At 45.0% G+C, this 72089-nt stretch overlaps 1 pseudogene; it reads left to right on the top strand.

Annotated features, from left to right (window-relative positions):
- The first annotated feature begins 41414 nt into the window (after positions 1 to 41414).
- LOC123101565 (thioredoxin-like protein YLS8) lies at positions 41415 to 41783 on the top strand (annotated as a pseudogene).
- The last annotated feature ends 30306 nt before the right edge of the window (positions 41784 to 72089 follow it).

Genomic DNA, 72089 nt, shown 5'->3' with positions numbered 1-72089 from the left:
CTTCTATGTGATGGTAGTTTAGATGATCGATATCGACTTGTAATGTGAAGACAAACTCGCTACTCGCGGTCTCGAGACTTGTAATATAATGTTCTATCTTTGTTCGGTCTTTTCAATTCGGAGACTAATATGATGAATTGTATTCGGAGACTAATATGATGAATTGTATTCAGAGACTAATCTTCTATTGTATTCGATGAATCTGTTGTTGATGTGTGCTGTCTATATTTTGTCCAATTATACATTTTGTAACCTGTGCAAAAAACAGAAAATAAAAAAATAAAAAAACCTAATATTCATACTAATGGCGCATCACATCACAGTGCGCCATTAGTATGCCAAAGGATACTAATGGCGCATCATTAAACAGTGCGCCATTAGTATGCCGAAGTTACTAATGGCGCATCTTGTTGTTGTGCGCCATTAGTATGCCAAAGCACCTGGGTATACATGGCCCCCTAGGAGGCATACTAATGGCGCACTGTTGTATATACTAATGGCGCATCTGAGGTGCGCCATTAGTATACCAGATACTAATGGCGCACCTTTGGTGCGCCATTAGTAAAATATACTAATGGCGCACCACTAATGCGCCATTAATGGCCAAATTAGGTGCACCATTAGTAGGCCTTTTCCTAGTAGTGGACCCGGATGATGAAGAGGCTTCTGGCAATGCTATCAAGCTTCCATCATTTGTTTACATAATTGACGTACTATACAAATAATTTTCTAGCGGCATGAAATTGTACAATGGTGTGAGCTTTCAGCTTTTGTTTCGCGTGTCTTGCCATCGATGCTCTTTCGGAAACAATAAAAAACTAACTTCCTTGCTAATGCATGTCAATTATTAGCAGATCAGAGCTAATAATTACATCACAACTGAAGATAGAGTTGTGAGAAGGTGTTAAATTAAAATTGATCCATACTTTCATTGGCAACAACGTCCCCCCAGCTCTGTCTAAATCAACAAGGCATGTTGGGAAAAAAGTAGCTGTCTGGAGCATGCAACATTCCGATCATTTTGTGCAGTTCCACTAAAATAGACCAGAGCGTCCATGTTCCAAAGATATTAAGTATGATTACGATAATAGAGGACTGCTGATGAAACAATAAACACACAAATAGAAGCCGGTCACCTTTGCAGTATCTCTTAAGACTAACTAGTTGGAGAAGATTAGGCTTAGAGTTGGATGAGGAGGATAGAGCAAAACCAATCTCCCTTTGTGTAGTCGCACTGAAATGTAGAGACGTTGCCCGTGTGAAATTTTAGTACAACTGCACAAAACACTCTTAAGAAAAAAGTGATTTGTGCAGTTTACCAAAAGGTCGCAATAGCAACAAGGTGAAATGGATAGCCCTGTTTGCAAAAAAGAGGTAGAAAGGAAACAATTACTGGCCAATAACAGTTGATGACACATGCGACGACAAAAAAGAAGCATATTCCTTCTCCTAAGGGAAGATAACCACACGGTTGTGTTTGTCTAAAACGGTGTGAGGACGAGAATGCAATACGGAAAGTACGTCGGACGAGCTACGTTTTGGGCAAAGAACTATGGAAGATCCACATGCAGCGACGTGGGAAGACGGGCAATCGAGCAAGGCCGGAGGGGATACCTGGAGGTCGTCGGGATGTAACTAGGTGAGCCGCGGTGGGCGGAATCTGCGAGCAGGTGGCGTAGGCCCTGCAACGCCGGAGCTTGGTCAGAGAGAACGACGTGTACCGCAGATCAGGATGTGCTGCCTCGGCGCCATCGAACGGAAAAACGATGCACTTCCTCCCTTTCCCCCGACGGACGGGATGCGGCCGGATCAGTGACCAATGGTGAGAGAGAGGCCACCGCACTCCCTTTCCCCCGGCGGACGGGATGCAGCCGGATCAGTGACCAACGGTGAGGGAGAGAGGGAGAGAGAGAGAGAGAGAGAGAGAGAGAGAGGGGCCACCGCAGCCTTGTGTGAGATACTCTGAAGAGCGACAAACCTGGCAGGCATGCTCCATTGTATATAGTGATCGGACTACCTTTTTCTCCATAAAAATCGTTTTATATTCTGTGTACGTGCCATTGAGCGCTATAACTTTATTTAAAAATAACGCGGCAATGCGTCAAGTCGAACTTTGTTTCGTGCACGCGTGGTACACGACCTCCCTAGGTAAACAACCGCTACAGGTGTTCAAATTAGCACATGGGCTGCCATTTCGTAAAGAAATGAGCTCCACCCGCGCAGGTGTGGCTGGGCACGAAGCGTGAGTACGTGCACGGTGCACCTATTCTCTTCTTGTATACATACACCACCTACGTGGGGTTGTGTGAGAGAGATACAAACCTACAGAGATATAGTGTGTTGGTTCTTTAGAGTTTTTTTGGGGGGGTCAATCAAAAAATGTAACATATGCAATGTGTGTGAAATAGAGTCCTGGATATAACATATATATATAGGGGGCGATCCACGAGAAGAGAGTGGAGGTATCATCGGCTTGAGGTGTCCATAGAATCGAAGAGAGGGATGATGTGTGTATGTGTGCGTGCGCGATCGATAAAGAGTGCCATCGAATTTGTGTGTGCCCACGTCAAAGATATTGAGTGGCTGGCCTACTGGAATGTGAGATGGGACATGTGCAGTTTGTCTCTGTGGCATGGATACCTACCTGCAGCGCTCGACTATCGGTGTGTGGTGGGGGAAGAGGGAGGCACAATTAACTATAGAGGTACAATGGCTGGTATACGTGTGGAGGAGGAGAGAGGCCTACCTCATGTATTAAGGAGATCGATCTACCTCTTGCATTAAGGGAGATCAATCGGCATCCATGCATATGTGCAGGAGAGGAATAAGGTTCGGAGAGAGACAGAGCTAGAGTGTTGGAGGGGGTGGTAGTGGAGTTGCTTCTAACAAATGGTGGGATAGGCTTGCTAGACAAACGGAGGGCACGCCCGCAATATCAATAAGATAGGAGATGACTGCTTGTTCTCTGCGCACGTGCGTGTGAGAGGCAGGTCAGGAGGCATGCACGAATGATGAGGGGGGACGATGTGGCTGTGGTAAGTAGACGTAACTACATAGGAAGATCAATCACCCTTTGTTAGAGAAAGGAGAGACATTGTTAGAATAAATCTGAGGCATACCGTCGATCATCCGAGGATCAAGCAGTCACACGAGCACGACACCGAGATTTGTTAACGAGGTTCACCGATATGGCTACAATCCCGGGCCTGACTATGGGCGCTCCTCCCCGTGACACCGTCACAATACCGCACCCTGTCGCCCTGGACACCGGCACATGCCGCCGGCTTCCCCTGCGTCCCGATGCTATTATGTTGGCATAGGTTACATCGTGTGTCTACCGTCGCTATATATGAGAGGCCTAGGATACAAGTGTCCTATTAGGACACGACTCCACATCCTATGTAAACACAATACAACTTCTAGTCCAACTGTAACCTACCTTGTACACAATATCCGACACAACTCTAACAAACTCCACCTTGGCGAATATTCTCCACCACCTTGAATTCGTCAATGTGTCAAACTTCCATGTACATTGGACTTGAGCTTATCCCATGAGTACCGCTGCTACTCAAAAGACTCCATGTGACTCCACCTGCAACTTGTGGTCCCTCCTTTTTTTGACCACAGTCAACACTCGAGCAAAATTAAGTTCCTCTTTACTCTAGTCTGTGCTCCCAACTTCCAGAGTATCCGTCAACATTATCACACACTGATCACTGACATGCATGAAAGTGAACAACTCACATATTGGGTGTCACACATAAGATTTACCTGAACTCAAGATCACCGCTCCTTTCTTGATCGCCTGCCTGAAACTTGAAGGAATTTCACTGTTGCTTATAGTCATCCCGAGTCAAATTCGCAGTTGTCTCACCACATGTATGACCACCAGAGCCCTGACCCGTCTTCATGTCCTGTGTGTACAACACGCCTTGCCGCTATTACCGCGTCGAGCCTCCGCTATCCCGGTTGAGTCTCAAGGGTCGCAAAACCACACCACTCAACCCCACTGCAGAGTACCAACGATCATCACCGACCGATGACGAGTTTCACACTTCCATCAGACCCTTGGGCTCCAGTCCGAATTGTGTGTCACTCGCTTTCCCCCTTGCTTAATAGGCTTCGATTTCCTGGATCCTTACATCATAGCCCCTCAATCCAGCTCCACCTTCAACATGACTCCATGGTAGATGATCAGTCCACCCCGCGCCCCGTCGTCTTCAAGATCTCATGTGCACCGTCTTGAATCAACCCCGCGCCTTAGCCTTGTCGAAGCCACACAAGCACTCGGGCATGTGCCACGTGTTTTCCACGCCCCAGAAGTCGGTCACCATCAGCATCACGCACCTATGTCGTCATCGCTGATCCCACCACCATCTTCTGTACCAACTGACTCACGCCGATCCGTTAGACTCACAAGTCCGACCATGCCGAACATATCCGGCTGCATGACACGCTCGAGGCTGCCAAATCGTCGTTCGCGAATTTCCATCCATCACATGATAATTCCATCTTAGCTGACATGACTTCCCGCAACACCTTCAAGCATTCCCATTGTGACAACAAATCTTTCACTCTTGTCTGTCATAACCCAAGGTTTTCAGTTCTGCGAACTTCTCCACCTCAAACCTGGTACCAGTTGGTCATGGTTCTTTGTACGACTGACCTAGTGAAAAAATCATTTGAGCTTTTGTAGCTCCCTTGACACAAATTTTTAATGCTGGCTAGTTGCCTTTGCCTTGCCAACGCCTACACAAGTAGTACTTCTGATGGACACGCTTGACGGATCTTAGCCGCTGACTGATTTGCCTGCCTGTGCGTGTACTATGGAGACTCGGTCTCCTTTTGTTTCCAAAACAAATCTCGTGATTTCGCAACACACGTATCAACAGCAGCTCTGCACTGCTCCTCCGCCTCGGTCAGTCACCTAGTACACCTCACGGCTGCAAAAGGGCCTAGCCCATCAAGCACACAGCAGCGAGCCCCCACCTAGGCCACAATGCCACGCCCTAAGCTGATGCCCACGAGTCGCCTTGGTCTCCTACGATTGCACGATTTTGCCAAGAGCTGCATCCTGCTGCTACATGATTCTGTCTAGAGCCGCTGTAACCTTGCTGTGCCGAGATTGCCAGATCGAACCAATCCGATGGCGACAGCTTCCGTATGAACGACTCCTCCGACTGCTAATAGAGCATCTCGCCGCGCCATCAACTTTTTCAATCGGTCCACCTGACCATCGATATGAATTCATCCGCTCCGCTCCTTCCTCCTCTAAATCAACGACCCACAACCTCTGAACAACCTAGCTCATGATACCACTTGTTAGAATAAATCTGAGGCATACCATCGATCATCCGAGGATCAAGCAATCACACGAGCACGACACCGAGATTTGTTAACTAGGTTCATCGATATGGCTACATCCCCGGGGCCTGACTACGGGCGCTCCTCCCCGTGACACCGTCACAATACCGCACTCGGTCGCCCTGGACACCGGCACATGCCGCCGGCTTCCCCTGCGTTCCGATGCTATTATGTTGGCATAGGTTACATCGTGTGTCTACCCTTGCTATATATGAGAGGCCTAGGATACAAGTGTTCTATTAGGACGCGACTCCACATCCTATGTAAACACAATACAACTCCTAGTCCAACTGTAACCTACCTTGTACATAATATTCGACACAACTCTAACAGACATTACTTGTGAGGTATGTCGATTGATAGGGGGATAGTTAAAGTCGATCTAGGTATATGTTGGGAGATCGATCGGTATACATGCATGTGTGTGTTAGAAGCAAATGAGGCAAGAGGTGAAGGAGAGAGAGAGGGATGCATGTAGGAGGTGGTACGAGAGGCATACTATATCGAGGGGGAGGAGTTTAATTCTTTCTACAAAAGATATGCCCACGCTCTAACAAATATAAGTAAAGCAAAAGAGCATTCTACAAATGGCGATTGTCTATGTAAAGAGAAACAGGCAATCCAAACTTCAAATGATATAAGTGAAGCACATGAAGCATTCTATAAAGCCATACTCAAAAGATATAAGTGAAGTGCAAAGAGCATTCTATAAATCAACCAAGGACTATCTCATACCAGCATGGTGCATAAAAGAAAAATGAAAACTAAATGCAAAAGATGCTCCAAGATTGCACATATCACATGAACGCAACAAATCCGAAAACATAGCGATACTTGTTGAAGAAAGAGGGGATGCCTTCCGGGGCATCCCCAAGCTTAGACGCTTGAGTCTGCTTGAATATTTACTTGGGGTGCATCGGGCATCCCCAAGCTTGAGCTCTTGCCTCTCTTCCTTCTTCTCACATCGAGACCTTCTCGATCATCGAACACTTCATCCACACAAAATTTCAACAGAAAACTCGGTAAGATCCGTTAGTATAATAAAGCAAATCACTACTCTAAGTATTGTTGCAAACCAATTAATATTTTGTTTTTGCATCGTGTCTACTGTAATATAACTTTTGCATGGCTTAATCCACAAATATAATTCGATAGTTTCATCAAAACAAGCAAACTATGCATCAAAAACAGAATCTGTCTAAAACAGAACATTCTGTAATAATCTGAACATTCACCATACTTTTGATACATGAAAAATTCTACCAAAATTAGGAAAAATAAACAATTTTTATAGGAAGACAGTGCAAAAAGAATCAGAACCATTTCACGTTCCAGCAAAAAATGTAAAATTGCATACTACAGCCAAAGTTTTTCTCCTGCACCGTACAAACCATCAAGCAAATGTAAACATCCTAAAGGCAAACCTTGGCACATTATTTTTATTTCTAAACTTTATAAAAGCACACAACAGTTATAAATGACTCTCTAAAACTTCCGTTTTGTCTCCCTGGCAGCGCTTTCTTTAAAGCCATTAAGCTAGGCATATAGTGCTCAAGTAATGAATCCACCACTACAGGAATCAGCTACTTTGCCATCTGCCACGGCAAACGGCAAAGGCATGGATGGCGGACGGCAAAGGTCTTTGCCGTCTGCCACGGACGGAAAAAGGCCACGGCAAAGTAAGGTCCAGCAAAGAGGTACTTTGTCGTCTGCTTCGGGCGGCTGACGGCAAAGGGGCCTTGGCCATCAGCAGCGGACGACAAAGAATGCAGACGACAATAAATGCGATGTTACTCCGTTAGGTGGTTAACGGCAGGCCTTTGCCGTCCGCTGCTAACGGCAAATTTTGGTAGGCCTTTTCCGTCCGCTGAATGATGTCAGTTGGATGTCACTACACAACAGGCCTTTGCCGCCTGCCGATGTAGGCTCTTTGCCGTCTACCGCGGACGGCAAAGCCTTTGCCATCAGCCACTGTAGGCAAACTGACCAAATTGGTCAGCCTCCGAGGAAGCACAGTTGCCTGCTACGTGGCCTCTTTGCCGTCCGCTGCTGATGGCAAAGAGCCCTTTTTCGTCGGTGGCCGACGGCAAAGAGCCTGCATATTGACTCTTTTTTCTGTTTTTTCGAATTCAACAATTTTCACAGCAAATATATATGACATATATAGATATATTTCACAGGGCTATTTAACAGCAATCATATCACATATCCAGCACATAAGTTTCATCCATTCATACATAAGCAAGTTCCATCAAGTTCCATCCATACACATTGTTCCATCCATATACATATTACAATGCAAAGTTTCATCAACATAGCAAGTTCCATCATAGCAAGCTAGATACAATGCAAAGTTTCATCAAAGAAAAAGCAAGCACTCCATCATAGCAAGCTAGCTTCCATGAAGTGAATGAAATCTGCAAAATGGCAAATAAGAAAGTTAGAAATAGGTGACTAGAAGAAGAATACTAGAACAAGAAGTATATGTCATTTATGAGCTAACTTAGGTGAAATGGATCATATATGAGCTAACTAAGTTGAAATGGGTCGTTTATGAGCTAACTTAGTTGAAATGGATCATTTATGAGCTAACTTAGTTGAAATGGGTCGTTTATGAGCTAACTAAGGTGAAGGGCATCGTTTTTGAGCTAACTAAGGTGAAATGGATCGTTTTTGAGCTAACTAAGGTGAAATGGATCATTTTTGAGCTAACTTAGGTGAAATAGATCATTTACGAGCTAACTTAGGTGAAATGGATCATTTATGAGCTAACTTAGGTGAAATGGATCATTTATGAGCTAACTTAGTTGAAATGGGTCATTTATGAGCTAACTAAGGTGAAATGGATCGTTTTTGAGCTAACTAAGATGAAATGGATCGTTTTTTAGCTAACTTAGGTGAAATGGATCATTTATGATCTAACTTAGTTTAAATGGGTCATTTATGAGCTAACTAAGGTGAAATGGATCGTTTTTGAGCTAACTAAGGTGAAATGGATCATTTTTGAGCTAACTTAGGTGAAATGGATCATTTAAGAGCTAATTTAGGTGAAATGGATCATTTTTAGCTAACTTAGGTGAAATGGGTTGTTTAGGAGCTACTCTAGGTAAATTGGGTCATTTTAGAGCTAACTTGGATAAACTAGATCATTTATAAGCTAACCTAGGTAAGATGGGTCATTTTGGAGGTAAGCTAGGTGAAATGGGTCATTTTGGAGCTAACCTAGGTGAAATGGGTCATTTTAAAGCTAACGTAGGTAAAATGGATCATTTAGGAGCTAATCTAGGCAAAATGGGTCATTTTAGAGCTAACTTGGATAAGTTGGAGCACTTATAAGCTAACTAAGGTAAAATGGGTCATTTTAGAGCTAACTTAGGTAAAATGGATCGTTTATGAGCTAACTAATCTAATTATGCAATTTTTGACATAAGTAAGCTAAGTACAGATCGTTTTAGAGCTAACTTAGGTAAAATGGATGGTTTATGAGGTCAGTAAGCTTATTAAGTCATTTTGGAGGAAAAGAAGCTAACTCTAGGTCATTATGGTAAGCATATTGGAGGAAATAAAGCTAAGTCTAGGTCTTTATGCATTTGTTAAGCAAAACACTAGAGAAACTTACCGTGATCAGGGAGGTGTAGGAGCGGGCTGGCTCGTGCCGGTAGCTGAAGAAGGATCGTGCGATGCGTGTCTGGAGTTAAGTTGCACCAAAGATCATTTCCAATGTCTCGTTAGCATTATGACACTCAAATATTAAGACTAGCAAGTAATATCCATTCAAATTAAACTCACCGTGCTCCCAGGAGCAATCACTGGCATCGGCGGAGCGGTCTGACCGGACTTCTCGCACACAGACTGCACATTTGGTTTTCACAATAGAGTCATACTAGTTAGTAATGAGACTCAAATGTCAAGACTAGCAAGTAATCTGCAAAAGAAAGTTACCATTGATGGCCCTTGCCTACATGTCATTCCGTTCCCTCTCCTCCTCCAACATCTTTGTCGTCTTCTCCTCCAACTCTGGCTGCCTCTCCGCCGCCTCCGCCAGAAGTTTCTCCATTCTATCTCTCTCACTCTGTATAGCAGCCTGCAACACCACTCACATGACCATTTGTAATCATTGATGGAAGCGCACACAATGTAATGGAGAAAGATAGCTGAGTACGTATAACTAACCTTGATGGCGAGTTGGACTGGCCATTCACGAGGCCTTATCTCAGGAGCGGAGCTTGACTGGCGCGCCTTGATCTCCGGGAGAGTGCTAGGACAACGGATAAGTCCATCTCCTATGGCTATGGAGCCATGGGACCTCCCACCACCAGATATCATCACCAGCTCTGGATCAATGGGACCCTGGCTCGGGTTAAAGTCCTCCCCTTTCCTCGCCTTCCCTTCATCTCTATATTTCAAGAGCTTGTCGTGGGAGGAGATGTTGGTGAAGTTGTTTGCATCATCGAGCTCAGACGGAGAGAATGCCTTGACTTTCTTGTAAGAGGCAGTATGGGCCATGGCATAGAGGTCGTACACCTCTGGCACCTTATCCGCCTTATTGTAGCGTGCCTGAAAGAGAGAAACAACGTAAATTAGTAATTAAAGGGCTCAAGCTAGCATGATGAATGAATTGCATGAATCATGAAGCAAACCACATACCTAGTTCCGCCCGAACTGATATAAGTTGGAGCTTCCTTGATGGTGTGGCACACCTTCCATTTGGGCACGTTTGTCCTTGGCATCGTTGTGGAGGGCTAGCCATTCATTTGAGCACCACTCATTGACCAACACCTCCCAACAATCCATCCGATCTGCACACCATCTCGGAGGGGCCTAAGTGAGCAAATAGAAACTTGAGCACTACGGCTATGATTACTAAATGAAGGAAGTAAGTACAAGGCCTTAAGAATTACCTTCATGTACTGCTCCTTACTCAAGAACTTCTCGCGGCACGCCGGCTTGGTCTTCTTGATACCACACGAGGCGTAGTAGTCTCGAACAGCCTGCACCTGAGCCTCGTGCCATAAATTCTGTAGTAGGCGCTTGCAGATGTTATCGATAACATTTGCCGCTTCCTCCTTGTATCCCTCCTCACACCTGTAGAATGTCTGCAATCAAATGAGACAATATTGATTAGTACAATTAATAACTAGCTAGTTGAAGATTTTTAATTGTGTAAAGGAGAAATTACCCAGAACTTTCTGATCACCACGTCTGCCCTCGTCTTGCACAAGACACCGTCGATAATCTCACCCGACGGGGCCGAGGCAGCCAAGTAGTGTTCCCAACTCAATCCAAGCTCTAGAAGTTGACCCTCACCAGGCAACGTGACAAACCCCAGGAAGTTTTGCCGACAAAGAACTCCAAGGACGGAGTTGGGACGGCGGACACTATGATGGTGGTCCCAACCCCTGCAGCATGACAAGGCCAACGCATTAGTTATTTGAAGAAACATGAATGCAGAAGGTACAAAAAATATTAAATGCACTTACCTCACCCCATCAGGGAAAATCAACCACCTCTACTCACGGGTCGCCGGCACGGACGGGAGCCATGTACAACCACGCTGGTAGACGGTGCCCCCCTCCTCCTCAATATCAGTCGGCTCCCCGCCATCATCAGCATGGCCACTCGGCTCCTCAGGCTGATCCGGCCAGGTACCCCATCCAGACGTGTGCTCCTCTGGGGTCTCGTGGGCCGAAGGCCCGTCGACCCGAGGCTCGTGGGCCAAATACCTGTGGACCGATGTCCGTGTAGCCTCCTCCTCGGACGAGTCCACCCTAGCAGTCACATGCTCGGGCGAAACAGCTGGGGGTGGCGGCGAGGAAGGCGCCGTAGCAGTCACCCTACCTCCTCTCCCGCGACCACATGCTCCACCTTCTCTCTTCTTCTTACCTCGTCCCCTGCTGGGCACCGCGGTCGACGAAGAAGGGCCCGGCGGTGTCGCCATACTGTCCAGCAACGCTCGGCGGAGAGGTGCATGTGGAATGGAAGAGCTCACACCACGCGCCGACGAAGAAGGGGCCTCGGTGCACTCCCGACCAGCGCCCACCATTTTTCAACACCTGCCATGACAAAGAATAAACGAAATTAGTACAACATAAAAAAGTACCGAGACATGAAAAATAATATGTATATCACTTAAGTGTATCATCATCAAGTACAACATAAAAAAATTGAATACCTGACACTACTAATAATCTCGATCAGTATCATCAATAAATGCATAATCATCATCATCACTATAATCAATGATGGGCTCATAGGGTTCAGTGGCATCAACATGTGCAAGGCCACCTTGACGTAATCGGTCAAGCATTGACAGGTCATCCGCAGCAGTAACCTCTTCTTGTTCCAATTCTTCTTGTTCCTACTCTGAGGTGATGTCGGATTCACTGTCGCTGTCTACTTCAATGTTTTGGGGTGAAGTATAGCGGTTCTTGAAACGCTTTTTGGAAAGACGTGTCTCTTGGAAGAATTCTCCTTCATATGTGTCTGGGTTAATGTAAGGTTCATAATCCTCTTCCTTTGGGGGAGAAAGTCTAGCACGTGGCGGCACTTCATAAACGACATCCCAACCTTTCAGATTTGGATTAGTTTGGCAGGCCCACGGTAGATAGAATACTTGGGTCGCCTGTTGAGCCATAATATAGACATCAGGAACATCTAAATGGGTGCTTTGGTTGATTTCAACTAGCCCTATATGTTCATGAGTCCTTCTAGTCTCCTTCGGCTGAAACCAATAACATTTGAAGACTACGACATTCGGTGGGTTTTCACCATAGAACAGAAGTTCATAAATTGCTTCAACTCTCCCATAATACTCGGTACCTCCTTCGCCGATAGCAGATACACAACAATTTGTAGACTTTCGGTCGGCCATAGATAGCTCTTTGCCATAGGTACGAAAGCGATACCCGTTGATGTCGTACTTGTCAAATGAACGGACCTTATAGTCAAAACCATTAGCGACTTGTCTCAATTCGGCGTCCATAGACTTTGAATTAGCCTACAAGTTTAATATGAAAAGATTGTTGCATTACGCACAAATTAGCGAATGAAATGAAACTGTCTAACAGAAATTACCGTTTGTTTGAACCAAGAGATGAAACCGGGATAGCCGCCTCCTTGCTTTGCGAGAAGCTCATACTCTTCGACGGAATCCTTTTGGATCACCGCTCCATACGAGAATATGGCGACGTATCGACTGTATGACATATCCAGGAATAAGAGCAGTTCAAAGGAAATAGAAGTTGCGAAACAATGTACCGAGAACTTACTCGATGTACGGCCGCACTTCTATCAGGTTGTTGAAGATATACAATGAAATGGTCCGCCATTCTTCGTTATCCAAAGATACTGGATGTGAAATACTGGCTGGTGCGAGATTCCCTTTGAATAGGCTGAGGTTGGATCCACCCTTTTTAGGGTCGTCAGCATTGTATCGAGGCTTCGGATTATGCAAATGACGATTTTTGGCTTCGTAGTGTGCTGTTACGAAGTTTGCCGCCTCCTCAGTGATGAATGCCTCAGCCATCGATGCTTCAATTCTATGTTTATTTTTACATTTTTCTCGAAGCATCTTCTGCATCCTCTCAGTTGGGTAGCACCAACGATTTTGCACAGGCCCCCCAATCTTGCCTCGGTCGGGAGATGCAAAATCAAATGCTGCATTGGATTAAAGAAGCCCGGTGGAAAGATCTTCTCTAACTTGCAGATCAACTCCGGCGCCAACTCTTCCATTTCTTCTAGCACGCCAGGCGATAGTTCTTTCGCACAAAGAACACGGAAGAAATAGCTGAGTTCTGCCAGTACTAGCCATTCATCCTCAGGGATGAAGCCACGCAACATCACCGGCATTACCCGCTCAATCCATATGTGCCAATCATGACTCTTGAGACCAAATATCTTCAATTTATCAACATTCGCTCCCCTCTTTAGATTCGCTGCATACCCATCGGGGAACATCAACTGCTGTTGCACCCACAAGATAATTTCCCTCATAGCTGGCCTTCCAAGATTGAACCATGCCTTTGGCTTCGTCCAGTTCTGCTTTCCTTTCGGTTCTTTCATGTTTTGTAACGGCCTATCACATAGCGCCTCCAGATCGACTCTAGCCTTAGTATTATCCTTTGACTTCCCATCTATGCCGAACAATGTACCAAAAAGTGCCTCGGCGATATTCTTCTCAGTGTGCATCACGTCGATGTTGTGTGGGCAAAGGAGGTCTTTGAAGTAAGGCAGATCCCATAAGCATGTTTTGTGAGTCCAGGCGTGCTTAGAATTATACCCCTTGAAGTACCCTGGACGCTGTGGATCTGGCTCGAGAGCGTTTAACTGATCCAGGGTCTGTTGGCCTGTCAATGCAGGTGGTGCAGAGTTTTTGACAACTCTACCTCTGATGAAGTTCTTCTTGTCTTTCCTGAACTTATGGCGAGGATCTAGGAACTGTCTATGCATGTCGAAGCAAGAAAACTTGCGACTGGCCTGAAGCCAACGAAACTCAAGAGCTCCCTTGCATGTGAGGCACGGGAACCTTCCATGCACACACCAGCCAACGAATAGCGCATACACCGGCAAGTCATGCGTCGAGTACATGTACCAGACACGCATTATGAAGTTCCGTTTGCTATAGGTGTCGTATGTCTTGAACCCATTATCCTAGGCTCCTTGCAATTCGTCCTTAAGCGGTTGCATGTACACATTCATATTTTCCCCTAGATAGTTGGGCCCTGGAATTATCAACGTGACGAAAATGTTCTTTCTTTGCATAATCTGTCCAGGGGGGAGATTGAGTGGAAAGACAAATACGGGCCAACAACTGTATTGGGCTGCTGTCATACCAAACACACTGAACCCATCCGTGCTGATGCCGACTCGAGGATTCCTCGGATCTGCCACTTTGTCAGCATGTAATTCATCAAACTTTTTCCACGCAACACCATCCGATGTGTGTACCATCATCAGATTCCCATCTGCATCCAGTTCGGTTCTTTTGCCTGTTTTGTGCCATGTCATCTGTCTGGCCATCTCTTTGACCATGAAAAGACGTTGAAGTCTTGGTACGATTGGCATATACCGAAGAACACTAACGGGGATTTTGGTCTGTGTCTTCTCACCCATACCGTTGTCTACCACAATATACCTGGAAGACTTGCAAATGGGACAATAGTTCAAGTCCGCATAGTCAAGCCTAAATAAGGCACATCCTTTCTCACAGGCATGTATCTTCTCATAGGGCATCTTCAGTGCACGGAGGATTTTGTCCGACTGGTACAGGTTTGCATGCATTACATGGCCTTTGGGTAGAAAGCGTCCAAATACTGTCATAATTGCATCATAGCATTCTCTGTCCAAGTTGAACTGAGCCTTCAGAGCCATTCCTTATGAGATGGCATCCAACTAACAAAGCTCAGTGTGCTCGTGGAGCGGACGTTTTGAAGACTCCAACATTTCATTGAAGGCCTTTGCAGATTCCTCCATCTCCCCATCCGAATCCCGAGCATCATCATAGTCTTGCACCATGTTTTCCATCCCGGTACCATGCTCGTCGGTGCGACGACGATCCACCTCAGCTCGGTCACGTTGGGCAGACACACCATGAAATGTCCACACCGTATAATCGGGCGTAAAACCACTCTTCTGCAGGTGTTTGCCCATTTCAGCCTCTGTCCTCTTTTCCCAATTGCCGCACCGGAAACAGGGGCACCAGGTTTTCCTATGGCCATTTGCAAATGTGGCTTGCACAAACCCCTTGGTTTTTGTGAACAATTCAACGCTCCATTTGTTCTGACCAGTGTGACCGGTATACATCCACGCACGATCATTCATATTGACTTTCAGAGCTACTAGACACACAACAATTATATATGTAATTCACCATGTATATATATTCATCAGTTGATCTACTTTGTCAATTTTATTACGTCCATGCAACCTACACTCTAATAGGTAATGATAGGTCCTAATCCCACCCGAGTATGTGTAGATTGGGTTCATTTTCCCATGCTATGCTCTGGATCCGACGCAAAATTTCGGCAGCACCTCCCCGCTGTTCTCCTGATACACGTCTCTGCAATAAACAGAGATGATGTCTACACGAAGAACAACAGGGGAGGCACTAACGATATTTATGCGTCGGATCCGGAGCAAAGCATATGGGAAAAGGAACCCAATCTACACATACTCGGGCTGTCCATGGATAGCATTGGACAATTCAAAAGAATCAAGGTTATAAATATGCAAATGCATGCATATTTATAACTACGACGCTTTCGAACGGGAGACACATATTGGTTACGCATACTAATGATTCAAGACACATATATAGCTAGCTATCAAGTTTCATCGGAATAGAGCAAATAATTAATGGGGGAGGAGGACATGTCATTTGTGCTCACCCACGAATGAAGGGGCAGAGCTCGTCAAACGCACAGCGAGGTCGTCGAACACCAAACCTCGCAGCGATGAAACAACTGCACATTTAAAACTACCCGATCAACACAATTATATATGATGTTTTTCATAACAAAATCGAAAAATATATGACCTAACTAATAATTCACAAATATATGACCCCGTCGGTCTCTGGAAGGCCAAAGAACACCTTTTCGGGAGGTGTCGGGGGTCGGGGTGTCGTGTCGGTGTCGGGGTGCCGTGTCGGGGTCGGGGTGTTGTTTCGGGGTCGGGGGGTCGGGGTGTTGTGTCGGGGTCGGGGTGTCGGGGTCAGGGGGTCGGTTGTCGGGGCGTGGTGTCGGGGTCGGGGTGTCGGGGTGTGGTGTCGGGGTTGGGGGGTCAGGGGATCGGGTGTCGGGGTGTCGGGGCCGGGGTCAGGTCTCGGGGTGTCGTTGTGTCGTGTCGGGGTCGGGGTGTGGTGTCAGGGTGTCGGGGGTCAGGTCGGGGTGTCGGGCCGGGGTGTCGGGGTGGCGTGTCGGGGGTCTGGGGTCGCGGTGTCGGGGTGGCGTGTCAGGGTCTTCTTCTTCTTCTTCTTTCTTCTTTCTTCTTCTTCTTTTCTTTCTTCTTCTCAATCCTCCTCTTCCTCCTCCTCCTCCTCCTCCTCCTCTTCTTCTTCTTCTTCTTCTTCTTCTTCTTTCTTCTTCTCCTTTTTCCTCTTCTATATTGTTCTGTTTTTCAACTTTCTTCTTATTCTTCTTCCTTTTTTCCTTTTTCCTCTTCTTCTACTTCTTCTTCTTTTTTTCAACTTTCTTCTTCTTCTAATTATCTAAACCTAAATCTAGCACTAACCTAAACCAACAACTAACCTAAACCTATCAATAACCTAATTAAACCTAAACAACAAAGAAAAACAATAGAAAAAAAAGAAAAAAATGCTCACCTTGGCTCCTCTCGATGGAGGATGGAGGATGGTCGCAGGGTGGTGGTGGACGGCCGCGGTTAGGGCAGCGGCGGCGGGCCTGGCTCCGGGGGCGCGAGGCGGATGCAGGGGGCCCGTGGCGAGCCTGCCTCCCGGGGCGGGTGGCGAGCCTGGCTCCGGGGCGGGGGCGCGAGGCGGACGCAGGGGGCCCGCGGTGAGCCTGGCTCGGCGCGGGCAATGGGGCGCCAGGGCGGTGGTGGGTGGTGGGGGCGATGGGGCGAGGGGCGGTGGGGCCAGGGGGCGGTGGCGGGTGGCGGCGGCGGTGGCGAGTGGTTGGGACGATGGGGCGACGGGGCGAGAGGAGGTGAGGCAAGGGGGCGGCGGTGGGTTGCGGGGGCGGCGGCGGGTGGCGGTGGTCGTCGGGGAGGAGGGGGACAGATCGAAGCAGAGAGAGATGGGCGGGGTGGGGCTCGGCCGTTAGTAACCTAAACGTTTGTCGTCCGCCCCCCTTTGATGTCCGCTTTATTACTCTTTGACGTCTGCTAGCGGACGGCAAAGAGGGGTCCCGTTAGGTTTTCGCTAATCAACCCGTCAGTGTGGGCCGCCTCCCTCTTTGTCGTCTGCCAGCTGATGGCAAAGAATCTTTGCCGTCTGCTAGCGGACGGCAAAGAACTGGCTGATGGCAAAGAAGGTCTTTGCCATCAGCCAGTTCTTTGTCGTCTGCTTTTGGGTAGCTGATGGCAAAGAGCTTCTTTGTCGTCTGCTAGCAGACGACAAAGAGCTAGCATATGGCAAAGTAGCGGATTCCAGTAGTGCACCCGGATCCCAAGGTATATCAAAGCCAATTTTAATTAACAATGATTTGTAATTTAGTAGTGAGCACAAAGTAACATATATCATACAATAACGAAGTCTAACTCTCTTCCTATGCATCGGCATGTCATAGAAGAACAATTCATGCACACAAAGTAAAGGCCAATGCATAGTATAAACAGTTTCTTGCAATTTTATCATATTGGAAACATAGAGAGGTGGAGATATAGTTCCTCTCTCATAATAATTGCAAGTAGGAGCAGAAAGCACATGCATATTATATCTATCAAAATCATCATGTGTAACGGTAAAAGGCAACCCATCAATATAATCCTTAATAAGGGCAAACTTCTCCGATATAGTGTAGTCCTGAGAATTCAAAAAGATAATAGGACTATGCGTGGGTGCAATAGCAACAATTTCAAGTTTAACATAAGGAACTATAGCAAGTTCATCTCCATAAGCATAATTCATATTGGCATCTTGGCCACAAGCATAGCAAGTGTCATCAAAAAGGGATATTTCAAAAGAATCAACGGGATCATAACAATCATCGTAGCAATCATCCTCCAGTAAGCACGAAGGTAAATTAAACAATGTATGAGTTGAAGAGTTACTCTCATTAGAAGGTGGGCACGGGTAGCTAATCCGCTCTTCCTCCTTTTGTTCTTCGCTCTCCTCCTCATCTTTTTCATACAATGAGCTCACAGTTTCATCAATTTCTTCTTCCATAGACTCCTGCAAAATATTAGTCTCTTCTTGGACAACGGAGACTTTCTCAATAAGCGCATTAATATAGGAATTATATTAATAATTATCATAGCAATATTTTAAGATAGCTAAATTTTCAGGCCTATAAACATCATCATCATAAGCTTCATGCTTTTCAAAGAATGATTCAATTTCATAAGCACCCTTAAAAGCAACAAATTCTTCTATTTGTTCCACATCATAGTAATCATATATACCATTAGCATAAGAAGCTAAGGTTTCATTATCATAAAATTCACATGAAAAGGGAAGGTGTGGAGCCTTCACCTTAGAGCAACAAGTATAATCATATCTCAAGCATAGTTGCCTAGCATACCAATTCAATATATGAATTTGATCCCATAATAGTTTACCTTTTGTGTCAAGCGGTAATTCCTAAAGTATTCACGTTGATCCAACGTTACTCCCATTACATAATTGAATGGGGTTTTCTCAGGATTATTAAAGTATTACATAATATTTTTCACATAACCAGGATCGAGGGTTTTAGGAGGTTCCCCATCTCCATGAGTAGCAAGTACACCTAATTTTTTTGGTATTTCGTGTTCAATAATCATAACTAAAGATAGAGAGCAACTAAGAACAACAAATAAAAATTACTTAGTGATAAAGCAAACAAGCACACACGAGAATATTCACCCCACACTATTGCTCCCCGGCAACGGCGCCAGAAAAAGGTCTTGATAACGCACAAGTATAGGGGATCGCAATAGTTTCCGATAAGTAAGAGTGTCGAACCCAACGAGGAGCTAAAGGCAGAACAAATATTCCCTCAAGTTCTATCAACCACCGATACAACTCTACGCACGCTTGATGTTCGCTTTACCTAGAACAAGTATGAAACTAGAAGTACTTTGTAGGTGTTGTTGGATAGGTTTGCAAGATAATAAAGATTATGTAAATAAAAAGTAGGGGCTGTTGTAAGTAAAGAAGCAATAAAGTAAATATAGCGAGTGTGGAAAATTGGTGGTAGGAGTTGCAAAATTGCCCCTAAGCAATTGACTACTTTACTAGACTGATAGCAAGTATTATGTGGGAGAGGCCACTGCTAGCATGGCATCCCTTACTTGGAATTCTATGCACTTATGATTGGAACTATTAGCAAGCATCGGCAACTACTAACATTCATTAAGGTACAACCCAACCATAGCATTAAGATATATTGGCCCCCCTTCAATCCCGTATGCATCAATTTTTATGCTAGGCTGAAGCTTCTCTCACCCTTGCCCTCCAATACATAGTCCTATCAATGTAGAGTTAACCCTAGGGTGTGATCCACATGCACAATCATATGATGGGCACCAAAGGACAGCAACATAACCACAAGCAAATTAAATCAATCATAGCAATTCATCAACCATCGATAGGACAACGAAAGTCTACTCAGACATCATAGGATGGCAACACATCATTGGATAATAATATGAAGCATAAAGCACCGTGTTCAAGTAGAGGGTACAACGGGTTGCAGGAGAGTGGACCGCTATAGATAGAGGGGGGAAGGTGATGGAGATGTTGGTGAAGATGGCGGAGGTGTTGGTGTAGATCGCGGTGATGATGATGGCCCCCGGTGGTAGTCCGGTGCCACCGGAAGCGAGGGGGAGAGAGCCCCCCTCCTTCTTCTTCTTCCTTGACCTCCTCCCTAGATGGGAGAAGGGTTTCCCCTCTGGTCCATGGCCTCCATGGCACAGGAGGGGCGAGATCCCCTCCGAGATTGGATCTGTCTCTCTGTCTCTCTCTGTTTCTTATATTCCCGGAGATCCGTAACTCCGATTGGGCTGAAATTTTAACACAATCTCTATCCTAATATTAGCTTTCTTGCGGCGAAAGAAGGACATCAACCTTCTTACAGGTGGCCAACGAGGTTCAGGGGTGCGCCCAGGGGGGCAGGCGCGCCCCCCTGCCTCGTGGCCACCTCGGGCATGGTCTCGCGTGGATTTTTCTTCCAAAAATCATATATATTCCAAAAAAATCTCTGTCGGTTTTTATCCCGTTTGGACTCCGTTTGATATGGATATTCTGCGAAACAAAAAACATGCATCAAACAAGAACTAGCACTGGGCACTGGATCAATATGTTAGTCCCAAAAATAGTATAAAAAGTTGCCAAAAGTATATGAAAGTTGTAGAATATTGGCATGGAACAATCAAAAATTATAGATACGACGGAGACGTATTAGCATCCCCAAGCTTAATTCCTGCTCGTCCTCGAGTAGGTAAATGATAAAAAAGATAATTTTTGATGTGGAATTCTACCTAGCATAATCTTGATCATGTAATCTAATCATGTCATGAATATTAAGATACGAGTGATTCAAAGCAATAGTCTATCATTTGACATAAAAACAATAATCCTTCAAGCCTACTAATAAAGCAATCATGTCTTTTCAAAATAACAAGGCCAAAGAAAGTTATCCCTACAAAATCATATAGTCTGGCTATGCTCCATCTTCACCACACAAAATACTCACATCATGCACAACCCCAATGACAAGCCGAGCAATTGGTTCATACTTTTTAACGCGCTTTAGCATTTTCAACCCTCACGCAATACATGAGCGTGATCCATGGATATAGCACTATAGGTGGAATAGAATGGTGGTTGTGGAGAAGACAAAAAGGAGAAGATAGTCTCACATCAACTAGGCATATCAACGGGCTATGGAGATGCCCATCAATAGATATCAATGTGAGTGAGTAGGGACTGCCATGCAACGGATGCACTAGAGCTATAAGTATATGAAAGTTCAAACTAAAACTAAGTGGGTGTGCATCCAACTTGCTTGCTCATGAAGACCTAGGGCATTTGAGGAAGCCCATCGTTGGAATATACAAGCCAAGTTTTATAATGAAAATTCCCACTAGTATATGAAAGTGATAACTCAAGAGACTCTCTATATGAAGAACATGGTGCTACTTTGAAGCACAAGTGTGGTAAAAGGATAGTAGCATTGCCCCTTCTCTCTTTTTCTCTCATTTTATATATATATATTTTTTTTTTGTAGGCTTGTTTGGCCTCTCTCTCTCTTTTTTTTGGGCTTCTTTGGCCACTTTTATTTTGATAACCTCACATGGGACAATGTTCTAATAATGATGATCATCACACTTTTATTTACTTACAACTCAATATTACAACTCGATCTAGAACAAAGATATGACTCTATATTAATGCCACTGGCGGTGTACCGAGATGTGCAACGATCTAGCGTAGCAATGACATCAAAAAACGGACAAGCCATGAAAACATCATGCTAGCTATCTTACGATCATGCAAAGCAATATGACGAAAAATGCTCTATGATGATCATGATGATGGAATTTGCATGGCAATATACTCAGAATGGCTATGGAAATGCCATAATAGGTAGGTATGGTGGCTGTTTTGAGGAAGGTATATGGTGGGTTTATGGTACCGGCGAAAGTTCCGCAGTACTAGAGAGGCTAGCAATGGTGGAAGGGTGAGAGTGCGTATAATCCATGGACTCAACATTAGTCATAAAGAACTCACATACTTATTGCAAAATTTTATTAGCCCACGAAGCAAAGTACTACTACGCATGCCCTTAGGGGATAGATTGGTAGGAAAAGACCAACGCTCGTCCCCGACCGCCACTCATAAGGAAGACAGTCAATAAATACCTCATGCTCCAACTTCGTTACATAATGGTTCACCATACGTGCATGCTACGGGAATCACAAACCTCAACACAAGTATTTCTACAATCCACAACTACCCACTAGCATGACTCTAATAGCACCATCTTTATATCGCAAAACTATTGCAAGGAATCAAACATATCATATTCAGTGATCTACAAGTTTTATGTAGGATTTTATGACTAACCATGTGAATGACCAATTCCTGTCATCTCTCTAAATAGATATAAGTGAAGCAAGAGAGTTTAATTATTTATACAAAAGATATGCCCACGCTCTAACAAATATAAGTGAAGCAAAAGAACATTCTACAAATGGCGGTTGTCTATGTAAAGAGAAGCAGGCAATCCAAACTTCAAATGACATAAGTGAAGCACATGAAGCATTCTATAAAGCCATACTCAAAAGATATAAGTGAAGTGCAAAGAGCATTCTATAAATCAACCAATGACTATCTCATACCAGCATGGTGCATAAAAGAAAAATGAAAACTAAATGCAAAAGACGCTCCAAGATTGCACATATCACATGAACGAAACGAATCCGAAAACATATTGATACTTGTTGGAGAAAGAGGGGATGCCTTCCGGGTCAGCCCCAAGCTTAGACGCTTGAGTCTCCTTGAATATTTACTTGGGGTGCCTCGGGCATCCCCAAGCTTGAGCTCTTGCCTCTCTTCCTTCTTCTCACATCGAGACCTTCTCGATCATCGAACACTACATCCACACAAAACTTCAACAGAAAACTCGGTAAGATCCATTAGTATAATAAAGCAAATCACTGCTCTAAGTACTGTTGCAAACCAATTCATATTTTGTTTTTGCATTGTGTCTACTGTAATATAACTTTTTCATGGCTTAATCCACAAATATAATTCGATAGTTTCATCAAAACAAGTAAACTATGCATCAAAAACAGAATCTGTCTAAACCAGAACAGTCTGTAATAATCTGAACATTCACCATACTTCTGATAATTAGGAAAAATAAACAATTTGTATAGCAATACAGTGCAAGAAGAATCCAAACTATTTGACATTCCAGCAAAAAATGTAAAATCGCGCACTACAGCCAAAGTTTCTGTCCTGCACCGTACAAATCATCAAGCAAATGTAAACATCCTAAAGGCAAACCTTGGCACATTATTTTTATTTCTAAACTTTATAAAAGCACACAACAGAAATAAATGACTCTCTAAAACTTCCGGGTTGTCTCCGTGGCAACGCTTTCTTTAAAGCCATTAAGCTAGGCATATAGTGCTCAAGTAATGAATCCACCCGGATCCCAAGGTATATCAAAGCCAATTTTAATTAACAATGATTTGTAATTTAGTAGTGAGAACAAAGTAACATATATCATACAACAACTAAGTCTAACTCTCTTCCTATGCATCGGCATGTCATAGAAGAACAATTCATGCACACAAAGTAAAGGCCAATGCATAGTATAAATAGTTTCTTGCAATTTTATCATATTGGAAACATAGAGAGGTGGATATATAGTTCCTCTCTCATAATAATTGCAAGTAGGAGCAGCAAGCACATGCATATTATATCTATCAAAATCATCATGTGTAATGGTAAAAGGCAACCCATCAATATAATCCTTAATAAGGGCAAACTTCTCCGATATAGTGTAGTCGGGAGAATTCAAAAAGATAATAGGACTATCATGCGTGGGTGCAATAGCAACAATTTCATGTTTAACATAAGGAACTACAGAAAGTTCATCTCCATAAGCATAATTCATATTGGCATCTTGGCCACAAGCATAGCAAGCATCATCAAAAAGGGATATTTCAAAAGAATAAATGGGATCATAACAATCGTCCTCCGGTAAGCACGACGGGAAATTAAACAATGTATGAGTTGAAGAGTTACTCTCATTAGAAGGTGGGCACGGGTAGCTAATCCGCTCTTCCTCCTTTTGTTCTTCGCTCTCCTCCTCATCTTTTTCATCCAATGAGCTCACAGTTTCATCAATTTCTTCTTCCATAGACTCCTGCAAAATATTAGTCTCTTCTTGGACAGCGAAGACTTTCTCAATAAGCGCATTAATATAGGAATTATATTAATAATTATCATAGAAATATTTTAAGATAGCTAAATTTTCAGGCCTATAAACATCATCATCATAAGCTTCATGCTTTTCAAACGAAGATTCAATTTCATAAGCACCCTTAAAAGCAACAAATTCTTCTATTTGTTCCACATCATCGTAATCATATATACCATTAGCATAAGAAGCTAAGGTTTCATTATCATTAAATTCACATGAAAAGGGAAGGTGTGGAGCCTTCACCTTATAGCAACAAGTATAATCATATCTCAAGCATAGTTGCCTAGTGAGGGAGTCCTGGATTAGGGGGTCTCCGGAAAGCCGGACTATATCCTTTGGCCAGACTGTTGGACTATGAAGATACGAGATTGAAGACTCCGTCCCGTATCCGGATGGGACTCTACTTGGCGTGGAAGGCAAGCTAGGTAATACGGTTATGGATATCTCCTCCTTTGTAACCGACCTTGTGTAACCCTAGCCCCCTCCGGTGTCTATATAAACCGGAGGGTTTCAGTCCGTAGGACAACGTACAATCATACCATAGGCTAGCTTTTAGGGTTTAGCCTCTCCGATCTCGTGGTAGATCAACACTTGTACTACTCATATTATCAAGAATAATCAAGCAGGACGTAGGGTTTTACCTCCATCAAGAGGGCCCAACCTGGGTAAAACATCGTGTCCCCTGCCTCCTGTTACCATCCGCCTTAGATGACCCCCTACTCGAGATCTGCCAGTTTTGACACCGACATTGGTGATTTCATTGAGAGTTCCTCTATGTCGTCGCCGTTAGGCTTGATGGCTCCTTCGATCATCGATAGCGATGCAGTCCAGGGTGAGACTTTTCTCCCCGGACAGATCTTTGTATTCGGCGGCTTCGCACTGCGGGCCAACTCGCTTGGCCATCTGGAGCAGATCGAGAGTTACGCCCCTGGCCACCAGGTCAGGTTTGGAAGCTTAAACTACACGGCCAACATCCGCGGAGACTTGATCTTCGACGGAAATCCCAAGCATGCCAAGGTCAAAATGATGAACGCAGCTCAGGCAGAGGACTCGTCAGAAGTTATCATGGGTAACCTTCCTGTTAACGATGTTCCTGCAAAAGTTCTTTTTGACACTGGTGCATCGCTTTCTTTTATTTCAAGACCTTTTGTTGCCAAGCATGATTTTGTGACCAAAAAGATTCCTTTCCCATTGAAGATTGTGTCCCCGGGCAAGCAAATGACTTCTAACAATTGCGTCCCGGATGTTACTATCATGTTGGGCGAATAAGTTTCTGTCCTCTCAAGTGGTCCTTGGTAACTCAGATATTGATCTTATTCTCGGAATGGACTGGCTTTCTAAGCACAAGGCTCAGCTTGATTGTGCTGCCAGGTAGATTCAATTGACACATTCGTCTGAGGATGTAATCGTCTTTGCCGCTCGTGATGATACCATCCGACTGTTTTCTCTCAATGAGAAGGGCGAGCTGGATGCCATCTCTCAGATTCCAGTCATTTGCGAATATCAAGACGTCTTTCCAGAAGAGCTTCCAGGAATGCCTCCGCATCGGCCAGTTGAATTCGTCATCGATCTTGAGCCTGGCACAGAACCTGTTTGCAAACGTCCTTACAAGCTTGGACCTGAAGAGTTGAAGGAGCTGAAGAAATAACTCGACATTCAAGAGCGTATGGCTCTCATCCGACCAAGTTCTTCTCCATGGGTTGTGGTGTTCTTTTCGTTAAGAAGAAGGATGGAACGGATCGACTTTGTGTCGACTACTGTCCATTGAACAAGAAGAGCATAAAGAACAAGTACCCACTTCCCAACATCAATGAGCTTTTCGAACAACTCAAAGGTGCTCAATTATTCGCCAAGCTTAACCTCCGTATGGGCTATCATCAGATTCGCATTCGTGAAGAAGATATCCCCAAGACAGCATTCAGAACAAGCTATGGTTCATATGAATACACTGTCATGTCTTTCGGCCTTGTCAATGCACATCCAACATTCTCTCGCATGATGAACTTCATCTTCAATGCCTACACAAATGACTTCGTCTTGGTCTACCTCGATGACATTTTGGTCTTTTCCAAGAACAAGGAGGATCATGCCAAGCATTTGAGATTGGTTCTGGATAAACTCAGAGAACATCAGTTCTATGCGAAGTTTTCAAAGTGCGAGTTTTGGCTCGATGAGGTTCTCTACCTTGGGCATATCATCTCTGCCAAGGGCATAGCTGTTAGTCCTGAGAAGGTGTCTGCAATTGTGAATTGGGAACCACCTCAAAATGTGAAGCAACTCCGCAGCTTCCTTGGGCTCGCAAGCTATTGCCGGAGGTTTGTTGAGAACTTCTCAAAGATCGCGAAGCCTCTTTCCAACCTTCTCCAGAAGCATGTGAAGTATGTCTGGTCGCCTGAATGTGACATTGCTTTCAACACCCTCAAAGCGAAGTTAGTCACTGCTCCAGTTCTGACTCCTCCTGATGAATCCAAACCGTTCGAGGTCTTCTGTGATGCTTCCTTCAAGGTCTCGGTGCAGTGTTGATGGAAGAGAAGAAATTTGTGGCCTATACCTCTCGCCAGTTGAAGCCCAACGGAAAGAACTAACCCACCCACAACCTCGAGTTGGCGGCAGTTGTCCATGCTCTTTTAACTTGGAAACATCTCTTATTGGGAAGAAAAGTGGACATCTTCACTTATCATAAGAGTCTCAAGTACATCTTCACTCAGCCCAACCTCAACCTCAGGCAGACTCATTGGGTTGAAATGATTCAAGAGTATAATCCGAGTATCGAATATACTCCAGGAAAGGCCAATGTAATTGCTGACGCATTGAGCAGGAAGGTTTACTGCAACAGTTTGATTATCAAGCCCTATCAACTAGAGCTTTGTGAAGCTTTCCGCAAACTTAATCTTCAAGTTGTTCCCCAAGGATTCCTTGCCAACCTCCAAGTCTCTCCTACTTTGCAAGATCAGATTCGTGAAGCTCAACTTCTTGATGCTATGGTGAAGAAGGTGAAGATTGGGATTGCCAAGAGTCAACCCAAGTACAAGTTCTATCGTCTTGATGACAAGGATACTCTATTCTTCGAGGATCGCATTGTTGTTCCTAAAGGTGACCTTCGTAAAGTCATTATGAACGAGGCTCACAATTCACTCCTCTCTATTCACCCTGGAAGTACAAAGATGTACCAGGACCTCAAGCAGTCATTTTGGTGGACTCGAATGAAGCGCGAGACTGCTCAGTTCGTGAACGAATGTGATGTCTGCAGAAGAGTGAAAGCAGAACACCAACGACCAGCTGGTCTCCTCCAACCTCTTGCCATTCCAGAATGGAAGTTTGACCATATTGAGATGGAATTCATGATTGGATTTCCAAAGTCCAAGCGTGGCAATGATGCTATCTTCGTTGTCATCGACAAGCTTCCTAAAGTGGCTCATTTTCTTCCTATCAAAGAGTCTATCACAGCAGCTTAGTTGGCAGAGCTATATACCTCCAGGATTGCCTCTCTGCACGGCACTCCACAGCTGATATCTTTAGATCGTGGTAGCATCTTCACCTTTAAGTTCTGGGATTCTTTTCAGAAGGCCATGGGCGCCAACATCCGCTTCAGCACAACTTTTCATCCTCAAACCAGTGGCCAAGTCGAGCGAGTAAATCAGATTCTTGAAGATATGCTCAGGTCTTGTGTCATCTCTTTTGGTATGAAGTGGGAAGATTGTCTTCCATATGCCGGGTTCTCCTACAACAACAGTTTCCAAGCGAGTTCGGGCAAGGCCCCATTCGAGATTCTCTGTGGCAGGAAGTGTCGTACTCCTCTTAACTGGTCAGAGATTGGTGAATGCCAACTTCTTGGCAATGACTTGATCTCAGAGGCTGAAGAAATGTGCAAAGTCATTCGTGAAAATCTCAAAGCCGCACAATCGTGACTTGGCTTTGATTGCTCCATGCTACTTTATCTACTGTTTTGGACTTGGCAATGACTATGATAGCAAGCATCGTGACTTGGCTTTCGAGATCGGAGACTGATACGTCTCCAACGTATCTATAATTTTTGATTGCTCCATTCTAATTTATCTACTGTTTTGGACTATATTGGGCTTTATTTTCCACTTTTATATTATTTTTGGGACTAACCTATTAACCGGAGGCCCAGCCCAGAATTGTTGTTTTTTGCCTATTTCAGTATTTCGAGGAAACAGAATATCAAACGGAGTCCAAACAGAATGAAACCTTCGGGAACGTGATCTTCTCAACGAACGTGATCCAGGAGACTTGGACCCTACTCCAACAAGTTTCCGGGGAGGTCACGAGGGTGGAGGGCCCCCCCTGGGCGCGCCCCTGCCTCGTGAGCCCCTCGTGCCCCCCTGACGTACTTCTTCCGCCTATATATCTCCATATACCCTAAAAACATCCGGGAGCAACATAGATCGGGAGTTCCGCCGCTAGAAGCCTCCGTAGCTATCGAAACTCAATCTAGACCCGTTCCGGCACCCTGCCGGAGGGGGCAATCCTTCTCCGGTGGCCATCTTCATCATCCCGGTGCTCTCCATGACGAGGAGGGACTAGTTCTCCCTCGGGGCTGAGGGTATGTACCAGTAGCTATGTGTTTGATCTCTCTCTCTCTCTCGTGTTCTTGAGGTGGTACGATCTTGATGTATCGCGAGCTTTGCTATTATAGTTGGATCTTATGTTTCTCCTCCCCTCTACTCTCTTGTAATGAATTGAGTTTCCCCTTTGAATTTATCTTATCGGATTGAGTCTTTAAAGATTTGAGAACACTTGATGTATGTCTTGCCGTGCGTATCTATGGTGACAATGGGATACCACGTGATTCACTTGATGTATGTTTTGGTGATCAACTTGTGGGTTCCACCCAAGAACCTATGCATAGGGGTTGGCACACGTTTTCGTCGTGATTCTCCGGTAGGAACTTTGGGGCACTCTTTGAGGTCCTTTGTGTTGGTTGAATAGATGAATCTGAGATTGTGTGATGCATATCGTATAATCATGCCCAAGGATACTTGAGGTGACATTGAAGTATCTAGGTGACATTAGGATTTTGGTTGATTTGTATCTTAAGGTGTTATTCTAGTACGAACTCTAGGGCTGTTTGTTACACTTATAGGAATAGCCCAACAGATTGATTGGAAAGAATAACTTTGAGGTGGTTTCATACCCTACCATAATCTCTTCGTTTGTTCTCCGCTATTAGTGACTTTGGAGTGACTCTTTGTTGCATGTTGAGGGGTAATTTTATGATCCAATTATGTTAGTATTGTTGAGAGGACTTACACTAGTGAAAGTATGAACCCTAGGCCTTATTTCCTATCATTGCAATACCGTTTACACTCACTTTTATCATTAGTTACCTTGCTGTTTTTATATTTTCAGATTACAAATACCTTTATCTACCATCCATATTGCACTTGTATCACCATCTCTTCACCGAACTAGTGCACCTATACAATTTACCATTGTATTGGGTGTGTTGGGGACACAAGAGACTCTTTGTTATTTGGTTGCAGGGTTGCTTGAGAGAGACCATCTTCATCCTACGCCTCCTACGGATTGATAAACCTTAGGTCATCCACTTGAGGGAAATTTGCTACTGTCCTACAAACCTCTGCACTTGGAGGCCCAACAACGTCTACAAGAAGAAGGTTGTGTAGTAGACATCAAGCTCTTTTCTGGCGCTGTTGCCGGGGAGGTGAGTGCTTGAAGGTATATCTTTAGATCTTGCAATCGAGTCTTTTAGTTTCTTGTTTTATCACTAGTTTAGTTTATAAAAGAAAATTACATAAAAAAATGGAATTGAGTTTGTCTCATACGCTTCACCTTTTTAGTATCTTTCGTGAGTATGATGGAAAGGATAATTGTGCTCAAGTGCTAGAAGAAGAAATCTATAAAATGTTTGGCACTAAATATTTGAATGATAAGCATGATTGCAATGTTGTTAGTATTAATTCTTTGAATATCCATGATGCTAATGATATGCAAAGCCACAAGCTTGGGGAAGCTATGTTTGATGAAGATGATATTTTTTGACCCCCAAGTTTTGATGAGCAAATTTATTATGATGAAAGCATGCCTCCTATTTATGATGATTATATTGATGAAAGTGGATTTGGAGAGGTCATGACTTTACTTTGTGATGAATCCACTATTTCGGAAGAGGTTCCAATTGATTATGAGAACAAAGTTGCTATATATGATGATTATTGTGATGACTTGTATGCTATAAAGAATAATGATATCCATGAAACTTGTCATCATGATTTTAGTTTTCAATTGGATTATGCCTCACATTATAATTATTTTGTTGAGTTTGCTCCCACTATTATTCATGAGAAGAAAGTTGCTTGTGTGGAGAGTAGTAAATTTTCTATGCTTGTAGATCATGAAAAGAATGATTTAGGTGCTGGTTATATTATTGAATTCATTTATGATGCTACTGGAAATTATTATGAGGGAGGAATATATGCTTGTAGGAATTGCAATAATATCAAGTTTCCTCTCTATATGCTTAAAGTTTTGAAGTTATGCTTGTTTTACCTTCCTATGCAAGTTGATTCTTGTTCTCACAAGTTGTTTGCTCACAAAATCCCTATGCATAGGAAGTATGTTAGACTTAAATTTGCTAGTCATATTCTTTATGATGCTCTCTTTATGTTACAATTCTTATCTTTTATGTGAGCATCATTGAAATCATCATGCCTAGCTAGGGGCGTTAAACGATAGCGCTTGTTGCAAGGCAACCCAATTTTATTTTTGTTCCTTGACTTTTGTTCCTGTTTAGTAATAAATAATACATCTAGATTCTGTTTAGATGTGGTTTTATCTTTTAATTAGTGTTTGTGCCAAGTTAAACCTATTAGATCTTCTTGGAAGATAGTTATTTGATCTTGCTGTAATTTCCAGAATCTTTGCGCTCAGTGCCCGAATTGTCAAAAATCACCAGAACGTGATAAAATAGTGATTACAATTTCTGCTGATCAACAAAAAAATTTCCCAGGTCGTCTAATTTTGGTAGAATTTTTCGGGTTCCAGGAGTTTGCGTTAGTAACAGATTACTACAGACTGTTCTGTTTTTGACAGATTCTGTTTTGCGTGTGTTGTTTGCTTATTTTGATGAATCTATGGCTAGTAAAATAGTTTATAAACCATAGAGAAGTTGGAATACAGTAGGTTTAACACCAATACAAATAAATAACAAGTTCACTACAGTACCTTAAAGTAGTCTTTTGTTTTCTTTCTCTAACGGAGCTCACGAGATTTCTATTGAGTTTTGTGTTGTGAAGTTTTCAAGTTTTGGGTGAATTCTTTTGATGGATTATGGAACAAGGAGTGGCAAGAGCCTAAGCTTGGGGATGCCCATGGCACCCCCAAGATAATCCAAGGACACCAAAAATTCAAAGCTTGGGGATGCCCCGGAAGGCATCCCCTCTTTCGTCCACTTCCATCGGTAATTTACTTGGAGCTATATTTTTATTCACCACATGATATGTGTTTTGCTTGGAGTGTCTTGTATTATTTGTGTCTTTTCTTGTTAGTCTACCACAATAATCCTTGCTGTACACACCTTTTGAGAGAGCCATGTATGAATTGAAATTTGTTAGAATACTCTATGTGCTTCACTTATATCTTTTGAGCTTGATAGCTTACTCTATGTGCTTCACTTATATCTTTTTGAGCGTGATAATTTTTGCTCTAGTGCTTCACTTAGATCTTTTAGAGCACGATGGTGGTTTTTTTAAAGAAACTTGATCTCTCATGCTTCAGTTATATTATTTTGAGAGTCGTTAATAGCATGGTAATTTGCTTAATGTTAATATACTTGGTATTCAAGATATGTGAAACTTTCTTTTTAGTGTGTTGAATACTAAGATAAGTTTGATGCTTGATAATTGTTTTGAGATATGGAGGTGATAATATCATAGTCATGCTAGTTGAGTAGTTGTGAATTTGAGAAATACTTGTGTTGAAGTTAGCAAGTCCCGTAGCATGCAAGTATGGTTAAAGTTGTGTAACAAATTTGAAGCATGAAGTGTACCTGGCTTGTGCATCCTTATGAGTGGCGGTCGGGGACGAGCGATGGTCTTTTCCTACCAATCTACCCCCCTAGGAGCATGCGCATAGTACTTGATTTTTGATGACTTCTAAATTTTTGCAATAAGTATATGAGTTCTTTTGACTAATGTTGAGTCCATGGATTATACGCACTTTTACCTTTCCGCCATTTGCTAGCCTCTTCGGTATAGTGCATTGCCCTTTCTCACATTGAGAGTTGGTGCAAACTTCGCCGGTGCATCCAAACCCTATGATATGATACGCTCTTTCACACATAAACCTCCCTATATCTTCCTCAAAACAGCCACCATACCTACCTATCATGGCATTTCCATAGCCATTCCGAGATATATTGCCATGCAACTTCCATCATCATCATCATCATCATGACATGCTTTACTTTTGTCATATTGCCATTGCATGATCTTGTAGTTGACATCGCATTTGTGGCAAAGCCACCATGCATTATTTTTCATACATGTCACTCTTGATTCATTGCACCATCCCGGTACACCGCCGGAGGCATTCATATAGAGTCATATCTTGTTCTAGTATCGAGTTGTAATCATTATGTTGTAATCAATAGAAGTGTGATGATCATCATTATTAGAGCATTGCCCAATTAAAAAAAGAGAAAGGCCAAAAGAAGAAAAGAAAGGCCCAAAAAAAGAAAATAAAAAGGGCAATGCTACTATCTCTTTTTCCACACTTGTGCTTCAAAGTAGCACCTTGTTCTTCATGTAGTGAGTCTCATATATTGTGCTTCAAAGTAGCACCATGATTTTCATATAGTGAGTCTCATAAGTTGCCTTGTTCATACTAGTGGGAATTTTTCATTATAGAACTTGGCTTGTATATTCCAACGATGGGCTTCCTCAAAATGCCCTAGGTCTTCATGAGCAAGCAAGTTGGATGCACACCCACTAGTTTTCTTTTGTTGAGCATTCTTAGCTCTAGTGCATCCGTTGCATGGCAATCCCTACTCCTTGCATTAACATCAATTGATGGGCATCTCCATAGCTCATTGATTAGCCTCGTTGATGTGAGACTTTCTCCTTTTTTGTCTTCTCCACACAATCCCCATCATCATATTCTACACCACCCATAGTGCTATGTCCATGGATCGCGCTCATGTATTGCGTGAAGGTTGAAAAAGTTTGAGATTATTTGAGTATGAAACAATTGCTTGGCTTGTCATCGGGGGTATAGAAGTTGGGAACATCTTTGTGTGACGAAAATGAAGCATAGCCTAACTATATGATTTTGTAGGGATGAACTTCCTTTGGCCATGTTATTTTGAGATGCCATAATTGTTTGATTAGTATGCTTGAAGTATTATCATTCTTATGTCACTATGAACTTTTGTCTTGAACCTTTCGGATCTGAATATTCATACCATGATTAAGAAGATTTACATTGAAATTATGCCAAAGTATCACTCCGCATCAAAAATTCTCTTTTTATCATTTACCTACTCGAGGACGAGCAGGAATTAAGCTTGGGGATGCTTGATACGTCTCCAACGTATCTATAATTTTTGATTGCTCCATGCTACTTTATCTACTGTTTTGGACTATATTGGGCTTTATTTTCCACTTTTATATTATTTTTGGGACTAACCTATTAACCGGAGGCCCAGCCCAAAATTGCTGTTTTTTGCCTATTTCAGTATTTCGAGGAAACAGAATATCAAACGGAGTCCAAACGGAATGAAACCTTCGGGAACGTGATCTTCTCACCGAACGTGATCTAGGAGACTTGGACCCTACTCCAAGAAGTTTCCGGGGAGGTCACGAGGGTGGAGGGCGCCCCCCCTGGGCGTGCCCCCCTGCCTCGTGGGCCCCTCGTGGCCCCCCTAACGTACTTCTTCTGCCTATATATCTCCATATACCCTAAAAACACCCGGGGAGCAACATAGATCGGGAGTTCCGCCGCCATAAGCCTCCGTAGCCACCGAAAATCAATCTAGACCCGTTCCGTCAACCTGCCGGAGGGGGCAATCCTTCTCCAGTGGCCATCTTCATCATCCCGGTGCTCTCCATGACGAGGAGGGAGTAGTTCTCCCTCGGGGCCGAGGGTATGTACCAGTAGCTATGTGTTTGATCTCTCTCTCTCTCTCGTGTTCTTGAGGTGGTACGATCTTGATGTATCACGAGCTTTGCTATTATAGTTGGATCTTATGTTTCTCCTCCCCTCTACTCTCTTGTAATGAATTGAGTTTCCCCTTTGAAGTTATCTTATCGGATCGAGTCTTTAAAGATTTGAGAACACTTGATGTATGTCTTGCCGTGCGTATCTGTGGTGACAATGGGATACCACGTGATTCACTTTATGTATGTTTTGGTGATCAACTTGCGGGTTCCACCCATGAACCTATGCATAGGGGTTGGCACACGTTTTCGTCGTGATTCTCTGGTAGGAACTTTGGGGCACTCTTTGAGGTCCTTTGTGTTGGTTGAATAGATGAATCTGAGATTGTGTGATGCATATCATATAATCATGCCCATAGATACTTGAGGTGACATTGAAGTATCTAGGTGACATTAGGGTTTTGGTTGATTTGTATATTAAGGTGTTATTCTAGTATGAACTCTAGGGTTGTTTGTGACACTTATAGGAATAGCCTAACGGATTGATTGGAAAGAATAACTTTGAGTGGTTTCGTACCCTACTATAATCTCTTCGTTTGTTCTCCGCTATTAGTGACTTTGGAGTGACTCTTTGTTGCATGTTGAGGGATAATTTTATGATCCAATTATGTTAGTATTGTTGAGAGGACTTACACTAGTGAAAGTATGAACCCTAGGCCTTATTTCCTATCATTGCAATACCATTTACGCTCACTTTTATCATTAGTTACCTTGCTGTTTTTATATTTTCAGATTACAAATACCTTTATCTACCATCCATATTGCACTTGTATCACCATCTCTTCGCCGAACTAGTGCACCTATACAATTTACCATTGTATTGGGTGTGTTGGGGACACAAGAGACTCTTTGTTATTTGGTTGCAGGGTTGCTTGAGAGAGACCATCTTCATCCTACGCCTAATACGGATTGATAAACCTTAGGTCATCCACTTGAGGGAAATTTGCTACTGTCCTACAAACATCTACACTTGGAGGCCCAACAACGTCTACAAGAAGAAGGTTGTGTAGTAGACATCAGAGACCATGTCTACCTCCGCGTCTCCCCAATGAAAAGTACTCGTCGCTTCGGTATCAAAGGGAAGCTTGCCCCTAGATACGTGGGTCCTTTCAAGATCATTGGCAAAAGAGGCGATCTCGCCTATCAACTTGAGCTCCCGTCCAACTTTGCAAACATGCACAACGTGTTTCATGTCTCTCAACTCCGCAAGTGTTTCAAGACTCCTGACTGCACCATAAACTTTGAAGAGATTGATCTCCAGGAAGACATGTCTTATCATGAGCACCCCGTTGCTATTCTTGAAGAAACTGAGCGCAAGACTCGCAACAAGTCTATCAAATTCCTGAAAGTCAAATGGTCACATCCTTCCGACCGTGAAGCCACCTGGGAACACGAGGACCACCTCCGTTCTGAGTACCCGGAGTTTTTCCAGTCCTAGATCTCGGGACGAGATCCTTTCGTAGTGGTGGAGTGTTGTAACGCCCCATATGTAACCTGCCATATTTGTATTCCAACTCTTGCCATTTCCGGCACTAAGTTATGATATTTCCTCGTTGTTGGGTTTTTGCCTCCGTGTTGTTTTTGTCTTTGTCATGCATCTCATATCATGTCTTCATGTGCATCGCATTTGCAAACGTGTTCGTCTCATGCATCCGAGCATTTTGCATTTTCCCCGTTGTCTGTTTTGCATTCCGGCGCTCCTATGTCCTCTGGTGTCCCTTTCTACCTCTTTTCGTGTGCGGGTGTTAAACATTTTCGGATTGGACCGAGACTTTCCAAGCGGCCTTGGTTTACTATTGGTAGACCGCCTGTCAAGTTTCGTGCCATTTGGACTTCGTTTGATACTCCAACGGTTAACCGAGGAGCCGAGAAGACCTCGTGTGTGTTGCAGCCCAACACCTCTCCAAAGTGGCCCAAAACCCACCTAAACCCCCTCCATCATCTAGGCCGTTCGATCATGATCGCGTGGCCGCAAACCATGCTCAATTTGGAGCCTCCTAGCTCCCTCTACCTATAAATATAGACTCTCCCCCGAAATTTCCGGATCCCTAACCCTAGCCCCGCTCCCTCTTCGCCGCCGGATAAAAGCACCAGGCTGGACATGTCTGCCCGGCTCCGCCCGACGAATCCAGCGGCGCCACGTGTCCCCGCCGACTCTCCCCCGCTGCCGGCCCGTCGAGCCCAGGGGAGGCCCCCGAGTCCCGGTCACCGCCGCCACTCGCCCAAGGCGCGCCGCCTCGCCGCGCCACCCGAGCCCGCCTGTCGCCGCCCTGCTCCACCTCGACGCCGGCGCGCCTCGCCCGTCTCGTCGCCGGCCACCGCCCGTCTCCGCCCGCGCCGCCCGGAGCCTCCGCCGTCGTCGCCGGTCGCCGTCTGCCGCTCCGGCCAGCCTCCTCCTCTCCTCCGGCAAGTCCCCGGTGAGCTCCGGCGCCGACTCCATCGAACCTCGATCCGCGTGCCGCCCGATCCAGATCTGGATCCAAAACCCTAGGGTTGACTTTTGCCCCGTTCCAGTAATTTTTAGCGTTTTTTATCGCATCATAACTTTGCACCCGTGGCTCCGTTTTGGCGTGTATCATATCAAATTGTTCGCCTCGACGAGTACTTCATTTCATTCCATTGCACCATGTTCATTTGAGCTCATCTTGATGCCCTAAATGTTGTTGCAAGAGTGCTATGCAATGTTAGTTTCAGGTTCTTATCAGTAATTGGACATTTGTCATTTTTGCCATGATTGATGTGTGCCTCCTATGAACTTGAGCCCTACATGTGATTTGAAGTATGTCATGCCATCTTTACAGGGGTTTATGCCATGTATTTTTGTGATCCTTGTGGTGACTAGCACAAGCATGCAAAGTAGCTCTCGTTATGTTGCTGATTTCAGGGACTTAGAAATCTTCTAAGTCATTTTCCTGATTATATTTTTATGCCATGTATTCTTGTTGCTACAGAGTGATCCATGCCTCTTTTGAGCATGATCAGTAAGGATGTTTTGGAGATAATGGTGTGCTCTATCCATCCATGTCTTTGTTTGTAATTATGGAGCACCCTAGCTTGACTCAATCAAGCTCTACTTTTGCTACAAAATGTTCCGGGCAGATTTTTTACATGTTAAGCAATTTTGTCGAGGTTGTTGTAGTTGATCCGTGCATGCTATGAGTGTGTTCTTGCCATGTTTAACTTCTATACCATGTCTACTTGCTGGGTGTATGCTTATTTTGTCATGCAATGCCTTGTGGTGAGTGCATCGAGCTCGTAAACATGCCTACTTGATATTTGTTTTGCCAAGTTCCAATTTTCTACTAAGTCTGAAGCTGTTAACGAAAGTTGCTATGTTCACATGGTTGCCATTGTATTTTCTGTTCCCTTTTGGCTTATGGTCAGTAAGGGACTTTTGCTGTATGCTTTGAGGATCTTCATGCCATGCTTTGCTTTGCCATGTTATGTTCCTATAGCATGTTGTTATCGTGCTCTAAACATTGCTTCCTAATGTTAAATTCCTGACATGTTGTTAATTTCACTAAGTCTGTAACCTGATATCTTTTGCACTTTTTCCGTGCTTGTTTGAACATGCTATTGAGTGAATTAGCTGTAGCTCAGTGTTCATATTTTGTCAAGTATCTTGAGTGGATCCCTGCCATGTGCTTTTTTGTTATGATAGAGTGCAGTAGCTTGTTGTTCTTGATGCATTTAGATGGCCTCGTGCTGTTAATCGCAGCTTCGATGCCATATTTGTTTTGCTTGCCATTTGCAAACCGTGCATCCGATTCCGGTGATCTTTATATCGATTTCAACTGAAATCAACTCCTCTTTCCAGTGGCACTCTTGGTTTTCCAAGTTGAGGCCAGGTTCAATCTTTCCTTTCCGAAACATGCATATGCATCGCATATCACAACCCGCATATCATGCCATGTTTTGCATCATGTTGCTTGTGCATTGCACGTGTTTGATTGTGTCTCCCTTTGCTTGTGTTCTTGCTTTGGGTAGATCCGGGAGACGGGTACGTGATCGAGGAACCCATTGAGTACGCTTACGAGGATCAAGCTAACATCAACTTGGAGAACTTTGCAGGCAAGATGACCATACCCTCGAAATCACTTCTATCTTTGCATGCTAGATGCTCGCTCTTTCGCTATGACTATGCTATGATACCTACCACTTGCTTATCATGCCTTCCATATTGCCATGTCAAACCACTAACCCACCTTGTCATAGCAAACCGTTGTTTGGCTATGTTACCGCTTTGCTCAGCCCCTCTTATGGCGTTGCTAGTTGCAGGTGAAGATTGGAGTTTGTTCCTTGTTGGAACATGTTTATTGTTGGGATATCATTATTATATCTTGTCTATTTTAATGCATCTATACACTTGGTAAAGGGTGGAAGGCTCGGCCTTATGCCTGGTGTTTTGTTCCACTCTTGTCGCCCTAGTTTCCATCATACCGGTGTTTTGTTCCTTGATTTTGCGTTCCTTACACGGTTGGGTTATAATGGGAACCCCTTGACAGTTCGCCTTGAATAAAACTCCTCCAGCAAGGCCCAACCTTGGTTTTACCATTAGCCACCTAGCCTCTTTTTCCCTTGGGTTCCACAGACTCAAGTGTCATCTTTATTTTAAACCCCCGGGCCAGTGCTCCTCTGAGTGTTGGTCCAAAACAAAGCCACTTGCAGCGCCACCTCGGGGAAACTTGAGTGTTGGTTTTAGTTGTACGTAGTGTTCATCCGGTGTGCCCTGAGAACGAGATATGTGCAGCTCCTATCGAGATTTGCCGGCACAGCGGGTGGTCTTGCTGGACTTGTTTTACCATTGTCAAGATGTCTTGTAACTGGGATTCCGAGTCTGATCAGATTGTCTTGGGAGAAGGAATATCCTTCATTGGTCGTGAGAGCTTGTGATGGGCTAAGTTGGGACACCCCTGCAGGGTTTTGAACTTTCGAAAGCCATGCCCGCGGTTATGGGCAGATGGGAATTTGTTAATGTCTGGTTGTAGATAACCTGGAACTTAACTTAATTAAAATGAATCGATAGAGTGTGTGGCCGTGATGGTCTCTTTTCGGCGGAGTCCGGGAAGAGAACATGGTCTCGTGTTATGCTTGAACGTAGGTTGTTCTAGGATCACTTCTTGATCATAGTTTATCGATCGTGCCTTTATCTTCTCTTCTACCTCTCATTTGCGTATGTTAGCCACCATATATTCTAGTGCTTGTTGTAGCTCCACCTCTTACCTTTAACCTACCTATAAGCTTGAATAGTCTTGATCGCGAGGGTGTGAGATTGCTGAGTCCCCGTGACTCACGGATTACTTACAAAACCAGATGCAGGGATCGATGATACTGCTCCAGGAGAGTCGACTGAGCTCAAGTGGGAGTTCGATGAGGACTCAGGACGATACTACGTTTCCTTTCCAGACGATCAGTAGTGGTGCCCAGTTGGGGCGATTGGGGACTTTGTTGCATTTAGGGTTGTCTTTATTTTGGTTCCGTATTTGGACCTTGATTGTATCTGGATGAATGTAATGATATTTATGCTATTGTGTGACATGGCGAGTGTAAGCCAACTATGTACCTCTTTTCCTTATTCATTACATGGGTTGTGTGAAGATTACCCCACTTGCGACATTGCTTACAATGCGGTTATGCCTCTAAGTCGTGCTTTGACACATGGGAGATATAGCCGCATCGTGGGCGTCACATTATAGCAAGTATAATAAGGTACAGTCAGCAGGCTGTAAGGATTAAAATATCGTATGTTTGCTAAGTTGGATGAGAGAGAAGAGGAGAGAGAAGGGAAGCGGGCTGCAGATTAAGAGCCGGTTGCAGCACCTGCTCCAAGAAACAATGTGAGATTGTAGGATGGGCCATCTATTAATGAAGTAGTAGTATTTTGTAAATTGCTACTATACATGTTGGCTATTAGGTTGGCTATAGATGATGTGGCAACTTCATATAGCTGATTGTTGGCTATACTATTAGACTGGCCACAGTGGGAGTAACATCACTAGTAACATCACATTTTTCAAGATAATTTTGCTTATGTGGCACATATTTAATGATGACAGAGGTGATGGTGGTAACTTAGCTAGTTACTGTAACATCACACATACCAAGACAATATGAGTCTATAGGCTAATAAATGAACCATAACATGACAACACACATATGTTACTACCCATTGTGGAGGTAGTAACATAGCCTAGTAAAATGTGATGTTACTATTCTAAGTTACTCCCCATTGTGACTAGTCTTAACCATGCTCTTAGGGAGGCGGAACCCGGCATTGCATGCAATTACTATGCATTATTGCATCGCTAGAAAACCATGCTTGATTTCTGCCTTGGTACGAGCGTTTTTGTCGGGCGGCCTAGTAAACCCGGAGGGAGGTAGTAAGTGAGTTGTATCCTTATAGATATGTACATGATGTACCCCACCATGTAATTCCGAGGAAGTTGAGTGATTTCTGCTTCTCCTTTTCATTCAACTTCTTTCAATGTGTTGTACAAATTAATATACCTCTCAAGTCATTTTATAAATGTTATATTGATTGTCTTTTAGTTTTACTAGGTTTTACCCATCCCACGTACACAACCCACGTTCCTATCGCCAGACGTAGTCACTGTAAAACTCTCTCACGAACAAACGCAGAAGCAACACCTCATTACCTGGCCCCACACCTAGCGAGGTCCACCCACCACGACTCATCTAACTGCAGCTGACATGCAAAACAACGAACGGTTGACTAGGTGCCAGCGTAAAAATTATCGAATGGTGAAAAAAATCAAGTGGTCCACGAGCGCTAGCGTGTGCAATGCCTCTAGAATGGGGGGTTGCATAGGGTCATTTATATGTTCGATTAGGCGCATAGTCTCAAAAGATAGTTGGTCAATTTGTGGTAGGGGCAGAAGTGGGAAGATTTTTGGATACCTCCTTTTGTTGAAGTAAAGCTTCTGTGTGTACTAAGAGCTAAGTTGCAACTCACATATATTTTTGTAGGAGTTCACAACTGGTTGCTTGATTAAGTTGAAGTAGAACTAGCCATTATAGGAAGTAAAGCTATGAGCGCCTTTCTTCTTTTATTAACGGCCAATTGTTTTATTACTTTGTGCAAGAAATCGAATTTCATAGCGGTTTTATATTATTGAATGCAGACTTCCAGTTTAACTTTTTAGCAGGCTTTTGTTTTATGTCAATCTAGCATGGTTGTATCTTGTTCACTTCATTACGAGTTTCTGACTATCTACTTGTTCATGTTTAGATGGATGAGCTGCTGTCAGGGGTGGCTGAAACCATCAAGAACTTTGCCATGATCTACCTTGTAGGCATCACCAAGGTTCCTGACTTCAACCCCATGTACGAGTTGTACGACCTGTCAATGGTGATGTTCCTCTTCTGCAACAAGCACATCATGATTGATCTTGGTACAGGAAACAACAACAAGATCAACTAGGCAAGGAAACACAAGCAAGAGTTTGTTGACATCGTGGAGGTTGTCTATAGAGGAGCTCGTAAGGGCCGTGGTATGTTGATTGCTCCCAAGGATTACCCACCAAATACACATACGGAGGTATCTGTGCATGTCTCTTCATGTGCAGTATTTCAGTGTGTGGCCTTCTCCGTCATGTGAAATGCCAGTACTTGCACTCTGACCCTTGATGTAATGTCTGTCAACTTTTCGAGTCTCGCATAACTTTTTATCTGTATTTTGAATATTGACACGTCATAAACCTACAACACTTTGAAACAGAACCTGCTGTCTACTGGTATGGCTAATAAAACAGATGTTTGGTTTGAACTTTGTGTGTGAATTTCATAACTGAGCGCTCGATTTATCATGTTGGTAGAATGTTACTGCTCTTCTTTTACCTAGCTACTAGATGACCCATTGCACCGATGGTGCAAAGGGCGAGGGCAAGCAAAGCATTCGTAGCATGCACGTTAGAATATTTCGATATCGATCGAGTCATAAGGAAATAGATATTTAGGTCAGGAGTTGATAGGTACCCAAAGAGGGTCTCCCTGATTTCATTAAAACCAGAAGCCAAAAAGCTCCACTAGTACAATTTGAGTAACATCCTAGACCTCCATAGTCATTTCATGAACTTCCACCACGACGCACAGCGGCAACCACATGTCTAGGATGACTATTGGTCTTGGTTCCATCGACAAGTTCTTCTTCCCATTCCCCTCTCCATGTACTCATACCAAAGTGAAGGGAGAAAGTACCTAGAGGAGGCCGACAAGGGCACCTTGGGCTCCATCTTTAAGGCGGCCCTTGTTGCAGCTTGGCGGTGGAGCAGCTCCCACTACAGCTCGAAGGCACTGCGGCTCCATCTGCATCTCACTACTAGAAAAGGGTGCTACCCCGACGGCCAGAACAATGCCGACATCCACCATTGGCCTATTTGGAGCTATGCCGACAGCCAAGTCCTGGCCATCGGCGTAACCAAGCCGTCGGGCTACCACAATCTAAACCGACGGCACCCGTCGGCACAGAACGGCCGTGGGCCTAGCTACGTGCACGCCGACAGCGGCCATCGGCATACTCGTGGGCTCGGTGACGCTGCCCGCGACGGGCGGCTAACGCCATCAGAGCTATGCCGATGGTCAAGACGGGCGGCCGTCAGCATAGGTCCACATGACACATCACCGATCCGCGGCGCACCATCCAGCACGTATGCCGACGGCTGCCGACGGCATATCCGCCACGTCAGCGATCCGCGGCATGCCGCCGCCTAAACCTGGCCGTCTCTATGCCGACGGCATAGTTAGATTTCTTTTTCATATATATTTTTTATGTATTATGTCATACAGTGTGGTGAAATGTCTAAAGAGGCGGCATGCGGCTCCGGGGTGTGCCCTCCTCACGGACGGCGCCACCGCCGGCACCTGGAGGGGAGAAACGGACGCGTCGGGTCTACACGAAGGGGATGTAGCTGTGGGGCCCGGATGTTGCTCCCAGGTGTCCCTCTGGGCTGACGTGACACAAGCGGGTGGAGAGGTCTACTGGTCAAAGCCCGTCCGTGGGAAGTCAAAGGGCTAGATCTTGTGGTCAACCGCTCCAGGGTTAGGCGGGACGGGGGCCCTGGGGGGTAGCAATGCCACCGGAGCATCGCACCGGCCCCTCATACATGCGGGGTGGTGTTGTGGCGTGTCCAAAAAGGCGGCACGCATCTCCGGGGCATGGCCCCCCTCACGGAAGGCGGCGCCGCCGGCATGTGGAGGGGGAAAAGGACGCGTCGGTTCTACACGGAGGGGATGCAGCTGTGGGCTTGGCCCGGATGTTGCACCCAGGTGTCCCTATGGGCTGACCTGACACAACCGGGTGGAGAGGTCCACTAGTCAAAGCCCGTCCGTGGGAAGTCAAAGGGCTAGATCTCGTGGTCAACCTTTCCAGGGTTAGGCGGGACGGGGCTCTGGGGTAGCAATTGTTGGAAATATGCCCTAGAGGCAATAATAAATTGGTTATTATTATATTTCCTTGTTCATGATAATCGTTTATTATCCATGCTAGAATTGTATTGATAGGAAACTCAGATACATGTGTGGATACATAGACAACACCATGTCCCTAGTAAGCCTCTAGTTGACTAGCTCGTTGATCAATAGATGGTTACAGTTTCCTGACCATGGACATTGGATGTCGTTGATAACGGGATCACATCATTAGGAGAATGATGTGATGGACAAGACCCAATCCTAAGCCTAGCACAAAGATCGTGTAGTTCGTATGCTAAAGCTTTTCTAATGTCAAGTATCATTTCCTTAGACCATGAGATTGTGCAACACCCAGATACCGTAGGAATACTTTGGGTGTGCCAAACGTCACAACGTAACTGTGTGGCTATAAAGGTACACTACAGGTATCTTCGAAAGTGTCTGTTGGGTTGGCACAAATCGATACTGGGATTTGTCACTTCGTGTAAACAGAGAGGTATCTCTGGGCCCACTCGGTAGGACATCATCATAATGTGCACAATGTGATCAAGGAGTTGATCACGGGATGATGTGTTACGGAACGAGTAAAGAGACTTGCTGGTAACGAGATTGAACAAGGTATCAGGATACCGATGATCGAATCTCGGGCAAGTATCGTACCGCTAGACAAGGGAATTGTATACGGGATTGATTAAGTCCTTGACATCGTGGTTCATCTGATGAGATCATCGTGGAACATGTGGGAGCCAACATGGGTATCCAGATCCTGCTGTTGGTTATTGACCAGAGAGTTATCTCGATCATGTCTGCATGGTTCCCGAACCCGTAGGGTCTACACACTTAAGGTTCGATGACGCTAGGGTTATAGGGAATAGATATACGTGGTTACCGAATGTTTTTCGGAGTCCCGAATGAGATCCTGGATGTCACGAGGAGTTCCGAAATGGTCCGGAGATAAAGATTTATATATGGGAAGTCCTGTTTTGGACACCGGAAAAGTTTTGGGGTTTATCGGTAACGTACCGGGACCACCGGGAGGGTCCCGGGGGTCCACCAAGTGGGGCCACAAGCCCCGGAGGGCTGCATGGGCCAAGTGTGGGAGGGGACCAGCCCCAGGTGGGCTGGTGCCCCCCCCACAAGGGCCCAAGGCGCCTAAGGGGAGGAGGGGGGGCAAACCCTAAGGGCAGATGGGCCTTAGGGCCCATGCCTGGTGTGCCTCCCTCTCCCCTCCACCTGGCCGCCACCCAGATGGGATCTGGGGGCTGCCGCCACCCCTAGGGAGGGAACCCTAGGTAGGGGCGCAGCCCCTCCCTCCCCCTATATATACTTGAGGTTTGGGCTGCCCAAGACACACGAGTTCCTCTCCTTCTTGGTGCAGCCCTACCCCTCTCCCTCCTCGTCTCTTGCGGTGCTTGGCGAAGCCCTGCTGGAGTACCACGCTCCTCCACCACCACCACGCTGTTGTGCTGCTGCTGGATGGAGTCTTCCTCAACCTCTCCTTCTCTCCTTGCTGGATCAAGGCATGGGAGATGTCACCGGGCTGTACGTGTGTTGAACGCGGAGGTGCCGTCCGTTCGGCACTAGGATCTCCGGTGATTTGGATCACGACGAGTACGACTCCTTCAACCCCGTTCTCTTGAACGCTTCCGCTTAGAGATCTACAAGGGTATGTCGATGCACTCTCCTTCCCCTCGTTGCTGGTCTCTCCATAGATAGATCTTGGTGACACGTAGGAAAATTTTGAATTTCTGCTACGTTCCCCAATAGTGGCATCATGACCTAGGTCTATGCGTAGTTTCTATGCACGAGTAGAACACATAGTAGTTGTGGGCATTGATTTTGTTTAATATGCTTACCGTTACTAGTCCAATCTTGATTCGGCGGCATCGTGGGATGAAGCAGACCGGACTGACCTTACACGTACTCTTACGTGAGACTGGTTCCACCGACTGACATGCACTAGTTGCATAAGGTGGCTAGCGGGTGTCTGTCTCTCCTACTTTAGTCGGATCAGATTCGATGAAAAGGGTTCTTATGAAGGGTAAATAGCAATTGGCATATCACGTTGTGGTTTTTGCGTAGGTAAGAAACGTTCTTGCTAGAAACCCATAGCAGCCACGTAAAACATGCAAACAACAATTAGAGGACGTCTAACTTGTTTTTGCAGGGTATGCTATGTGATGTGATATGGCCAAGAAGAATGTGATGAATGATATGTGATGTATGAGATTGATCATGTTCTTGTAATAGGAATCACGACTTGCATGTCGATGAGTATGACAACCGGCAGGAGCCATAGGAGTTGTCTTTATTTATTGTATGACCTGCGTGTCACTGAACAACGCCATATAATTACTTTACTTTATTGCTAACCGGTAGACATAGTAGTAGAAGTAATAAGTTGGCGAGACAACTTCATGGAGACACGATGATGGAGATCATGGTGTCATGCCGGTGACAAGATGATCATGGAGCCCCAAGATGGAGATCAAAGGAGCTATATGATATTGGCCATATCATGTCACTATTTTTTGATTGCATGTGATGTTTATCATGTTTTTGCATCTTATTTGCTTAGAACGACGGTAGCTTAAATAAGATGATCCCTCACTAAAATTTCAAGAGAAGTGTTCTCCCTAACTATGCACCATTGCGAAAGTTTGTCGTTTCGAAGCACCACGTGATGATCGGGTGTGATAGATTCTTACGTTCGAATACAATGGGTGTTGACGAGCCTAGCATGTACAGACATGGCCTCGGAACACATGCGAAACACTTAGGTTAACTTGACGAGCCTAGCATGTACAGACATGGCCTCGGAACACGGAGGACCGAAAGGTCGAACATGAGTCGTATAGAAGATGCGATCAACATGAGATATTCACCGATGATGACTAGTCCGTCTCACGTGATGATCGGACACGGCCTAGTTGATTCGGATCATGTATCACTTAGATGACTAGAGGGATGTCTATCTGAGTGGGAGTTCATAAGATGAACTTAATTATCCTGAACATAGTCAAAAGGTCTTCGCAAATTATGTCGTAGCTCGCGCTTCAGTTCTACTATTTAGATATGTTCCTAGAGAAAAATTAGTTGAAAGTTGATAGTAGCATTTATGCAGATAGTAGAAGGCTTATGTCCTTAATGCACCGCTGAGTGTGCTGAACCTCGAACATCGTCTGTGGATGTTGCGAACATCTGACATACACGTTTTGATGACTACATGATAGTTCAGTGTGTAATGCTAAATGGTTTAGAATTGAGGCACCAAAGACGTTTTTGAAACATCGCAGAACATATGAGATGTTCCAAGGACTGAAATTGGGATTTCAGGCTCGCGCCCACGTCAAGAGGTATAAGACCTCCGACCATTTTTCTTAGCCTGCAAACTAAGGGAGAAAAGCTCAATTGTTGAGCTTGTGCTCAGATTGTCTGAGTACAACAATCATTTGAATCAAGTGGGAGTTGATCTTCCAGATGAGATAGTGATGTTTCTCCGAAGTCATTACCACCAAGCTGCTAGAGCTTCGTGATGAACTATAATATATCAGGGACATATATGATGATCCTTGAGATATTCGCGATGTTTGACACCACAAAAGTAGAAATCAAGAAGGAGCATCAATTGTTGATGGTTGGTGAAACCACTAGTTTCAAGAAGGGCAAGGGCAAGAAGGGATACTTCATGAAACGGCAAATCAGCTGCTGCTCTAGTGAAGAAACCCAAGGTTGAACCCAAACCCGAGACTAAGTGCTTCTATAATACGGGGAATAGCCACTGAAGCAGAATTACCCTAGATACTTGGTAGATGAGAAGGCTGGCAAGGTCGATAGAAGTATATTGGATATACATTGTGTTAATGTGTACTTTAATAGTACTCCTAGTAGCACCATGGTATTAGATACCGGTTCGGTTGCTAAGTGTTAGTAAACTCGAAATAAAAGGTTGCGGAGTAAACGGAGACTAGCTAAAGGTGAGCTGGCGATATGTGTTGGAAGTTTTTCCCAAGCTTGATGTGATCAAGCATCCCACGCTCCCTCTACCATCGAGATTGGTGTTTGCGTTGAGCATAGACGTGATTGGATTATGTCTATCGCAATACGGTTATTCATTTAAGGAGAATAATGGTTACTCTGTTTATTTGAATAATACCTTCAATGGTATTGCACCTAAAATGAATGGTTTATTGAATCTCGATCGTAGTGATACACATTTTCATGCCAAAGGTATAAGATAGTAATGATAGTACCACACAAATGTGGCCCTGCAATTTGAGTCATATCGGTATAAAACGCATGAAGAAGCTCCATGTTGATGGATCTTTGGGCTCACTCGTTTTGAAAAGTTTGAGACATGCGAACCATGTCTATTGGTGTATATGCATGAAGAAACTCCATGCAAATGGACCGTTTGGACTCACTTGATTTTGAATCACTTGAGACATGCAAATCATACCACATGGGCAAGATGACTGAAAGCCTCGTTTTTAGTAAAATGGAACTAGAAAGCAACTTGTTGGAAGTAATACATTTTGATGTGTGCAGTCCAATGAGTGCTGAAGCGTGTAGTGGATATCGTTATGTTCTTACTTCACAGATGATTTGAGTAGATGTTGAGTATATTTACTTGATGAATCACGAGTCTGAATTATTGAAAGGTTCAAGTAATTTCAGGGTGAAGGTGAGAGATCATCGTGACAAGAGGATAAAATATCTATGATATGATCATAGAGATGAATATCTGAATTACGAGTTTGGCACAGAATTAAGACATTGTGGAAATTGTTTCACATCCTGGAACACCGTAGTGAGATGGTGTGTCCGAACATCATAACTGCACCCTATTGGATATGATGCCTACCATGATGTCTCTTATCGAATTACCACGATAGTTTATGGGTTAGGCATTATAGACAACCACATTCACTTTAAATAGGGCACCACATAATTCCGATGAGATGACACCGTATGAACTATGGTTTAGAGAAACCTAAGTTGTCATTTCTTAAAAGTTTGGGGCTGCGAGGCTTATGTGAAAAAGTTTCAGGCTGATAAGCTAGAACCCAAAGCGGATAAATGCATCTTCATAGGACACCCAAAACAGTTGGGTATACCTCCTGTCTCAGATCTGAAAGCAATAAGGGATTGTTTCTAGAATCGGGTCCTTTCTCGAGGAAAAGTTTCTCTCGAAAGAATTGAGTGGGAGGATGGTGGAGACTTGATGAGGTTATTAAACCGTCTCTTCAACTAGTGTGTGGCAGGGCACAGGGAGTTGTTCCTGTGGCACCTACACCAATTGAAGTGGAAGCTTATGATAGTGATCATGAAACTTCAGATCAAGTCACTACCAAACCTCGTGGGATGACAAGGATGCGTACTACTTCAGAGTGGTACATCATCCTGTCTTGGAAGTCATGTTGCTAGACAACAATGAACCAACGAGCTATGGAGAAGCGATGGTGGGCCTGGATTCCAAAATGGCTCGAGGCCATATAATCCGAGAGAGGATCCATATATGAAAACAAAGTGTAGACTTTGGAAGAACTACTTGATGGTCATAAGGCTGTTATGTACATATGGATCTTTAAAAGGAAGACGGACAATGATGGTATGTATCACCATTAAGAAAGCTCGACTTGTCGTTAAGATTTTTTCTGACAAGTTCAAGGAGTTAACTACGGTGAGACTTTCTCACTCGTAGCGATGCTAAGAGTCTGTTGGAATTATATTAGCGATTACTGCATTATTTATGAAATCTTGCAGACATGATGCCAAAACATTGTTTCCTCGATGATTTTCTTGAGGAAAGGTTGTATGTGATACAACCGGAAGGTTTTGTCACTCCTGAAAGATGCTAACAAGTATGCAAAGCTCCAGCGATCCTTCTAAGGACTGGAGTAAGCATCTCGGAGTTGGAATGTATGCTTTGATGAGATGATCAAAGTTTTTGGGTGTATACAAAGTTTATGAGAAACTTGTATTTCCAAAGAAGTGAGTGGGAGCACTATAGAATTTCTGATGAGTATATGTTGTTGACATATTGTTGATCAGAAATGACGTAGAATTTCTGGAAAGCATATAGGGTTATTTGGAAAGTGTTTTTCAATGGAAAGCCTGGATTAAGCTACTTGAACATTGAGCATCAAGATCTATATGGATAGATCAAAACGCTTAATGGTACTTTCAAATGAGCACATACCTTGACATGATCTTGAAGGTGTTCAAAATGGATCAGTCAAAGAAGGAGTTCTTGCTTGAGTTGTAAGGTATGAAGTTAAGACTTAAAGCTCAACCACGGCAGAAGAAAGAGGAAGGACGAAGGTCGTCCCCTATGCTTTTGTCATAGGCTCCATACGGTATGCCATCCTGAGTACCACACCTGATGTGTGCCTTGCCACATATCTGGCAAGAGGGTACAAAGGTAATCTAGGAGTAGATCACCAGATAGCGGTCTAAATTATCCTTAGAGGAATAAGGATATGTTTCTCGGTTATGGAGGTGATAAAGAGTTCGACATAAAGAGTTACGTCGATGCAAGCTTAACACCTATCCAAATAGCTCTGAGTAGAGATACCGGATACGTATAATGGAGCAACAATTTATCATAGCTCCAAGTAGAACAGTTATTTGAAATGGCTCCAAATGTAGCGTAGTAGTTGCATCTACAAGATGACATAGAAATTTGCGAAGTACATACGGATCTGAATGTTGCAGACCCGTTGACTGAAACCTCTCTCACAAGCATAACATGATCAAACCCAGAACTCTTTGGGTGTTAGTCACATGGGGATGTGACCTTGAGTGTTAATCACATATCGATGTGAACTGGATTATTGACTCTAGTGCAAGTGGGAGACTGTTGGAAATATGCCCTAGAGGCAATAATAAATTGGTTATTATTATATTTCCTTGTTCATGATAATCGTTTATTATCCATGCTAGAATTGTATTGATAGGAAACTCAGATACATGTGTGGATACATAGACAACACCATGTCCCTAGTAAGCCTCTAGTTGACAAGCTCGTTGATCAATAGATGGTTACGGTTTCCTGACCATGGACATTGGATGTCGTTGATAACGGGATCACATCATTAGGAGAATGATGTGATGGACAAGACCCAATCCTAAGCCTAGCACAAAGATCGTGTAGTTCGTATGCTAAAGCTTTTCTAATGTCAAGTATGATTTCCTTAGACCATGAGATTGTGCAACTCCCAGATACCGTAGGAATACTTTGGGTGTGCCAAACGTCAAAACGTAACTGGGTGGCTATAAAGGTACACTACAGGTATCTCCGAAATTGTCTGTTGGGTTGGCATGAATCGAGACTGGGATTTGTCACTCCGTGTAAACGGAGAGGTATCTCTGGGCCCATTCGGTAGGACATCATGATAATGTGCACAATGTGATCAAGGAGTTGATCACGGGATGATGTCTTACGGAACGAGTAAAGAGACTTGCCGGTAACGAGATTGAACAAGGTATCGGGATACCGACGATCGAATCTCGGGCAAGTATCGTACCGCTAGACAAGGGAATTGTATACGGGATTGATTAAGTCCTTGACATCGTGGTTCATCCGATGAGATCATCGTGGAACATGTGGGAGCCAACATGGGTATCCAGATCCCGCTGTTGGTTATTGACCAGAGAGTTATCTCGGTCATGTCTGCATGGTTCCCGAACCCGTAGGGTCTACACACTTAAGGTTCGATGATGCTAGGGTTATAGGGAATAGATATACGTGGTTACCGAATGTTGTTCGGAGTCCCGGATGAGATCCGGACGTCACGAGGAGTTCCGGAATGGTCCGGAGGTAAAGATTTATATATGGGAAGTCCTGTTTTGGTCACCGGAAAAGTTTCGGGGTTTATCGGTAACGTACCGGGACCACCGGGAGGGTCCCGGGGGTCCACCAAGTGGGGCCACAAGCCCCGGATGGCTTCATGGGCCAAGTGTGGGAGGGAACCAGCCCCAGGTGGGCTGGTGCGCCCCCCCCCACAAGGGCCCAAGGCGCCTAAGGGGAGGAGGGGGGCAAACCCTAAGGGCAGATGGGCCTTAGGGCCCATGCCTAGTGTGCCTCCCTCTCCCCTCCACCTGGCCGCCACCCAGATGGGATCTGGGGGCTGCCTCCACCCCTAGGGAGGGAACCCTAGGTTGGGGCGCAGCCCCTCCCGTCCCCCTATATATACTTGAGGTTTGGGCTGCCCAAGACACACGAGTTCCTCTCCTTCTTGGCGCAGCCCTACCCCTCTCCCTCCTCGTCTCTTGCGGTGCTTGGCGAAGCCCTGCTGGAGTACCGCGCTCCTCCACCACCACCACGCCGTTGTGCTGCTGCTGGATGGAGTCTTCCTCAACCTCTCCCTCTCTCCTTGCTGGATCAAGGCATGGGAGACGTCACCGGGCTGTACGTGTGTTGAACGCGGAGGTGCCGTCCGTTCGGCACTAGGATCTCCGGTGATTTGGATCACGACGAGTACGACTCCTTCAACCCCGTTCTCTTGAACGCTTTCGCTTAGCGATCTACAAGGGTATGTAGATGCACTCTCCTTCCCCTCGTTGCTGGTCTCTCCATAGATAGATCTTGGTGACACGTAGGAAAATTTTGAATTTCTGCTACGTTCCCCAACAGCAATGCCATCGGAGCGTCGCACTGGCCCCTCATACATGTGGGGTGGTGTTGTGGCATGTCCGAAGAGGCCGCACACGTCTCGGGGGTACGTGCCCCCTCACGGACGGTGCCGCCGCCGGCACCTGGAAGGGGCAAACGGACGTGTCGAGTCTACACGGAGGGGTTTTGCAGTGGGTTTGCCCCGGACGTTGCTCACGGACGTCTGCGGTTATGGTGCGGCATGAATATTATTGAAGACTCGGAGCGCGATAAAATCATGAGTCGTGAAGGGATAGCTAGCCCCCAATGGCCCTGGACCACACCGGTTGCTAATAAAAAAATAAAAAATTTAAATTTAAATTTGTTGCTAATAAAAAATAAAAAACAATATTAAAATTAGTAGTAGATTTATTTTAAAAATTTAAATTTGTTGCTAATAAAAAATAAAAAATAAAAATAAAATTAGTTGTAGATTTATTTTAAAAATTTACATTGGTTGCTAATAAAAAAAATTAAAAAATAAAAATAAAATTTGCAGTAGATTTAATTTTAAAATTTAAATTTGTTGCTAATAAAAAATATAAAATAAAATTGAAATTAGTTGTAGATTTATTTTAAAAATTTACATTTGTTGGTAATAAAAAATAAAAATACATATATGCCTACGGCTAAGCCGTCGGCATAGTTGCCATATGGCATCGTCAGCTATGCCGACGGCTTAGCTGTCGGCATACTTCCCCTTATCCATCCGTCGGTCGCCCCCTCCACTCATTCCTCTCATCCTCCCCGACCCTGATCCTGCGCGCCCTCGAGCCCGACCCGCGCCGCCGCCACCGCTCCACCCTCTCTGGCCCTTCTCGCTCCGCCGCCGTGACCACCCCCCTCTCCGCCCCCTCACCCCACCACCACCCCGCCCCCCACCACCTCTCGTCGGTGCCGTCCCCACCCGTCGCCGACCCCGCGCCCTCCCTGTCAAGCTGCCCCGACCCCGTGCATGCCGGAGCTAGGAGGCCCCCCTCCGCTGACGCCCTGCTGCCCCCCGGCCGGCCCCCGGCCACCCTTCCCCGGCGGCTGCCCCCCGGCCTCCCTGCTGCCCACTGCACCGGCGCCCAAGACACCCCCGGTGAGCTTTTTTTCATTTTTTGCACTTTGTTACTGTTTTTTTGTGCATAGATGGATATGTCATGAATGGATAAGTGCATGTATAGATTGATGGTCAAGTTTGTGATAGATGGATCCATTGATGGATATTGTTCAAGTTTATGAATTTGGACACTTAGTTTAAAATATGGATAGATTATATTGGTCAAGTTTTTGAATATGTGTATGTATAGATTGATGGATATTGGTCAAGTTTTGCATTTTGTAGACACTTAGTTTAAAATATGGATGAATTGATGGATATTAGTAAGTTTTCTTTTTGGTCAAGTTAGTGTTAGATGGAAGCAATTCGAGGCACTTGGTTTCTAAAATACTTAATGAAGATTTTTTTACAACTTGACATGTTGTTTCATGTTGATTCATAATGTTTTGCCAATGGTTCATGTGAGGTGATGACCTAAATTTTTATCACTCGATGGAAGTAACAGGATTTGTGGTGTTCCATCTTCATGGAGTGATCGTCGACGTTGGAGGTGTTGGTCCACGATCATCCCTCCTTTGATCGACTACATCCTCTACATCGGAGGGTGAGCAATAATTCCATGACCTCGTCCACTTTTTTCCATGTCACTAGATTAAATTTTCACATCAAGTCGCATAACCTAGGTCTCCCGTCTAAAAGGGTTGCATCGATAAATATGCATTCAATTGCATATTTATCACCGCAGCTCTTTCGGATTGTCCAGCGCTTTCCACGGACAGCCCGAGGATGTGTAGATTGGGTACGTTGTTCATGGTCTACCCCATTCTGAGACAGGATTTCGGTGGCGCCTCCCTGTTGTTCTCCAGATGCACATTCTCTCGGCATTTTGCCGAGGCGTGTATTTGGAGAACAATGGGGAGGTGCTGCCGAAATTTTGTCTCGGAACGGGGTAGAGCATGGACAATGTACTCAATCTACACATTCTCGGGTGGTATTAGGATCCATCTTTACCTATTAGAGATGTAGGTGGATTAAATGTCGTTTCTCGTCAACCTTGTAAAAAATAAAATATTGATATGAGTAATTTAAATGAATCCTTAATTTTGTTGTGTGGCTTCCAATAAAGCAGAGATGGCAGATAATTAGTGGATGTATAGTGGGTTTTTCCTTCGGAATCAAGTAACAATAGAGTGGGTCGAGAAAACTGATGTGTTTTTGAAAGAGATATTCCGTAGTCCAATGAGGATTGTGCCAGAATGCCCGTGTGCCAAATGTAAGAGACGTATGCGCAGAGATAAGAGTGAGATGACTAAGCACCTTCCCACGCATGGATTTATGCCCAACTTTAATATGTCGATAAACTTTGCCCAGCGAGACCGTGGTAGAGAGGAGGTGATATGACAACGCGTCGCTAGTTATGAGGACGATGGGGTTAGAGACATGCTAGATGATGTTTTTGCTGCACAGCCGACACCTCCGTCACATTCAGCGAATGAACCGGAGGAGCCGGAGGAAACTGCAAAGGCCTTCCTGGATATCTTGGCCTCGTCAAAGAAACCTCTTTATGAGGGTGCCAAGCTATCTGTGCTGGATGCCATCTCGCAACTGATGGCACTCAAGGCTGAGTACGGTTGTAGCCGAGGTTGCTTCGAAGCATTTCTGGGAGTATAGGCTACCAGCATGCCTGAGGGCCATGAACTGCCGAAAACCATGTACGCAACGAAGAAAATCATGAAGGCGCTCTCCATGGATTATGAGAAAATACATGTTTGTCCAAATAATTTCCTTTTGTTTAGGCATGAGTATTTAGATGACAAGTACTATAGGAAGTGTGGTTCCTCTTGGTGTATTGAGGTGGTCGATGAGCATGGTCGGAAGCAGCACCTAAAAATCCCTGTGAAGGTTCTTTGGTATCTTGATTTTATAAAAAGACTGCAGCGCCTTTTCATCACCGAGGAGTCTGCCAAAATGATGAAGTGGCACAAGGAAGGGAAAAGGTACAATCCAAAAAAATTGTAAATCCATCAGAAGGTGAAGCATGGAAGTCACTCGATATAGAGTACCCGGAGGAAGCAGCCGAGGCTGGGTATGTCAGAATTGCTATAACAGGTGATGGGTTCAATCCATATGGTGTGTCATCTAATCCATACAGCTGTTGGCCCGTATTTGTTATTCGACTCAATCTCCCTCCCGGCGCCATAATGCAACGCAAGACCATGTTTCTGTCGCTTATAGTTCCGGGGCCTGAATATCTGGGGAAGAATTTGAGTGTGTTTATGCAGCCGTTGGTGGATGATTTGCACCATTCTTGGTACTTCCCGAGGTTGACATACGACCGGCATCTGTAGAAAAATTTCTTGATGAAAGTTTGGCTACAATATTGCATGCATGACTTTCCCGGCTATGCCCTGTTCTGCAGATGGTGTACAAGTGGGAAGATGCCTTTCCCAGTGTGCATGCAGGCCTTGATTTTCATTTGGCTGAAGAAGGGTGGCAAGTATATTGCCTTTGACCTGCATCGATAGTTCCTCCCTCCAGACCATCCTGGTAGGGAAGACAAGAAGAACTTCACAAAAGGTAAAGTTCTCCATGAAGTAAACGAGATTCCAATGTTTTCTGGTGCGGATGTGCTTGCTTAGCTGAAAGCTCTTAAGCCTGCCGATGAAGGGAAAGGCAAAGGCAAAGGCAAAGGCAAAGCCACAGGCGAAGACAAGGGCGAGGGCAAAGGAAAAGGTAAAGGGAAAAATGTTTTGAAGGATATGTGAGATGCACAACTGGACTCACATTACCCCTTTCATGCATCTTCCCTATTTTAAGGACCTCAAACTTCCATACAACATCGACGTGATGCACACCGAAAAGAATGTCGCGGAGTGCCTTTTTTGCATGATCCTCGACATTCCTGATAAGACAAAGGATAATGTTAATGCGAGAGTCGGTCAACAAAATATTTGTGATTGACCACGTCTACACATGCAGCCTCCCACGGGCAGTCGAAATCTTGGTTCAAGCTAGATGCTGACTTCGTACTTCAAAAGGATCATAAAATGAAGTCATTGAAGTGGCTGAAACGTGTCGTGAAGTTTACTGATGGTTATGCGTTGAATATAAGTAAGGGGGTAAATCTTTCAACGGGCAAAGTGACCGGGCTCAAGAGCCATGACTATCATGTATGGATTGAGTGAATTATTCTAGTGATGGTTCGGGGCTATGTTCCCGAGCGTGTCTGGCGTGTTCTTGCAGAGTTAAGCCATTTCTTCTGCACGCTTTGTGCTAAGGAAGTATGTCCTGAGAGGATAAAAGAAATGCATAAGAAGGCGCCAGAGTTGATATGCAAGCTAGAGAAGATCTTCCCGCCAGGCTTCTTTACTCCGATGACACATCTCATTTTGCACCTCGTGAACAAGGTATTGTTGGGGGGCCTGTGCAGAATCGTTGGCAGTACATCCCTGAGAGACAGAACAAGCATCTGAGATAGAAATGTGGAAACAAAGCTAAGATTGAAGCTTCCATAGCTGAGGCAGTTATCCTAGAGGAGCCGGCAGACCTCAGGACAGCGTACTATCCGGACCATGTTCCCATGTTGCACAATAAGGTGTCTCGATACAATACAAAAGAACCCAAGTATAAACCCAAGCTGCCGCTATTCATCGAGCAAGGTGGCAGGGCTGGATGCTCGACACCTTATCTCATGCCACGAGATGAATGGGAGGATATCATGTTCTATATCTTGTAGAACATCAAGGAAGTTGAGGATGAGTGGATGAGGTAATACCTTTGCACCATTCTTTTAGTCAATTCGTTATGTTCACTTTGCCTAGTTCTTATACCGCTTTTCTTATTGTACTCGATTCGTTGATGAAGAGTGGACAGGAATACTGCCTCCTACTGAAGCGGAGGCACTTGCTCTTCTCCGAAAGGGTGCTGATGGAAGGAAAAATTTCGTTGTGTGGTTCATGGAGAAAGTAATTTTTCACACTTCCCTATTACCTATTTCACCGTACAATTCCAATTAAACGCATGCACCCTATAATTTCAATTAAACTTGTAGGGAAATGATCCGAACGAATCAATGGATGAAGAATTGAGATGGGTTTCCATGGGTTTTGACCCTATCGTCATGACATGCCAAAAGTATGATGTGAATGGGTATCGCTTCCATACAGAGGAGCACCAGAACAGTCGGCCTGATCCCAAAACCATAAATACCAGAGTCTTCACCGAAGCAGATAATAAAGTAGATTACTATGGAAGGGTAGGAAAAATGTACGAGCTTACATTCAAACGTGGCCGCGGACCCCTAAGTCTCATTGTGTTCAAATGTCGGTGGTTCGACCCCAAAAAGGGTCTGAGACATACGCCTAATGTTGGTTTAGTTGAAGTTAAACCATCAACCGTCTATGCCGGAGCTGCTCTCTTTATTGCTGCTACCCAGGCCACACAAATATATTATCTGCCTTACCCATGCCAGAAAGAGTACCTAAAGGTTTGGGAAGTTGTGTTCAAGGTGTCGCCACATGGTAAGCTACCGGACCCGAACGATGATGATTACTACAACATAAACCCCATGACATACGAGGGAGTGTTCTTTCAAGAGGAACATGATGACGTGGTCCGAAACAAGGAGGATGATGACTTGGGTTATGTTGACCTAGACCCAAATGACAACGACGCATGGATTGATGGTGAGGCAGTTGTGAATCAAAGAGACATAATATGCTTGAAAAGTTAAATGAAGATGCTGACGATGAGGAAGAGCCTCCACCCCCGTCAGACAACGAAGAAGATATGTGTGATAGTGATGATGAGACCGGTCAACAAATAGATTACAATAGTGATGATTCATATGGGTTCTAGAAAATGTAAGTTCTTTTAATGATCATTACAATATTATGCTTAATGTGCTCTTCTGTTATTAATGTTTTTCCTGTATGCTTGTTTATTTGATATCCTTACTAATTGTTTATTCTCTTCTCAATGCAGGTTTGCTAATCATGGGCAAGTCCAGCGGCGCCAGTTTCCTCAGTAAATTCAATGGACTTACTCGGAGTGGACGAGCCCACAAGGTTCCCTCCCGACTACGCGAGGATGACACCTCACAGGGAGGTGGAGGGCTCGGGGGAGGAGACCCTAGAGGAGAAGGTGGTGGGGGAGAGCCCCTAGAGGAGGAGGACATGGGGGAGAGGCAGCCGAGGCAAAAAAATCCGGGCCGTGTCCGAAATAGGAGGGTCTTCTTTGATGCCCTCCTATATTGAGGCTCCTTCTGAGTCTGAGGAGGAGTATGTTCCTGATGGCGAGGAGGAGGAGGGTGAGAAGGAGGAGGGCGAGGAGGAGGAGGGTGAGGAGGAGGAGGCCGAGGAGGAGGGTGAGGAGGGTGGTGGAGGGGAGGTTGACCCCGAGTCGTGGGGTGACTTACCACCGGGTGCTCCGCAAGGGTGGCTGCGTGGTACTGCCGGAGTACCTACACCACATTCTATCGAGGCGCACAAGTGGCTCATTGAACCTGCGGGGACAGAGTAAGTGCCTCTCAATCATATTTTCAACACATGACAACATTTTCTTATAATACACATGGCAATCCTTTGATTCTTTTGCAGGAACTGGATCCTTCACGGAAAGGGCCGTAAACCGAACGGACTTATCACTATCATGTTGAAGGAGTTTTGGACGGGCCTATTCTGCCTGCAGCCAGACAGGGACCCGCAGCTACGGGTTTCGGCCACGAGCTAGGCCCACTACGAGACTTACAGCCACGTGGAGTACGGGACAACCCCTAAGGCCGTGATCACCAAATTTTGGGTAAGTTCTCTTCTGAATCACTTGTGTTCAGTTTTGTTCATAGGTTATCATTGAATCAATCAGCTCATGCCTTGTTTGCTTCTGGTTTATGCATGATTGCAGCAACTCTATAGAGTTCTTGATGAGCACAAGGCCAGAGCCGACATGGTCTTGCTTGCGGCTGCAAAGAAGAAAGCTCATCAGTTGCAGTATGAGGTGTGTTGGGTTGCCATCTCGCAGTACTACTACATGTACCTTCATCAAAAGATGACCAAAACTCAAGCACAGAGGCAACGACTTACCTTGAGCAGGGAGCAGTTCATGAAGGTAACTATTACTGACTTTTCATTGTTTCAAGCAGTCAACTATATGTTTCGTGCTCACATGTCATGCTTCCAAAATTTTCATAGGTTGTTCCTCATTGGTGCTATGGAAGGGATGACGGATGGGCGAGTTTGGTGGATAGGTGGCTTGGCGACGATGCAGAGTTTGCTGCCAAGAGCAGCAAGGCCCGGGCTAACCATGGAAAAGATGGGACACACGGCCAAGGAAACAGGAACCACTGGGGCTTCAAGGCCATGAAGGTATATCTATATATATGCATGATGCATTTTTATTCCTCTTTACCGTCATGTTCTTATGTATGGCTAACTTATGTTTTACGTTGTAGGAGGACAAGTTGAAGAGGCCGCTCTCAGACAAGACTACGGCAAGACTGAGGAGCACCTGGAGTCTTACACTCGGCACTTTCAGAAGTTGCATCCGGATGTTCCTGTTCCTGAGGTTGCCCAGTATCAGATCGACGACACGGCGGTGGTGGCCATCCAGGGGAAGTCCCATGGCGGGTATCCATGTCTCGATGGCTTGATCACTCCTTCGGTCTCGTACACACGGCTTCGGGCTACCAACCCGAGCCCGTCAGAGAGTACGGGGCATTCGCAGCCTCCCTTAGCCCGCCAGCATGTTGTAAGTACTTCCCCTTTATCTTCTTTCTCTCTAACATTCTTAGTTTATTTTCAGCATTGCTCACTTAGAAACAATCTAAATTATGTAGGCATATAAGGCCTTTGTCGAGCATAGGAATCTCAAGGTGCGGGAGTACTTGCAACGAGTGAAGGCAAACGATGATTACAACCGTCAGATGATGGCGGTTAGTTTTGCCCTCTTATAACCAAGCTAAATTTTTGCACTTTCATTCCTTCTGACCTTCTAGTTTGCTTGTTTAACTAACATCCAGGCTATGTTGGCATCTTGGAGTAACCGCACGGATCCACCACAAATGGCACCCCCACCACCACCTGCGGGAGATCCCCCACATGTGCCCACGTTCGATGAATGGGTGGCACTAGGCAGTGATAGTCTGGTTAGTACATTTGCCTAACTACTGACAAACTAGTTCTCGTTCATTCAACACTATCATATCATATTTACCGTTAGAATCTTCTCTCAAACATGTAGGGGACTGGTGGCTCGACTCCTGCTTCATCGACCCCAGTCACTCCGATCTGGCAGAGTTGTGATGTCCTTGTGGCATGCCTACACCTTGATTGGATGGGGTAGGTGTGTCCTTTACGAGTGCCTCTCTGAGTATGTTTGCCATTTTCCGAGTGTGCTTTATCCTTTGCTGAGTGTTCCAATCGGAAAAGGCGTAAAACCTTACGCACCGACAGACGCTCGGTAAAGGTCGGCGAACACTTAACCCCCCTCGCGGTCTATTTTCTCTCTTTCTCACCCCCACCCCCCCCCACCCTGGTCGGCGCCTGATATGTCTCCAATGTATCTATAATGTTTTTATTGTTCCATGCTATTATATTATCTATTTTGGATGTTTTATATGCATTAATATGCTATTTTGTATGCTTTTTGGGACTAACCTAGTAACCTAGAGCCCAGTGTCAGTTTCTATTTTTTCCTTGTTTTAGAGTTTCGCAAAAAAGGAATACCAAACGGAGTCCAAACGGAATGAAACTTTCGCGATGATTTTTCTTGGACTAGAAGACATCCAGAGGACTTGGAGTACACGTCAGGAAAGCCATGAGGCGTCCACAAGGACGGAGGGCGCGCCCAGGGGGGTAGGACGCGCCCCCACCCTTTGTGGGCCCCTCATGACTCCATTGACCTATTTCTTCCGCCTATATATTCTCACATATTCCAAAACCTACCAGGAGAGCCACGAAAACACTTTTCCACCGCCGCAACCTTCTATACCCATGAGATCCCATCTAGGGGCCTTTTCCGGCGTCCTGCTGGAGGCGGATTCGATCACGGAGGGCTTCTATATCAACACCATTGCCTCTCTGATGAAGCATGAGTAGTTTACCACAGACCTACAGGTCCATAGCTAGTAGCTAGATGGCTTCTTCTCTCTCTCTTTGATTATCAATACCATGTTCTCCTCGACGTTCTTGGAGATCTATTCGACGTAATATCTTTTTGCGGTGTGCTTTCCGAGATCTGATGAATTGTGGATTTATGATCAGCTTATCTATGAATATTATCTGAATCTTCTCTAAATTCTTATATGCATGGTTTGATATCTTTGCAAGTCTATCCGAACTATCGATTTGGTTTGTCCAACTAGATTGTTTTTTCTTGCAATAGGAGAAGTGCTTAGCTTTGGGTTCAATCTTGCGAAGCTTGATCCCAGTGACAGAAGGGGAACCGACACTTATTGTATTGTTGCCATCGAGGATAACAAGATGGGGTTTTCATCATATTGCTTGAGTGTATCCTACCACATCATGTCATCTTGCTTAAAGCATTACTCTGTTCTTACGAACTTAATACTCTAGATGCAGGCAGGAGTCGGTCGATGTGGGGACTAATAGTAGTAGATGCAGGAAGGAATCGGTCTACTTGATACGGACGTGATGCCTATATTCATGATCATTGCCTTAGATATCTTCATAACTTTGCGCTTTTCTATCAATTGCTCGGCAGTAATTTGTTTACCCACCATAATATTTTCTATCTTGAGAGAATGCTCTAGTGAAACCTATGGCCCCCAGATCTACTTTCCATCATATAAGTTTCCTCTACAATTTTAGTTTACTTTTTACTTTCTTTGCAATCTTTTACTTTCTGTTTCATAAACCAAAAATACTAAAAACATTACTTTACCATTTATCTATCTCTATCAAATCTCACTTTGCAAATAACCATGAAGGGATTGACAACCCCTTTTTCGCGTTGGATGCAAGTTGGTGTTTGTTTGTCCAGGTATTAGGTGACTTTTGTGTTGTCTCCTACTGGATTGATACCTTGGTTATCAAAACTGAGAGAAATACTTACTCTACTTTGCTGCATCACCCTTTCCTCTTCAAGGGAAAAACCAACACAAGCTCAAGAAGTAGCAGCGCCCTCCGCACCAGCGACCCCTGACCCCACCAGCGCCCTCCCCACCGGCGCCCCCCCTCCCCAGCCCCGCCGGTGACCCCCAAACCCGTCGGCACCACCTCCCCCTCTTGGTGAGCTTCATCCCCCCGACCTGATCTTGTATTTATGCATGAGTGTATGTATGGATGCATGGATTTTTATATGGATGCAAGGATTGATGGATGCATGAATTTTTATGTGGATGCAAGGATTGGTGGATGCATGGATGTATGAATGTATATATGTATGTATTAATGCGTGGTGCATCAACTTTTTTGTAGTAAATTTTTTGGTAGTTTTTGTTATGTATCAATATATAGATGGATGTATGTATGTATGCATGAATGCATAGATGGATGCAAAGAAGCATGGATGAATGTAGATAATTGTTAATTTTTTGTATAGATAAGTAATTGTTGATGCATCTAATAGTTCTTGTTGTTCGTATGGATGCTATATAGATGAAGAAAATCAACTTTTGACGATGGAGGTCAATCTGGGCGAATTCTTCTTGTGATGTACATTTGTCACGCCCGATGGATTCACCCAGCTTGACCATCACCAAAATTCGAAATATCCATGAGATAATGTACACCATATATACCAACAGCAGAGAGAGTTCAACCATATATACGTGAGAGAGATGAGAGTTGTTATTGGAGGAAGAAAATTGACTTTTGACGGTGGCGGTCGATCTAGGTGAGTTCTTCTTGTGATATACATTTGTCACGCATGATGGACTCGCCCATCTCGACCATCCCCAAAAGTCGAAATATTCGTGAGATAGTGTCCACCATATATACCACCAGCAGAGAGAGTCCCACCATATATATTTGAGAGATATGAGAGTTGTTATTGGACGAAGAAAATCGTCTTTTGCCGATGGCGGTCAACCTGGGCGAGTTCATCCTGTGATATAAATTTTTCACGCACGATGGACTGGCCCAGCTCGACCATCAATGAAATTTGAAATATCCGTGATTAATTTGCTTAGAAGTAATCTTTGATGTTTGATTCTTATGCTATTTTTCATTGTGTGATGAAAGGTGTTAGCGCCGATCGATTTCGTGGCTATGGCTTCCTCCGATGACGCATCTTCCATTAGGGTTGACTCCGCGGTCAAGGAGAAGCTCGCCGAGGACCGCTTGGCGGCGCTCATTGAGAAGAACCCGCAGCTGATCCTAATAAAGTATTTTGAGGATCTGGCCAAGAAGAATCCCCCGGCCAAGGATAAGAAGGCCCCACCACGTAAGGAGTGTGACGACTCGACTGAATTGAGTCCACCGACGTACATTTCCGACGACGCTTGGTCCTCCACCGTGGGGGATGCCCCGATGTGCTCTGACTCCACGATCACCGGTTTCACGGACTACACCTCTTAGTAGTCCACCTAGATAGTTTGGCATTGATTTAGTGATGTAGTCATGTACGTGCTGATATGGACTTCTTAGATTGCCTATTGTGATGCTTCTGATTGTAGTATAAGCTAGTGATGAACACTTACCTGGATTATGTATGATGTGCTATTTTTAACCTTGCATTATTTCTCTACCTTTTTTCTCTATCTTTGTAGATGAAGTGGTATGCGGTGTACAGAGGTAGATGCATGTCCAGGAGTCTATGATTCATGGGTTGAATGCAATGAACAAGTGATTTACTATGAAGGAAACTCCCACGACTCATTCAATAGCAGAGAGAAGGTAGAGTATCATTACAATCAGTGTGTGCTTAAGCAGAAGAGAAAATCTGAATTAGTGGGTTCAGTGGATGGGTTGACTGGATGTGCTAGCCAGAAATGGCTTATCGGGTTTAGTGGGTGGAAGAACTTGATAATTCTTCTTCAATTTGTGATAATTGTGGTGTTGCTTTTATCTTTTGGTCGCATGTAGAAATGCATTGACCACTTTAGCTTAGTAAGTAGGCATTTGTACTAAAGAGCTACCGGCTTGTGATCTCAAAAGAAGTTCGTGTGAACTATTTTATGTAATGGTTATGTGAGTTTGTTGTTAGGCATTAAGACTTGAAATGCTTGTTTGTGTATTGTATATAAAGTTTTGCATCAGAGATCAGGGGAAAAGTAGTAAAAATTTGTCTTGGAACGGATCTTTGCCGAGAGCGGCTCTCGGCAAAGTGGCACGCTAGCAGTTGGCTGTGGGGGCTTTGCCGAGAGCACCCTCGGCAAAGTGGCATGCGCCAGCTGTTGGTGAAGGAAATATGCCCTAGAGGCAATAATAAAGTTGTTATTTATATTTCCTTATATCATGATAAATGTTTATTATTCATTCTAGAATTGTATTAACCGGAAAGTTAGTACATGTGTGAATACATAGACAAACAGAGTGTCACTAGTATGCCTCTACTTGACTAGCTCATTAATCAAAGATGGTTAAGTTTCCTAGTCATAGACATGAGTTGTCATTTGATCAATGGGATCACATCATTAGAGAATGATGTGATTGACTTGACCCATCCGTTAGCTTAGCACTATGATCGTTTAGTTTATTCCTATTGCTTTCTCCATAACTTATACATGTTCCTATGACTATGAGATTATGCAACTCCCGAATACCGAAGGAACACTTTGTGTACTACCAAATATCACAACGTAACTGGGTGATTATAAAGGTGCTCTACAGGTGTCTCCGAAGGTACTTGTTGAGTTGGCATATTTCGAGATTAGGATTTATCACTCCGATTGTCGGAGAGGTATCTCTGGGCCCACTCAATAATGCACATCACTATAAGCCTTGCAAGCATTGTAACTAATGAGTTAGTTACGGGATGATGTATTACGGAACGAGTAAAGAGACTTGCCGGTAACGAGATTGAACTAGGTATGATGATACTGACGATCGAATCTCGGGCAATTAACATACCGATGACAAAGGGAACAACATATGTTGTTATGTGGTTTGACCGATAAAGATCTTCATAGAATATGTAGGAACCAATATGAGCATCCAGGTTCCGCTATTGGCTATTGACCGGAGATGAGTCTCGGTCATGTCTACATAGTTCTCGATGGTAGTTTGGAGTCCTCGTAGTTCTCGTAGGGTCCGCACGCTTAACATTCGATGATGATTTGTATTATGAGTTTATGTGTTTTGAAGTACCGAAGGTAGTTTGGAGTCCTGGATGTGATCACGGACTTGATGAGGAGTCTTGAAATGGTCGAGACATGAAGATTGATATATTGGAAGGTTATGTTTGGACACCGGAATGGTCTTGGATGAGTTCGGGCATTTACTGGAGTACCGGGGGTTTACCAGAACCCCCCCCCCCCCCGGGGGGGAGTTAATGGGCCTTAATGGGCCATGGTCGGAGAGAGGAGGAGGTGGCCAAGTGGGAGGTGCAGGCCCCCCAAGCCCAACCCGAATTGGGAGGGGGCCGGCCCCCCTTTCCTTCCCTCTCTCTCCCTCTTCCTTCTTCTCCTACTTCAACTAGGGAAAGCGGGCAAACCTACTCCTACTAGGAGTAGGAATCACCCTTGGGGCGCGCCATATAGAGGGTCGGACCTCCTGATAACCCACAAGTATAGGGGATCAATTGTAGCCTCTTTCGATAAGTAGGAGTGTCGAACCCAACGAGGAGCTAAAGGTAGAACAAATATTCCCTCAAGTTCTATCGACCACCGATACAACTCTACGCATGCTTAACGTTCGCCTTACCTAGAACAAGTATGAAACTAGAAGTACTTTGTAGGTGTTGTTGGATAGGTTTGCAAGATAATAAAAAGCGCATAAATAAATAGTAGGGGCTTTTTAGATGAAGAAACAACTAAGTTAGTTTTAGTAGAGAGCTTGTTGTCACACAACAAAGTTATTTGTCCCTAGGCAATCCATAACTAGACCGGCATTCATTATTGCAATTTTATTTGAGGGAGAGGCATAAGCTAACACACTTTCTCTTCTTGGATCATATGCACTTATGATTGGAACTCTAGCAAGCATCCGCAACTACTAAAGATCATTAAGGTAAAACCCAACCATGGCATTAAAGTATCAAGTCCTCTTTATTCCCATACGCAAACAACCTACTTACTCGGGTCTGTGCTTCTGTCACTCACACCACCCACCATAAGAAAATCATGAACATATTGCAAATCCTACAGTGGGTATCCCTCATGCTTGCGCGACACGGAGAGCACCATAGGACAGCACCAATTATAAAACATGCAACTCAAACCAATCACGATCATCAATTAACCCATAGGACAAAACAGATCTACTCAAACATCATAGGATAGCCATACATCATTGGGAAATAATATATAGCATTGAGAACCATATTTAAGTAGAGATTACAGCGGGAAAAAGAGGGATTACATCCCTGCATAGAGGGGGGAAGAGTTGGTGATAAGGGCGGTGACGTTGTTGGTGTAGATCGTTATCGCGATGATGGCCCCGGCGGTGTTCTGGCGCCACTGGGAGAGAGGGGGAGAGAGCCCCCCTTCTTATTCTTCTTCCTTGACCTTCTCCCTAGATGGGAGAAGGGTTTCCCCTCTAGTCCTTGGTCTCCATGGCAAGGGGGGGGGGGGCAAGATCCGCTCCGAGATTGGATCTGTCTCTCTCTATTTCTGCGCTCCCAGATCTGGCATTTCACCGTTTCTTATATTCTCGGAGATCCGTAACTCCGATTGGATTGAAATTTGAACACGATTTTTATCCGGATATTAGCTTTCTTGCGGTGAAAGAAGGGAAACAACCTCCTTACAGGGTGTCCACGAGGGTCAGGGGCGCCCCCCCTCTCTCGTGGGCCCCTCGAGCATCATGTCACGTTGATTTCACTTCCCAAAATTCACATATATTCCAAAAAAATCTCCGTCAGTTTTTATCTCGTTTGGACTCCGTTTGATATGGATTTTCTATGAAACAAAAAACATGCAACAAACACGAACTGGCACTGGGCACTGGATCAATATGTTAGTCCCAAAAATAATATAAAAAGTTGCCAAAAGTATATGAAAGTTGTCTAATATTGGCATGGAACAATCGAAAATTATAGATACGACGGAGACGTATCACCTCCCCTCTTCCACTCCTTTATATATGGGGAGGGGGGCACCCCATAGACACACAAGTTGATTCTTAGCCGTATGCAGTGCCCCACTCCACATCTTTCCACCTCGGTCATATCGTCATAGTGCTTAGATGAAGCCCTGCGCCGGTAACTTCATCATCACCGTCAACATGTCGTCATGCTGACGAAAATCTCCCTCGGCCTCAACTGGATCAAGAGTATGAGGGACATCACCGAGCTGAACGTGTGCAGATCACAAAGGTGTCGTGCATTCGATACTTGATCGGTTCGATCGCGAAGACGTTCGACTACATCAACCGCGTTTCTTAACGCTTCCGCTTTCGGTCTACGAGGGTACGTAGACATACTCTCCCCTCTAGTTGCTATGCATCCCTAGATAGATCTTGCGTGATTGTAGGAAACTTTTCAAATACTGCATTCCCCAATAGTGGCATCAGAGCCAGGTCTATGTGTAGATGTTATATGCACGAGTAGAACACAAAGGAGTTGTGGGCATGGGTATATACATATTGCTTGCCATCACTAGTTGTTTCTTGATTCGGCGGTATCGTTGGATGAAGCGGCCCGGACCGACATCACATGACCGCGTTCATGAGACTGGTTCTACCGACGTGCTTTGCACACAGGTGGCTGGCGGGTGTCAGTTACTCCAACTTTAGTTGAATCAGATTCAATGAACAGGGTTCTTTCTAAAGATCAAAAAGCAATCACTATACTGCATTGTGGTTTTTGATGCGTAGGTAAGAACGGCTCTTGCTAATCCCGTAGCAGCCACGTAAAACTTGCAACAACAAAGTAGAGGACGTCTAACTTGTTTTTGCAGGGCATGTTGTGATGTGATATGGTCAAGACGTGGTTATATAAATAAATTGTTGTATGAGATGATCATGTTTTGTAACACAGTTATCGGCAACTGGCAGGAGCCATATGGATGTCACTTTATTGTATGGAATGCAATCGCCATGCAATTGCTTTACTTTATCACTAAGCGGTAGCAATAGTCGTAGAAGCAATAGTTGGCGAGATTACAATGATGCTACGATGGAGATCAAGATGTCAAGCCGGTGATGATGGTGATCATGACGTTGCTTTGGAGATGGAGATCAAAGGCACAAGATGATGATGGAAATATCATATCACTTATATTGATTGCATGTGATGTTTATCCTTTATACATCTTATTTTTCTTAGTACGGCGGTAGCATTATATGATGATTGTCGGTCTCAAAACCGGCGGATCTCGGGTAGGGGGTCCCGAACTGTGCGTCTAGGTGGATGGTAATAGCAGGCATGGGATACGATGTTTACCCAGGTTCAGGCCCTCTTGATGGAGGAAATACCCTACGTCCTGCTTGATTGTTCTTGATAATATGAGTAGTACAAGAGTTGATCTACCACGAGATCGGAGAGGCTAAACCCTAGCAGCTAGCCTATGGTATGATTGTTGTTCCTGGTCCTACGGACTAAACCCTCCGGTTTATATAGACACCGGAGGAGGCTAGGGTTACACAGAGTCGGTTACAAGGAAGGAGATCTACATATCCGTATTGCCAAGCTTGCCTTCCATGATAAGGAGAGTCCCATCCGGACACGGGACGAAGTCTTCAATCTTGTATCTTCATAGTCCAACAGTCCGGCCAAAGGATATAATCCGGCTGTCCGGATACCTCCTAATCCAGGACTCCCTCAGTAGCCCCTGAACCAGGCTTCAATGACAATGAGTCCGGCGCGTAGATTGCCTTCGGCATTGCAAGGCGGGTTCCTCCTCCGAATACTTCATAGAAGATTTTGAACACGAGGATCGTGTCCGGATCTGCAAAACAAGTTCCACATACAGCCATAGAGAGAATAATATTTTCACAAATCTAATCTGCCGGCGCATTCTGCAGTGTGACATCACACCACAGCCAGGTCACCATTCGAATCGTTTTTCACAACCAACCTCAGCGTGTTTCGCGAGGCGGTTTCCTTGGCACGTCTTGTCAAAGCAGAGATCGTGTCCCCTTATTACGGGATTCCCATCAATATGGACGTGGGTAACCCAACCGTGCCATCAATTACGTACGACGCTTGGGGGATAAGCGAGTTTTACCAGGCTGGTGGGGGCGCATAGTTTTGTCCGCCCTTATAAAGGGATAAGGGTTCACCTTTTTCTACCCATGCCTTCTTACTCCTTGCTCATCCATTCTCCCGCACTCGAGCTCCAGCGCCCAAGTCCACATCCTTCTCCTCAACCCTCTCCAAACATGTCTGGAGCGGGAGGCAAGTGGATGGTCTCCTCCGTTACGGAGGGAGACATCAAAAAACTGCGCGGGGCCGGATACTTAGCCGTGGATATTGCGCACCGGCTGCCAGCCGCGGGGCAGATCGTCCCTACCCCGGAACCTTACGAAAGGGTGGTTTTCCTCACCCACTTTGTCCACGGACTGGGGTTTCCCCTCCATCCATTCGTCCGCGGCCTTATGTTCTATTATGGGCTGGACATCCATGATCTAGCTCCGAATTTCATCATCAACATCTCGGCGTTCATCGTCGTGTTCGAGGCTTTCCTCTGTGTTCAGCCCCACTTCGGCCTGTGGCTGAAGACCTTCAATGTCAAACCAAAGGTAGTAGGCGGCCAACAAGCGGAATGCGGCAGATCCATGGTGGGCAAAATGCCCAACGTTACATGGCTCGAGCGCTCGTACGTGGAGACCATAAAGGGGTGGCAAACGGGGTGGTTCTACATCAGCGGTCCGCGCGACACCAACTAGGTGGCGGCCCCCGAGTTTCGATCCGGAATCCCCACACAGCTCACGTCCTGGAAGGAGAAGGGCCTGTCCTGGGGCTCATCGGTGGAGCTGGACGGACTCTAGAAGTGTATCCGGAACATGATGGGCAAGAAACTCAAGCTTGCCAACATAGTCCAGGTCATACTCTTCCGCCGGATCCTCCCGTGTCAACGACGGGCTTTCAACTTATGGGAGTTCGACCTGGCCCAGCACCAGACTCTACGCGAGCTCTTCGACACGACGCATAACGACGTCTGGAAGGTGCTGTTCAAGGGCGCCGAGGTCCAACCCTCCCCTTACCGAGGACTGCGGGCTAAGCGCGATGCGCCCTGCGAATCCGGTAAGTTCTGTACACCTCGTAGGGTATTTATTTTCCATTGTCTAACCATGTGCGGGGTCTGAGCTCCCATGCCTTTGACAGGACTGGGTGGAGACATCGGAGCAGATTGACTGTCCGGCCCCTCTGCCCGAAGACCCTGTAGACGCTCTCCTGACGGAGATGCGGACTCCGGCTCCTTATGAGGTGCCGGAGAAGAAGATCAAGAAGAAGGCCACGGGAACCCGAAAGAGTTCCCGGCGCCAGGTGGTATCGGACTCATCGTCCGATAACTCCGAGATGCACTCCTCCCATAAAAACAAGGAGGAAGATGACGGTTCTCCCCCTCTAGTCGGGGGAGACAGGAAAAGGAAGGCCGCCCCAACCGGGGAGGCCGGAGGGTCCAAGAAGGGAAGGACTCTCTTTCCGGACTGTTCCACCACCGCCGCCAACAGCGAAGACGAGTTGTTACTCAGGGCCAAGCCCCTAGCGAAGTCATAAGTATTCGGATACCAGAGTAACTCATAGCATACTTTTATTGCACTGCTTCTCCTAATGTCGAATATGATCATGTAGTCCGCCCCGAGCCCACATCGATGTATCCTCGTCGGACGGTTCCTTGGACTCGTCGGATATGAATAGCGAGTCACTTCCAACCGCCTCCTCTCCTCGCCCTACGGACAATGTCGAGGTATTGTCTCAAGGGGCACCGAACCGAGGGGAGGTAGTCCTGGAGGAGCCTCAAGGCGACCTTCCGGACTCCAGGCGCAAAGGGAGCAAGACTCCCAAGGGCTCCAAGTTCGGCCCTCAGCCGAACACCGCGCCGGAACCTCCAGTAGTTCCGGACTCTGGCAGGTGGCCCCCTTCCAACAGGGGCAAGCCGCCCGTGCCGGTGACCTCTGTCCATCCAGAGGCACCGGACAACCTACTAGGAGCACTTCGTGGCGCTTCCATCGACGAAGAGCACTGCACTATTATGAGTGCAGTGATCCAGAAGGTTCAGTCCGCCAAGAGCGGACTGACTGAAGCCTGTGCCAGCCTTCTAATAGGCTTTGAGGTAAGTATTTAAAATATAGGAAAATATTACCGCATAGACAGTAGCCCCTGATGCTCTGTTTGGTGTTTACAAAGAAAAGACAAATAGAGGATCAAATAATATCTGCAGGAGTCTAATACAAGTATGTCTATATGCGTATGCAGGCTTCGCTGCTGACCTCTGCCGCACTGACTGCGGAGGTCACCGCACTGAAGCAGAACCTCGAGCGGTCCGAGAAATAACTCGGCCTTGCCAAGAGGCAGCTCGAGGAGAACAAAGGTAAGTAATACCTTGTATATATATAATTAAAGACATGGTTGCAAAATGATAGGATCATCATGGATGTGCCAGGGGCCACGACCGTAGTGGCGACCCTGAAGCGAGAGTTGTCCGAGGCCGAAAACAAAGCGGCCGAGGAGCGCACCGAGCGAGAAAAACAAGAGGCACGGGTGGGCCAGGTGCAGCAAGAGCTCCAGGC

This window comes from Triticum aestivum, chromosome 5A (assembly GCF_018294505.1).
Source record: "Triticum aestivum cultivar Chinese Spring chromosome 5A, IWGSC CS RefSeq v2.1, whole genome shotgun sequence".
In the NCBI taxonomy this organism is placed as follows: Eukaryota; Viridiplantae; Streptophyta; class Magnoliopsida; order Poales; family Poaceae; genus Triticum; species Triticum aestivum.
This window is presented reverse-complemented; position numbering and strand designations above follow the sequence as displayed.